At 34.4% G+C, this 61,342-nt stretch overlaps 2 protein-coding genes across 5 annotated transcripts; one reads left to right on the forward strand and one right to left on the reverse strand.

The window, feature by feature from the left end:
- The first annotated feature begins 12,388 nt into the window (after positions 1–12,388).
- On the forward strand, positions 12,389–27,649 carry LOC143222278 (uncharacterized). The gene is made up of 3 exons (XM_076448573.1): positions 12,389–12,565; positions 26,708–26,811; positions 27,496–27,649. The coding sequence occupies exons 1-2, from the start codon at positions 12,495–12,497 to the stop codon at positions 26,802–26,804; spliced, it is 168 nt and encodes a 55-aa protein (XP_076304688.1). The 5' UTR covers positions 12,389–12,494; the 3' UTR covers positions 26,805–26,811; positions 27,496–27,649.
- A 4,746-nt stretch (positions 27,650–32,395) lies between these two features.
- On the reverse strand, positions 32,396–60,234 carry LOC143222279 (src kinase-associated phosphoprotein 2-B-like). 4 transcript variants are annotated; one of them, XM_076448574.1, is made up of 7 exons: positions 59,980–60,234; positions 51,988–52,305; positions 48,132–48,260; positions 44,825–44,896; positions 37,196–37,410; positions 36,495–36,573; positions 32,396–33,300 (listed from the first exon to the last, which is right to left on the reverse strand). In XM_076448574.1, exons 1-7 carry the CDS (start codon positions 60,017–60,019, stop codon positions 32,783–32,785), a joined length of 1,371 nt encoding a protein of 456 aa, XP_076304689.1. In that variant the 5' UTR covers positions 60,020–60,234; the 3' UTR covers positions 32,396–32,782. The 4 variants fall into 4 exon arrangements, with proteins under 4 accessions (XP_076304689.1, XP_076304690.1, XP_076304692.1 ...); XM_076448575.1 differs by having other exon boundaries at positions 48,132–48,242; positions 59,980–60,233; XM_076448577.1 differs by lacking the exon at positions 44,825–44,896 and having other exon boundaries at positions 48,132–48,242.
- Between the last annotated feature and the right edge of the window lie 1,108 nt (positions 60,235–61,342).

The following is a 61,342-nucleotide window of genomic DNA, read 5'->3' on the forward strand; positions in this document are numbered from 1 at the left end:
TGTTTCAGCGTTACGTTTGAAAGTTTATTACTTTAAAATCGAGTTCCTACACCTCCTTTGGGCACAGTTCAGTCAGTACTGTACATCTTTACGGTTAAAAAAAATCGGATAAAACTATTCCCGACAATACGTACTCCTTGTAAAATGTTACGAATATTTCCTCCAAGAAGATATAGCCAGGTGATTAGGGCACTCGACTCCTAATCCGAGGGTCGCAGGTTCGTATCCCCATCACACCAAACATGCTTGCTCTTTCAGCGGTAAAAGAGTAGCCCAAGAGTTGGCGGTGGGTGGTGATGACTAGCTGCCTTCCCTCTAGTCTTACACTGCTAAATTAGGGGCGGCTAGCGCAGATAACCATCGCGAAATTGAAAAAAACCAATTATTTTGATATAATCTTGTTGATCGGATGGAACCAAACTTTAACACAGTAAATTTGTATTGATTCTCACTCGTCGTCATATTATGATATTTTCCGAGCTTATTTTATTCTCCGATTGACAAGTTCAGTTACCGAAATATTTAAATCCTAAATAAGTATTACATAAGTAGTTCTCAAGGTCTTTACACAACACCACCTTTCCTCTTACACTTCTCCCCCACCCCAAGTTGCACTATGTATACCAGTAAAAGAAAAATAAACCTTGTTCAACTATAGCTAAATAATGTAAAATATAGTTCCCCACAGTTCAAACACACATGCATGTAAATATGCAGCAATAGACTGATGGCAGTAGAGATCCTCCTCCCCCTCGAAGTGTCGTCTCCCTCGATATAATGCTGCACGTTATATTAATGAAATTTTATATTTATTTTGTATTTGATTCCTTACATGTCTCATTTATTGCTCCCCCTGAGGTTAAGAAAAATCTGTAGCCAGGACTTTACAATAACGTAAATATTTTACAAACCTATTATTGAAGAAATGTGTGCGATATGTTTATTTTTTGTTTTGAAATCTTCTCACGGCCTTGAATACGCCCCATAGTTGACAGCTAATTATATGACTATTTAGGAAAGTCGGACTGAACGCTTGATGAAAGAAGAAACATGAATGTGGTGTTGTTAGTATCCTCGTACAATTTTTTTTTGATAGAATATATATATATATATATATATATATATTCCAAAAGTGTGTTTCTTCCTCATTTAAAGTGAAACCTGATATTTTGTTCTATTTAATTGTGGTTATATGTTTGTGGCTGCTATTTCTGGTGTTTGAGCATTTTTCCAGACTGCCACATTATCAGCGAACTGTGAAGAAAATCTATGATTAGGATCCTTCAGTAGCATATTGTTTACATACACGATGAATAGTGCAGAGCTAACCACACCTACCTGAGGGACGCCAACTTCCCGAGTAAAGTACTCGGGAAATGTTCTCTCTTCATCTATTCTACATTTTCTGTTTCACAAAAAGCTAGATAACCAGCAAATAACTCCACGCAGTAGTCCCATTTCCTGCATACGGAACCGTAGACCATTGTGCCATACAGTGTCAAATGCTTTCTCAATGTCAAGAAAGCAGGTGACACTACATTGTATTTTGTTGAAACTATCTATTATTTCTTAAATTAGTATAAGTGGTCAGTTGTTTGTCTAAATTTCCTGAAGCCATTTTGTTCTTCAGGCAATTTAGAGATTATTTCCAAGTATGTGGAGAGTCGACTACTAATTATGCGTTCTAAAATTTTCCTACACAATTGGTCGTTAGCTATTAAGTTTATTGGCTGGCTTTCCTTCCTTATGGAGCATTAATATATTAGCATGCTTCCAGGAAACTGCTATATATCCAGAGGATAATGATAAGTTGAAAAGTGCTTTTAAGTGTTCAGATAATTTCGGAGTGCCGTTTTTTCTTTTCTCGGATTGTTTTTTTGTGTGTTTTTTACAATTTAGCTCAAATCTACACGAAGGCTATCTGCGCTAACTGCCCCTAATCTAGCAGTGTAAGACTAGAGGGAAAACTGCTAGTCATCACTCACAGCCAACTCTTGGGCTACTCTTTTAATAATGAATAGAAGGATTTACCGTCACATTATAACGCCCTCACGGTTGAAAGGGCTAGCATGTTTGGTGCGACCGGGATTCGAACCTGCGACCCTCGGGTTACGAGTTGAGTGCCTTAACCACCTAGCCATGCCGGGCTCATTGTTTCCGCGGAAAGCTACAGAAAGAGAACTCACAATTCATGTTAATCCCTCCGTCTCCATCGCAATGACACCCCTCCTCCAGTGGCACAGCGTGGCATGTTTTACAACGCTAGAAACCTGGTTTCGATACTCGTGGCGGTCAAAGTACAAACAGCTCATTGTATAGTTTTATGCTTAACTACAAACAAACAATCCATCGAAGTGACTCGAACCCAAATTTTAGTTGTTCCACCGGTTACAACGCAATGGACAAAACATATCCTGGGAAAAAAAAAAAAAACTTACATATTTTTATCTATATGGTATTCAAGTTCTGGAAGAGGTTCCCCGAGAATAATTTTACTTCACTGGGTTATCGCCGATAAGTCTACCAACGCAGAAACTTGAAATTAAGAGACAAAAGAAAATAATTATTAAAATGACAGGAAAATAATTAAGCGCTAAACAGAGATGATAATAATAAGGATAACCCTAGTAACGTTCACACACAAAGGGTTTGATATTATTTTTTATGTTGGAAGTTGGACGGGATTTTAATTTTGTTTCTTGAATTTCACGTAAACCCACACGAGGAATATCAGCGCCAGCCATTCCCATTCTAGCAGTATAAGACTAGAGGAAAGACAGCTAGTCATTACCACCCACCGCCAACTCTTGGGCTACTCTTTTACCAACGAATAGTGGGATTGATTATCACATTATAACGACCCCACGACTGAAATGGCGCGCATGTTTGATGTAACAAGGTTCCGAACTTGCGACCTTCAGATTGCTAATTGAGCGCTCTAATCACCTGGCTATGCCGGGTCAAACCTGGAATGGAGGCTATGATTTTGGTAAATGTGGAAGTTAATTTTAGAAATATGTTTTCAGCCTTTAGGATGGTGGAAACTCTGTCAACGTAGCGTATAGGAGTGTGAGTGTTATACGTTATGTGTAGAAGTGTAAGTGTGGAGATAGTGCTCTACGTCATATATGAGAGTATGTGTACAGAATGAAGTGCTTATGTCATATGTAAGAGTGTAAGTACAGGGGGAAAATGTTATACGTTATGTGAGCACGGAGATACAATGCCAAGGGCTAAATGTTAAAGATACCAGGTCAATTACGCAAAAGTTCGAGCTCTTCTTTAACTGTGACTTAGAGTACAACAAGGTCGCCACGTGGAACTCGTGGCTTCCATGTAAGCAATAGTGAAAGCTAACAATACACTCAAAAGTCTGTGGATACACAATCTACCACACAACGCTTTTCACAAAAGGACCTCACCAAAACTAATTAAATATTACTGAAGGTTATGTTATACTACAGTTTGTATGAACCACAAACAGCCTAATTTTAACATGCATATGTTGTGTTTCATGTTACTTAGCATTCATTAACTGACCTTCATTAACAGCAAGGATACCTAAATTATTAAATCATGTATAATCTGTACAGTTGTTGTTTTTTTAAACGTGAGAAAAGAATATTTAATTAGCTATAGTGATTGCCGACTTGATGTCTAATTTCATTATATGTGCAAAGCTTTTTCTGATCGAAAGTTAATCTTAATGCAAGTGATACACTACTACCTGACATAATTTTCACAAAAAAGGAAAGTTTTAAAAAAGTTGTGATATTCTGTCAAATTTTAAGCCTGCCTTTTTTGTTGCATGAATACTTTTAAACTTCCCACACAAAAGAGTGAATTTTGTGTTTGAAATGCAATAGAAACCACAATTGTTAAAAATAAGAGTTTTTAAGTTCTGTCCAAGAATATTCTAATGTTGAAAAAATATGTCGTGTCTAATAAGGTAATGAATTGTAATATAACTTATTTTGAAATGGAAAGTGTATAACTTCAAAGTTGAAAGTGCCCGTTCTATTGAATATTTTGAGCTTCAATGTGTGATTTAATTATGCTGATACTTAAATTCAATACTTATTAGTTTGTTCTTAATGAAAGAGCTTATGTGTGAGAGTTGAAGTTACCTCCCATTGGTTTGGTTTGGCTTGAATTTCGCGCAAAGCTACATGAGGGCTATCTACGTTAGCTGTCCCTAATTTAGCAATGTAAGACTAAAGGGAAGACAGCTAGTCATTGCCACCCACCGCCAACACTTGGGCTATTTTTTTACCAACGAATATTAAGATTGACCGGCACGGCTGAAAGGGCGAACATGTTTAATGTGAAGGGGATTCAAACCCACGACACTCAGATTGCTAGCTGAGTGCCTTAACCACCTGGCCATGCCGGGCCGCCTCCCATTGGAGCTTCTTATATTTATTAGAAGACATGTTGACAAATTGTATAAGTGTGTTATCAAGTGAAAATTAAATGGTCTTCAAGAATTAGTAATTACCAGTGATATTGCCATAGAAAGTTCAGTCTTTACTAACGCAGACCATCAGTTTACCAGAATAATTAAAAAAATTTGAAAGTGTTAATGAGATACTCTTTTAATTAAAACAATAGGAATACTAGTGTCAATATTACTGAACTAAGAAGTTTCAATTGCTATATAACTTCAAATGGTTTGTTTTTCTCTTTACATTAGAATTACTTTGACAATGAACAGATTATTATGGTTCTCTTTATGATAATATTTTAACATTAATTTAAATGCTCTTTAATATATTTCCCATTAAAAATGGCATGTTTTTAATTGCATCTTTATCAGCACCAAAAATATATTTGTACTCCCAAGATACGTTATGCAATTTTGGAATCCAACATAATTTAGTTCTCAAGTTGTAAACTGAAACGAATGTATCCCCTCAGTGAGACAGCGGTATGTCTGCGGACTCATACTGCTATAGACCGGTTTCGATACCCGTGGTGGGCAGAGCACAGTATAGCCCTTTGTGCTTAATTCAAAAAAAAATGTATTCCCAATCTCATAAAACTGTAATGAGTTTACACTTACTCCAACAATTTTAACATCTTTATACGCCTCGTTACATGAAAGTTTTGATGTTTGTAACCTTAATTCTGTAAATAAAGTTATTGGATGTTTTTCTTTCTCTAGGTGTGTTATGTCTTGACAAATATTTACTCATTCACAGTCGCAAATCTTTTATCACATACAAATTAACTGGTAAGATCGTACTCAATGAAAGTATAAACGTAAGGAAAGGAATAAAATTCGTATTTGTAAAACAGTATATTGAGTAATTAATCAGTGGTTATAATGTAACACAATATTATAACTAAATCTGCTACCACCAATGGTCCGCTTGCAAGATTGCCACTGTAATCTTATAATTGAATATTTAATTTTACAAGTGCTAAGTTAATCAAGGTTTGTATACTTCTGTCTCTGACAACAGCTTTTAACCTAGTTCTGATTCATTTATTTACAGTATGGTAAATATGCTTAGAAAAATCTCTTTTTGTTGTTGTTTTTTAACACCACATTTCGCTGCGTATTAGGCTATCTGGGGTATTCGCACCACGGGAATTAGTTTTGTGTGTGTGTGTGTGTGTAAATCTCCAGCAGTAGTTGATTTAGGAAAATAGCTAGCCACCCCAAGTTTTATATTAACTTTAAAAAAGGGCCCGGCATGGCCAAGCGTGTTAAGGCGTGTGACTCGTAATCTGAGGGTCGCGGGTGCGCATCCCGGGCGCACCAAACATGCTCGCCCTCACAGCCGTGGGGGCGTTATAATGTGACGGTCAATCCCACTATACGTTGGTAAAAGAGTAGCCCAAGAGTTGGTGGTGGGTGGTGATGACTAGCTGCCTTCCCTCTAGTCTTACACTGCTAAATTAGGGACGGCTAGCACAGATAGCCCTCGAGTAGCTTTGTGCGAAATTTCAAAACAAACAAACAAAAAATCTTTAAAAAATATGTGACTGCTCCAGGCTTACCACTAAGTCACAGAGGGGAGGGCTCAAACAGTCAAGTGTTACATCATAGAAATAATATTACTTCGTTACAAAACAAGTGACTAAGTAAGAAAAACAAAAGCTAGAATAATCATAAACGTGTATTTGCATATTTATTAATGATCCGATTTTCTTTTTCGAAAAAAATACTCCTTTTTGATTTTCGTACAAATTACGTCATTTTCTTTATCAATAATTTCAACACCTGAAAAATCAGAAGTGATTATAGGTTTAATAATGTGTGAATGATTGTATGTTTAACATTGTGTTCAAATACATGAGAAGGATATTTAAAATGTTCTTTCAATCTTTTTGAAAGTTGATGGTTAGTTTCTGCAATGCAAAAACTATCACTGTCTTTATATTTGATTAAATACCCTGATCCTGAACGATTAGTATATTCTGGTAGTTATGGCACTCGACTCGCAATCTGTGGATCGCGGGTTTGAGTCCCATTACCAAACATGCTTGCCTTTTCAGGTGTGAGAGCATTACAATGTAACAGCCAATCCTCTTTCGTTTGTAAAGAGTATCTCCAGAGTTGATTGTTGATGGTGTTGACTTTCTGCCTTCCCTCTAGCCTATCAGTTCAAAATTAGGAGCGATTACTCCATATAGCCCTCCAGTCACTTTGTAACTTAGTACATATAGTCCTCCAGTCACTTCGTAACTTAGTATCTTTAGCCCTCTAGTAACTGTGCGCGAAATTCAAAAACAAACGAACCCTGACTCGGATGTATCAACAAATTTACTTAACAGAAGCTTTTTTTTTTTTCAATGGTAGGAAAGAAATTTTCATATTAAAATCCGTATCACATTAACAATACTTTTTGACTACCTTTACTGGCTTTACTTTACTTTAGATATGGGATTTACAACAATAAAAAATAAGAAAATATGGGCTTTCCAATTTCCTAATGATTAGTTCTTCTACCTGTAATTTAGTTTCCACGAAAGATAAAGTTTTACTTATCATTTCGAGGCAGGGTTACCGGATGATTTTCTTAGATTTTTACCAAATAATTTTCTAAACTTTACCGAAAATTTTTAGATTTTACCAAGTTAAATAAAAATCATATAACTAACCTTATTTTTAAAAAACTTCATGTTTTATCTTATTCATTGTTAAACAATTTAGTTTCCTTCCTTTTTGCACATTTTTTCTTTACGTGTCACGTTTTCTAAAAGATGTTTGGCGTATGATAAGGCATATAGTGTTTCTGTAGTTAGCTGGGAACAATTTTTTTTACCTTTTATATTGTTTACCAAAGAGAACAGTCTTTCTGCTTCAGCTGAGGAATGAGGCAATGATAGTAAGTTTATCATTAATTTGGAGATAATTGGGAAATGAAATTTATCTTCACATTTTTCTTGAGAAATATAATACCAGTATTTCTCTGGTTCTGAAATTTCATTCTCTTATAAAGTTAACTCTCGACATTCTCTATTGATATCTTCAATACTCTTTTTCCTCAATAATAAGGAAGTTTTATGACCAATGGGATAATTGAATGTGACTGTCCTTGAGACACATTTTCTGGATGTAAAGCTTCAAATAGCTGTGAATACGTAAACATACCAGATGATACAAGCCGTTTCTACATTTCCTTGCTTAGTTTGACATAAAAATTCAATGTCTTAAGCTGAAATTCTTCGAGTTATTTGGTTGGGATTTTGAAAGAATATTCTAGAAAGGTACTTTCAGTTCTTGCTCCACGACATATTTCATTTAAGGGAAGGTAAATTGAAGGATCATTGATGTTAACCTTCGGTATAGCTGCATCTTTTAGTATTTCTCTTTTAATAAAATTACCAAGCATACTTTTCATACTACTGAATACAGCTTGAAACTATAATTTTTTTAAATTTACATATGGCAGAATAAAAGTTAGAAATGCAAAGAACCTTTTTACAATTGGATTCTGTAAACCTTTTAGTATTGTAGATGCTAAAGTTATCCTATCTTCTAACTCCGCTGAAGTAAAAAATAAGACAAGTGCTAGCCATTGATTCAGTAGTCTTTCTACCACTTGCTCAAGTGAAAACCATCGAGTTCAGCTATGATATAAACTCTTTATAGAATTAGTCTGGGTAAATTCCTGAAACTCTGTATATTCAGATAATCTCTTTGGGCTGTTTGACAAATATGAATAAATATTTCTAGTTAGCTCATTTAAGGAAGCTGGAAATTCAGAACATGCATAGGATGCACGTAAATGCATTGAATGGCATACACAACCTTGTACAAAGAGATATGTAACTTTCTGCTTTAGAAGACTTTGAACGTCACTTTTTGACCCCATCATTACACTTGTATTATTACTTGCACAGCCTACCAGATTTTTAAATGGGATTCCATGTTTTTCAAAAAAAAATACTATAGACTAAAATTTACCAACTTTGGTAAAAAATACCCAATTCGACAACCTTACTTCGAGGAATACTTATTTGGTGATAAAAGTTTAGATTTTCACACATTTTCTTTTTCTTGAGAAACGCCTCTTGTGTGTATGTATATTTTTATAATAAAGCCACATCGGGATATCTGCTGAGCCCACCGAGGGGAATGGAACCCCTGATTTTAGCGTTGTAAATCCGAAGACAAACCGCTGTACTAGTAGGGAAAAACTCCTGTTGAAAAGAACAACTTGCTTTACCTGCATGAAAACAGTTTTTATAACCCTGCCTTCTTTTCTTTAAGATCGTGGAAAGAATTCAAATGAAGTTGAACTACTAAGTGTGTATCCCACGAAACCCACAAGAGCTGTAAAAATCATTCTATATTTTATACATAAAGCACTAACAAATGAAAGTTTCTCATAAAATTCATTTTCGTCTTTGAACTTAACGTAGAGATGCATTCAAATTTGAAAACAAAACTGTTAATAAAAGTTGAATATTTATAAACCAAAGAAATATCGCACATCTAAGGAATCCAGAAACTGGATGATATGAGGAAATCGGGATAGTAACTTCTCCAATGTTGGTTATAAATATATCGGTTAAAGCACGCAAATCTGGATTTCTCATACTTAGACCTTCGAGTTTGTCATCTGTAAATAGAATATTTATAGTAGTTGTTGAAAAATAAAAAAATTTTATTACAAAAGAATGTAAACAAGATTTAGGATTGGAGTCATCTGATAACGTTCCAATCCACAACTAAACACTTCAACAACTGGCATGTGTAAATAAACATAGAAAACCCAAATATCGAAATCATTCTTTTTTTTTATTACAAAAGCTTCCGAATATTTTGTAAAGAAACATTTTTGACCAAAGGAACAAATACCCAGCTAAGTGTTTTCTAAGAATATAATTGTAAGCCTTATAAATGTAAACATTGGAAAGAAACAGAGCATTTATCTCACTGATGTTCTTTAGGCCAAGAATGTGAAGAGAATGAGAATCTTAAAGATGTTACAGAATTTAATAATTCCAGCTGTTTCTGGTTTTACCTGAATAAAAGGAGTAGTAGATGTTTAAGACTTCGAGATTCTGTTAAAATCATTGCCAGTATAAGAACTTATGAGTGAAAGTAAAGAATAATATTATGACATTTCAAACATACTCTGTCTGCTATATCCGATTCAGACGAAACCTTTCACTTAATAATAGTACTCATTACGCCGACTGTGATAGTAGTGGTTAAAATGCTATTTAGGCCCGGCATGGCCAGGTGGATTAAGGCGTTCGACTCATAATCCGAAAGTCGCGGGTTCGAATCCCTAGCTGCCGTCCCTCCAGTTTTATACTACTAAATTAGTAAGCATAATCCAAGTAACTTATCTTTTATTATTTCTTTATTAAAACATTTTCTTCAGCCAAATGATACTATTCACTTAATCTTAGATTAACACTAGACATTTTGGACACAAACATTTTTTCAGTAAATATATGTGCAACAGTTTTTTTTGTTTTTTTAATATGCTTTTTCAACGTTGCTATATACTTTTCTTGTGCTGAACATGAACTTTTAGAGCTAAAATAGAGCTCATGTGGTGGTCAATCACATGACAAAATATCAAGAATTAGTGGCATTTCTCACTGCATGTGACAATCATAAAATATAGTTCAGACAAAACATGATGCTGACTACAACAATACTATTTATTTTATATACTTTGTGGCAGTCGCAGGGATAGAGCCCCGAATTTCAACATTATAAGCCTTCTACCTTCGCACTGAGCTACCAGGTATCTTCCATAAGATAGTCTATACCATCTATGATTGAGTACTACCCTAGAAAGTAATGTCTAAGACTAATTTTGTACTTGAATTAGGATTTATAAGTTTTGCTTAACTAGAATGCTAAGTAAATTTAAAATGTTGTCATTAAATATAAATACAAAGTACAGGAAAGTGAGATATATAATATTAGCGTATTATATGCGCACAGAACTGAAAGGGTTTTATTTACTTGGCCATTGATCTTACTTGATTTATATGGTTTCAAAATGTTTTATTGCTGTAATTAATATGGAATATACAAGACTATTTAATGTAACTGCTATTATTTAGTTTATTTTGTGACTTAATGTTTAATGATTGTTTAGTTTTTTAAAACAGGGGTTATGAAGAAGAGTTTTTTTAAAGTGCCGGTTGTGACACATTTCGTTACATAACTTTGTATGAGTCATACGTTTTTTTTTTGTAATTACATAATTGCCAAGAATTTACTAATATTGTAAACGCCACTTTGTTCATATCTTCGGTATTTTTTCTCGTTACCTTAACTGAATACTGTTACATTATAGTGCCACTTGCGTAGGTTAAAGAAAATTCAAGGCCTAAATGAACGATATGTAAACATAGGCGATCCAATGAAGCGCAAGTTAAGGAGTAGAATAAAATAAAATAAATGGAAGTGCAGTTCAATCAGAAAATTATTTAACAAAATAAGACGTGAAGTTAGCCATTGTGAGAGCGATTGGTCGAAATGGGCAATATTTTAAAGTGAATTTTATGGTTTAATAGAAATAAGGAGAATAATTTGTCTTGTCAAAGGGTATTCTAAAGTAATTGAATCCATATGTATGAACTTTGGCAAAACCTACACAATTATTTAAAGTTAACTGTGGTAATCCACAGATTTACGTCAATAAATGTATTGCACATTGTATAGTAAGAAACAAAGTAGAAAAGAATAGTTTGTCTTGTCAGTTGAATCAGCCTATGTGGACTATTCACAAGAGAAAATAATTGTTTTGAGTTTTAGATAAACCTGTGATTTCCTATAGTATAAATAATTTTTTTACGTTATTGTTTGAAGTTAAGCATGAAACTACACAATGGACTGTGTGTATTCTGCCCACAACAGGTATATAAACCCGGTTTCTAACGTGGGAAGGCTGCAGACATACCTCTGTGCCACTGGTGGTGGGGGCAAGAATCTTTGTACATATGTTTGACTTGTTTTGAATATATTATTTTAAAACAAGTGAATTGTGTGCTGTCTGCTTATTATTCAAATTTATCGCCAAAAAGTCACAGAGACCTAATGTAAAGAATCCAAGCCCATCTACATAAAACATTGACAACGAATGTACCAACTCGATGGACAGGAAGGCCGTATTTTAATATATGCAGAAGTTGGGACATTCTTATTAAATTTGGTTACACTAAGGCGCAACTGCTAGTCTAGAAGCCGCTTGATTAAGTATTGACATTATTTTTTAAAAAAATAAGGTTTACTGAGTTAAGCTTAATAAATATTTTTAAACACCTAGATCAAATTTCTCAAAGATAGGAGTACTATATAAGCTTTGGTGATTCTATAAATAGGCTCAGGATCTTCATGTTTTCCGTGAGTTATTAAAGAGTTGTTTTACTGAAGAAGCAATATTTAATTAAGTTCAAACATTAGACCAAAAATGTCATCTGATGGTTCTAACCTGTCTTGGTTAAACTAACTGGCGACAATGTTACAATTTTTAGCAAAAGCCTACATCATGAACAATTTCGAACTTATTAGTAAATGTTTCTGAAATATATTAAAGATGGAAATAGTGAAAGAAAAACCCAAATTTGTTTTTATGTTCATACTTTTTTATGTGGATAAAACACTCTTGATGGACCAACACACCCCTTGTTGTTTTTTAACTGTTATAGAAACGTAATTATCATTTCAGTGATGACGAGAAACCCACTTGTTGAGAAATTTATATGCAAAAACGGCTCGTTTGGGCTGAGAAAACACTTTTACATAGAAGAGCGTAATTATCATTTATGGATTGACTGTTTTTCAAAATGCCTTGGTAAAGGTGAAATTGTGATGTTTTTTAATCGAATGAGATACGAAGACTTATAAATTTGTAACCTTTTGTTTTTTGTTTTCTATCTTTACATGCTTCTTTAAAATACTTCATATTTAAACACGCAACTGTGATATAGATACTAAAAAATATTAATTTGCATATTATAAAAATAAAAAAACAAGCTAAAGTTCCTAGAGGGCACTAGTAAACAAGATGCCGCGAGAAGGGAAAGGTAGCAGTGTTGTTGGAATGATCCAAAGTCTTTATACAGATCCGTTAAAATGGTATGATATTGCACGTACATTAGTAGAATTAATGACAAATATAGCCATAATGTGCAACAGACCAGTGTTGTATTAGTAATGTATCGTTTGAGTTATAGTTTTATAATACCTAATAATACTACTATTAATACTGAATAAGTGATAAAAACCGTAAAGAAGTGATGAGGTAGTGAGTGAATTTTCCTTCTCCCATTTAAATTGCCCATTAGGTAAAATTTGGGTCTTCAGGTGTTTAATTTTAAATAATCCAGAAATGAATGCTAATTTTTATTGATTTGGTAAACTGTAAGCTAACAGTAACATGATTTACTAAATACAAAACTATTCTTCTAAAAGAAAATAAACTTCACCAAGGTACCATTATTTTTTTTAATTTAAAGTTTTACTGAACCCAGTTGTTCTAGAAAGCTTTACACATTTAAATTGGTTATCATTTTGATTTTTTTTTTTCGTTATATAACCCACTGCAAATCGTATGGAATGACTTTTACAATCTTAGGCTTACCAGAGGTAAAAGCAGAAATATAATTTATTGGTGCAGTAAAACTGAAACAGTTCTAATTAATATATAATTTAAAAACCATACAATGTAAAGGCTAGAAAGATTCTTTACAGAAGGATATGAATTAAATATTCAAACTATTCCTTTTGGGTTTTCTTGTTTGAATTTTGAATACAAATTATGTAAATTGAAAATACATGTTTTTACTAAAATTACCCAACCAGAAGGTTAAAATAATTATTTAGAACATATATAACAATAAAGAAACTCATTATTTCTGTAAATGAGCACAGTTTATGCTAAAACTTTTTAGGACTTGATATCTTTTCTAATACAAACAGTCCACCATTATTTACAAAATATTTGAAAAGATTGGAACTCGTATTGTGGAAACCATAAGTATGTATAACTTCATTGGTAGAGAGAGAGACTTGAATAGTAACATATTTCTCTTAGTTAAAGAAAAGAGTAAGAGCCAGCCTGTTTTTGTAAACTATGACAGTTTGATAATTTTTTTAAAAAGATCCATGTTTTTACATTCTGGTCGGTTAGTAACAAAAATTCGGATTTGTTAAACACCAGGGTTCAATTCTCTGCATTAAACAGAACAGTTATTTCATTCTCTAACTTTTCTCTAAAGGACCAACAATACTTAGGTTTTTCACTTACAATGAAATATGAAAAAAAACAAAAAAAACTGGAATCACTTAACTGTATTTAGTTAAGCGTTCCCTAAATAAAACAATTCAAAATTGATAAATGAAAGAATAGTTTATTTATGTATTAATACTTTACCTTTCCATACTTGACATCTTTTTAAATAATCTTGGCTGGTTGGTAACGTAATAAAAAAATTGTGATTATTTTTAAAACTATACTGTACTGGTAACAAACTTTTGACAGTCTTCATTTTTAGTCTGTGTTTAGTTACAAGTCTACTGCATACTTGTTAATTTAAGAAAAATTCTAAGAATACTTGCATTGATTTATATGAGCAAAATAATAACCAGCTGACTTAAGCAGTTCTAGTGGGAGTGCAGACGGATCTCTCTGTGCCTCCAAAAGAAGCATTCTCAAACCATATGAAAAGTCTTGACCTCCATGGTTAAAGAAGTTGATGAATCAACGTCATTACCCATCTCTTTCCCTAACATTCATTTCAGCAAACCACAAGATTCACTTCCTTTGTTTCTAGGTATGGTATTTCCTCAGGTATATCTTCTCCCACCCTAGATGCAGAATGATCATTCGTTCACATCCTCAGTCACTGGAATCCTCTTCCAACAACAAAGACCTGTCCAGTCAATCCAGGGCAGGATCCATGGAGGTGGACAGACCTCCCTGAAATGAAGACAATAAAGAAAAAAGACATGGTCGTTAACAGAAGGGCTCCTCACCCAATTTGCCTACACATGAATAAAAATGGCAATCTTGATGCAATGGTATTGCAGAGGTTTATGTTCTAACCTGAATGACATCAAAGCACTGATTGCTTCCTTCTGTCCTGTATGTCTTTCCTTATAGGAAACATTTCTGAAACCAACTGATACAATAACCTTTTGACAGTTTTCTTTGTACAGAAATGGCAGGCTGTGTGATGGAGGAATGGCACTGTTGGTTGACCAGCATGTATCCACCCTGTCTTTGCCCTTTGACACACCCTTGGAGGCCATAGCCATTCGTGTTTCCTTGTATCGTACCATTGCTATTTGTTCTCTCTACCTGTCACCTGGAGAGACCTATGATCATTCAGCACTTGATACTCTCATTGAACAATTGCCATCTCCCTTTATAATCCTGGTGAAGTTCAATGGACATCATCCCCTCTGGGGAAGTGCTGATATTGATGGGAGGGGTTGCTCTGTAGAGCATATGCTCTCTGATCACAACCTTTCTCTTTTCAATACTGGTTCTTCTACTTATTTTCATGCACTTAGTCAGTCCTTTATTGCTATTGATTTGTCAGTTTGCTCCCCTTCACTATTCTCCCACTGTTTATGGAGGATTGACAATAACCCACAAGGCAGTGATCATTTTCCTCTCATTTTGAGAGAGACTGGCCGTGATCGATGCCATCCGACCCACATGTCCCAGTAGAAGCTGGATCAAGCAAACTGGCCCTCTTTCACTGCCCTTGCAGAACTTGATCCTGCCATCATCTGTAAGCCATCAATAGACAACTGTGTGAGAGCAGTAACTGACTGTATTATACAGGCAGCTGCTCAACATATTCCTGAAACCTCAACACGTGTTCTACGATATCTTTGTCTGTGGTGGAATCGTGCCTGAGACATGGCACGAAAGGCTCAAGAATGAACCTAGGATACTTTTCGTAGGTATCCCACACTATCAAACCGCATCACTTTTTAGCAGGCCCATGCACATGCTCAGTGGGTAAGATGTCAGAGTCAAAGGGAATCTTGGATTAAGTTCACAGCCAGCATATCTTCTACTACCAGTTCCAAAGTCATGGGACAAGATTCGAAAAATCAGTGGGCAATATAATTCTGTCCCCTCTTGATCTTTCTCTCTGATGGCCAGGAAGTAGCTGATACCCAGAGCATTGCCGATACTCTTGGTGAAAGCTTTTGCAGGTATCTAGCACTTCTGTTTCTTTTTCTACCTTCTTAGTCATCAAGACTCAGACAGAGCAATCACCTCTTCCCTTAGGAACTGATTGTCTCTGTGACTATAATTGTTCCTTTACACTGGTAAAACTCAAACTGGCCCTTCATTTGTCTGGCAGTACATCAGTCAAACCTGATGATATACACTACAAAATGTTTTGCCTTATTTCTCTTGCTATTCTTCTGATTGTTTTTAACCAGATCTGCCAGGAGAATGATTTTCCTGATGCCTGGCACCAGGCTATTGCCTGTCCTTTCTTTAAGTCTAGGAAAGATTCCTTCAAACTACCATCCAATTGATTTGATGAGCTGTCTCTGTTAAACCTTAGAGAGGATGTTTAATTCTCATCTTATTTGGTTCCTCGAATCAAACAACCTCCTCTTGCCTACCCAGAGTGGGTTCCAACAACAGCACTCCACCATGGACCACCTAATTCAACTTGAAACATCAATTACAGCATTTTTCAAATGGCAACATCTTGTATCAATATTTTTTTACATGGAGAAGGCTTATGATACAACACAGAAGTATGGCATTTTACAAGAGCTCCATTTATGTTGCATGTTCATTTGCCCATTTTTTATTAAATTTTTAATGGACAGGCGATTCCAAGTTCATGTGGGTTTGACACTTTCCCATTCTTTTCTACGGAAACTTGGAGTTCCTCAAGGCTGTGTTTTGAGTGTCACACATTACAGTATAAATATTACTGTAATTAGAGAACAACTCCCTCTTTACTGGTGCAAATAGGCTCTATGTCAACAACTTTAACATCTCATGTCAGTCGTCGAACATGAGATATATTGAGTGGCAGCTACAGACCGACCTTCTATCATTTACTGTAGTGGACCACAGCAAACAGTTTTAACTTCTCTCTCTAAAACCATTTGCATGCACTTTTGCTACCATCGGTGTATTAACTTTGATCATGAGCTCCATATCGGTGAAGTTGTGTTACCTGTGGTCCTTAAGACAGAAGTCTTGGGGCTTATCTTTGACCGTAAGTTGACCTTTTACCACACATCAAGCAGCTATGGGTCAAACGTACAAGAGCACTGAACATCATCTCTTCCACCACTTGGGGAGTAGATCAATGTTGTATGCTAAAGATATATCATGCTCTTATTCAATTGAAACTAGACTATGGGTCACTGGTCTATGGCTCTGCCAGAACCTCAGCCTTAAAGATGCTGGACCCTGTTCATCATCAAGGACTTCAGCTCTGCACTTTCCCAGTTCAGAGCTTGTAAAAAAGTCTCATGAACTGAAACTCCTCTACACCTCCTCCATTTGCAGTTATTGTTTAATGTATGCTTCAAAACTTCAATCCTTACCTCAGCATCCCACCTGGGGTTGTGTTTTCCTTCCTTAGTGGGTCATGCTTTTTCAGAACAGACGATTTGCCATTGTTCCCTTTGGCCATTTTATCTCGGCACAGTTGGATGAATTTGGGTCCGTACTTGGATAATATTGCTGTATCCACTGGTCAGCCCATCCTACCATGGCTTCTTACAGTCCGCAAATGTGACCTATCTTTAAGTCGTCTGTGAAAAGCGGACACTCCCGATTAGAAATACTGTCTGTTATTTGCTGAACATCTTTCGAAATATCCTTCCATTCCTATTCATGTGGATGATTTGAAATCAGGTGACTTTGTGTCTTCTGCCATGATTTGTTGTGATTCGGTGGTTGTGCAAAGAATCCCCTCAACAGTTTGTGTTTGCTGCTGAACTGTATGCCATTTCTCTTGTCCTGGATCACATCAAAGCTAAACAGTACTCAAATTGCTTCACATTAGTTCTCACCAATATTCAAAACTGACTAGCCCATTTCTCTTTAACATCTAATTCTATTCAGTTTTTCTGAATACTAGGCCACGTTGGTATTTGCGGGAACAGGCTCACAGACACCACAGTTAAATCTGTCTGCTCTGGCACTATCACTGTTCCATACATGGACTATGGTCCTATATTTAAGACTTGGCTCTGTGCCAGTTGGCAGTCAACTTGGAGTGAACAATGTGAAAACAAGCTTTTCCAAATAAAACCCTCTATTGAACTTTGGCCATCTTGCTTCCATAAGGATTGGAAAGAGGAAGTCATTCTAACTACACCACGCATTGGTCACAGTTTTTCACTCATCATTTTCTTTTATCTGGGACTGATGCACTTATGTGTTGTCTGTGTAACAATCAGGTTGCAATAAGCATCATTTTACTGTCATGCTGTCATTATGACTCTCAAGTACAGCACCATTTTAAACATGTTTTGTTCCAAGGCTTATATGTAACGTGAGACAATGTTATTGGCAATGATGACACTATCTACCTTAGAAATGGTTTCAGTTTTTAAAGGCTATTAATCTTTTTAATGCTATTTAAGATTTATTTAAATTTATACATTAAATAATTTTTTAATGTGATTCCCTTTTAAGAATAAAAGTACACCTAGTTTGATTTGAAATTATAAAATGGTTGTAATGTCAAATAACTTAAAACCAGGACTGGAAAGGGCAACTTCAGGTGTCTAACGCTGATATTTGAACTACCTGTTAGTCATCCTAACGAGTTGTAATAATAAAATTTTGCTACAAGTCTTTTAAAACATGTATTACTTTACTTCCTGAAAATGGCTGTAATGTTAAATAACTCGAATCCAGGACTGGATAAGCGAACTTCAGATGACTAACATAATTTTTGAACTTACTCATCAGCCATCATGGTGAGTTATGATAATAACAATTATGTTACAGAAAGTCCTATACAACTTGTCTTGCTGTAGTTTTTCTCTTACTGCTGTAGACTAGATATAAAAATTGGAATTTGTTTCTTTTTAATTCAAAAGTTAAACTTTGTTTTGTTTTACCTCAATTATGAATTTTAATATTGCTTTAACTTTTCCAGATGTTTGGTGCAGATAGTTTAGTTGCTTTGTGCCATAAAACACTAAACCAATCAACCAACCATCTATCCCCTGTCCAAACCTTTAGCCATGTGTTTCCCTTATATTCTTTCTCTAAAGACATTTTCTTCACCTTATTGCTTGTAGAAAACTTCACATTTTGCCCTGGATGCCTGCTGTAATTATTATCCTAGGAGAGATTTAATCACAGAACACTATTTTCTCCCCAGCACTTTGGCTGCCTGAAACAGTGATTGGATATTCTATTTAATAACTCTTCCTTCCCTTTTATCTCTGTATAATCATTCTATCTTTATCTCCTTTGTCCTATATGGGCAGGTCACTATTTAGTTTTTTTGTTGTTGTTTTTTTATTGCCATGTTGTTCCTTTCCCTTTGTTGATACACAATAGGTTTCACCTCGATTGTTTTTCATATCACCTTCAGTCAAATTAGTCATCTCGCAACTTCTCTTTCCTCTAGTCATCATCTTTTGGACAAAATATTGCAGCCATAGATGTTAAGAAACCCTGACACATCTTTGTTCCTTTACTCACTTCACACTGTAGTTTCACTTCTCTCAATTTTGTCTCCTTTCATTCAGTATTCTCCAATTTTCCCAGACAGGCTCTTGCATAACCATTGTTATATCTTTGTATATACATAAGAGATGATTAAATCCACCACCTGGCTAATGATGACTCACAGGGAACACTTCCCTCTCCCAAAATCTGCATTGATAAGGGATAACAAATTATTGAGCCCTTGTATCTCTGCTTCCCCTCCGTGTGGATTCCTGTACGTGGTTAGGGGATCTACCAGGGAAGGTTCTGTTCTGTCTGGTTACCTTCTCTTGGATCTAAACATCCACCCACGTGTTTGCCGTGCGTAGCGACTCGTGAAGGGGAGGAGAGGATCCTGGTGGTTGAGGGGTCCAACCCTAACACACCACTTTGGCTTTGAATTCCTGTAGACGGGCGCCCTTTGGGTGGGCCCCCCCTTGGGTCAATCAGCTGGTCAACTTGGGCTAGAGTCAACCAAGTACCATTGTTCGAACTTCTCAACGGGTGTTATGGACATTGTGCCTGATGCTGGTGTTTGGGTATAGTGCTCACGAAACCCTGGCGTTGCTACATTGTCCTTGTATGACATTGTAGTGCGTCCCCTCGTAGGGCTCCATGGTGGGTTGGGTCAGTGGGTACAAAAATTTTTCTTTTTTCCTATGGATCCTCCTTCAAAAAATTTAAATAGTGAAAAAAACAGTCAACAGGTAAGCGACCACGTCTTGAAAACTGTGAGCAGCGATCTTCGACATCTGTAACACAAGTACCTCATTTTCTTGTATTACATTCTCTTTCAGAAAAACCTTTAGGGCAATTATCCCCCTTTTTTATTCAGAAGGGACAAGAGGGACTTGCTGGCTCTCCAAAGTCAGTAAAGAAGCTTTGATCTGGAGACATATTGGTTGAAACATCCACATCCCAACACAGTGAACTCTTGAATTCAAAGGCAATTGGGGATGTACCTATTGAGGTTACCCCTCATGCTACCTTGAATTAATCACAAGGAGTTATTGTTGAGAGGAATTTGAAGAACGTCCCCGAGTCAGAGATTCTTGCTGGTCTCTCCACTCAAGGAGTTTCTGCAGTGAGAGGCATCTCCACTCGCAAAGATGGAGTTACACTGCCAACAAATACCCTTGCTTTGACATTTACATCATCACTTGCACCTGCCACCATCAAGGCAGGTTATCTAATTTGCAGGGTATGGCCATACATTCCAAACCTTCTCTGATGTTTCCAATGTCAGAGTTTCGCCCACTCAAAGACATCATGTCGTGGTTCCCTGACATGTGCTTGTTGTGATGGCAAGGGCCACAATGCCTATGAATGTGACATGGACCCACATTGCGTCAACTGCAATAGTTCTCACCTTTCCTACTTTCGTTCTTGCCCAAAATGGTTGGAGGAAAAGAGGTGCAGCATTTGAAAACGACTCATAACGTTAGTTATCCTGAGGCTCGGAAATTGCTGCCTGCCACTCCATCTCGGACATACGAGGGCTGTTCAAAAAATACGCAGACTGACGTCATAAAATAAAATGTACTTTATTTAGAAGTTACAGGTCTTGGATCCCTTCAAAGTACTCTTCTCCCCAACACACACACACTTATCCCAACGGTGTTTTCACTTGTTGAAACAGTCCTGGTACGCTACTTTTGTAATGTCCTCCAGCTCCTTCGTCGCATTTGCCTTAATCTCGGGAATCGTCTCAAATCTTCTTCCTTTCAAGGGTCTTTTGAGTTTGGGGAACAAGAAAAAATCGCAAGGAGCAAGGTCAGGTGAGTAGGGGGGGTGGGGAAGAACAGTGATCGAGTGTTTGGCCAAAAACTCACGAGTTCTGAGGCACAAATTTCGCAGCAATGCGGTGCATCTTCAATTTTTCGGTCAAAACCTCGTAACAAGATCCAATTGATATCCCACACTCTTCAGCAAGCTCCCTAACAGTCAGACGTCAATTTGCCCGCACCATGATGTTGATTTTGTCGACGTGTGGGTCGTAAGTTGACGTGGAAGGACGTCTAGGATGCTCATTATCTTCAATGGACTGTCGACCATCCTTAAAACGTTCATGCCTCTTGAAACATGCCGTACGCTTCATAACAACATCACCGTAAGCCGTGTGAAGCATAGCAAAAGTTTCAGTTGCAGATTTTCCAAGTTTAACGCAAAATTTCACAGGAGTTCGTTGCTCCTTTAGGTCATTCATTCTGAAATCCGCCAAACAAAAAATCGCACTTCACTTAAAACCACCTAGCTCATACACAAATGAAGATATCTGCAATCGGGAAATGGCGTCGTAATCAGTTGATCTGTGCGAACCTAGTGACACCAAGCGGATTCCCCTGGAACCAACTGGAGCCGCGCAATTCAAACAGTCTGCATATTTTTTGAACAGACCTCGTATGCTGCTGCACTTCATTCCACAACTACACTGGGAGTGCAGACAGATCTCTGTGCCTCCAAGAGAATTGTTTCCAACACAAATGAAAAGCCTTTTGACCTCCATGGTTAAAAAGGTTGATGAATCGACTTCCACACCCATCTCTGTTCCTCCCATACCTTCCAACAAACCTCAAGATCCACGTCCTTCAGTTTCAAATACAGGCATTTCTTCTGATACATCTTTTTCTCCCACCACAAGAGACAAAACAATTATCCGTTCGCATCCTCACTCACTGGATTCCCCTTCCAATAACAAAAACCTGCCCACCCGACCCAGAGCAGGATCCATGGAGGTTGATAGACCTCCTCCAACTAAAGACAGTAAAGAAAAAAGACGTGGTCATACACAGAAGGGTTCTACAGCAACTTTGCCTACCCGTCATTAAAAATGGCCACCTTGATACAATGGAACTGTCAAGGTTTACGTTCTAATCTGGATGATATCAAAACACTGATTGCTTCCTACCATCTCGTGTGTCTTTCTTTACAAGAAACATTTCTAAAACCTGCTGATACTGTCACCATTCGGCAGTTTTCTCTGTACAGAAATGACAGGCTGTGTGATGGACGAGTACATGGAGGGGTGGCACTATTGGTTGATCAGCATGTGCCCACCCTCTCAACACACTCTTGGAGGCCATAGCCATCTGTGTTTCCTTGGGTCATACCATCACTGTTTGTTCTCTCTACCTGTCCCCTGGAGACATATGATCAATCAGACCTTGATGCTCTTGTTGAACAGTTGTCGTATCCCTTTTTCTAATCCTGTGGGACTTTAATGGACATCATCCCCTCTGGAGAAGTGCTGTTATTGATGGGAGGAGTCGCTCTGTAGAGCGTATGCTCTCTGATCACAATCTTTCTCTTTTCAATACTGGTTCTTCCACTTATTTTCATGCACCTAGTTAGTTCTTTACCGCTCTTGATCTCTCAGTTTGCTCCCCTTCATTATTCTCCCATTTTTTATGGAGGGTTGACAATTATCCGCTAGGCAGTGATCATTTTCCTATACTTTTGAGAGAGACTGGCCGTGGTCGATGCCACCCTACCCGTGTGCCCCGGTGGAAGCTGGATCAGGCAGACTGGTCCACTTTAACTGCTCTCGCAGTACTTGATCCTGCCATCGTGAATCAGCCATCAATAGATGACTGTGTGGCAGCAGTAACTGGCTGTATTATACAAGCAGATGCTCAGTATATTCCTAAAACCTCTACACGTTTTCTACGATATCCTCATCCGTGGTGGAATCCAGCTTGCCACTTAGCACGGAAGGCTCAAAAACAGGCCTGGGATACTTTTCGTAGATATCCCACACTTTCGAACCACGTCACTTTCCAACGGGCCCGTGCACATGCTAGGTGGGTCAGATGTCAAAGCCAGAAGGAATCTTGGATTAAGTTCACAACTAGGACATCTTCTACCAGCAGTTCCAAGGTCATATGGGACAGGATTTGAAAGGTTAATGGGCACTACAGTTCTGTCCCCCTCTCGATCTTACTCTCTGATGGTCAGGAGGTGGCTGATGTCCGGAGCATCGCTGATACTCTAGGTGAAAGCTTTTGCCAGGTATCTAGCACTTCTGCTTGTTCCTCCACCTTCTTGGCCATCAAGACTCGGGCAGAGCATTCACCTCTTTCCTTTGGAACTGACTGTTTCTTTGACTATAATTATCCCTTTACACTCGTGGAACTGAAAATGGCCCTTCATCGGTCTGGCAGTACATCTGTTGGACCTGATGATATACACTATGACATGATGCACCATCTATCTCCTGCTTCTCTTGATGCCCTTCTAATTGTCTTTAAGTGGATCTGGCAGGAGAATGTTTTTCCTGATGCCTGGTGCCAGGCTATTATTTTATCTTTCTCTAAGCCAGGAAAAGATCCCAAGATTCCTTCAAACTACCGTCCAATTGCTTTTACGAGCTGTCTCTGTAAGACAGAGTTAATGCTCGTCTTGTTTGGTTCCTCGAATCAAACAACCTCATATTGCCCACCCAGTGTGGGTTCCGACGACCTGTTCTTGCTGATATTCAAAACCGACTGGCCCATTTCTCACTTACTGCTACTTCTATCCAGTTTTTCTGGATACCAGGCCATGTTGGTATTCGCGGGAACGAGCTTGCAGACACGGCAGCTAAATCTATCTGCTCTGGCACTATCACCACTGTGCCTATTCCATACATGGACTATGGTCTTGTATTCAAGACTCAGCTCCATGCCAGCTGGCAGTCCACTTGGAGTGAGCAACACGACAACAGGCTTTTTCAAATAAAACCCTATGTTGGGCTTTGGCCATCTAGCTTCCGTAAGGTTCGGAAGGAGGAAGTTGTTCTAACTAGACTACGCATTGGTCACAGTTTTTTAACTAATCATTTTCTTTTATTTGGAACTGATGCACCAGTGTGTTGTTTGTGTAACACTCAAATCACTATCAGCCACATTTTACTTTCTTGCCATCGTTACGATTATCAACAACGGCAATATTTTAAACATGTTTTTTCCAGATTGGACAGTGTTATTGGTGATGGTGACTCTGTCCACCTTGATAAAGTTTTTAGTTTTTTAATGGCCATTAATCTTTTTAATCTCACTTAAGTGTTGGATATTTATTCATTACACCTTTTTAATTGTGGTTTCCTTTTCACAGCTTCATTCTCTCTGGTTCAATTTGACATTGAAAAATGGCCAGAACATTATATAACTCGACACCAGGACTGGAAAGGCTAACTTCATGTGACTAACGCTGCTGTTTGAACTTTCCATTTGACCTACCCGTTAGTCGTCCTGGCGAGTTGTTATTCCAATTTTGCTGCATGTTTTTTGAACTTTTATCACTTTACCCTTTGGTACTGGCCATAATGACACATAACCTGGAACCAGGACTGGAAAGACCAACTTCAGGTGACTGACAGTGGTTCTTATATTTACCTGTTAGTCTTCCTGGTGGGTTATGATCATTACCATTCTGCTGCAGGAAGTTCTTTACAACTTTATAGACTGGAAGTCAACATCAGTTTTATGCAATTTTCTGTTTTTAATTGCTGTTTTGTTTTTATCTTCATTTACTTTTACAAATTTTACTACATTTACTTTACTTTTATCTTTTTACTGGACATTTGGCTACTCATTATAACGATTTTGCTATATGCCTTTTAAAACTTCTATTATTTTACATTTTGATAATGGCTGTTATGACACATAACCCAGAACCAGGACTGGAAAGGCCAACTTCAGGTGACTGACGGTGGTTCTTGTATTTACCTATTTGTCTTCATGGCAGGTTATGATCATTACCATTTTGCTAGAGTAAGTACTTTACAATTTCTTTTACTCTGCTTTCTCTCTTACCATTGTAAACTAGGTGTCAATAGTGGTTTTATGCTTTTTCTATTTTTCAATGATGTTTTGTTTTACCTTTATTTCCTTTTCTGTATTTTACTACATTTAATTTATTTTTACCTTTTTACCAGACATTTGGTGCAGATAGTCTAGCTGCTTTGTGCCATAAAACACTAAATCAATCAATCAGTATCTCTGCTTTAATGCTCATGTCTCATCTTGCTCCCATGCCTGGCTACCATCTACTGTCCCTATTTGTGATAACCCCTGCACTGTTTATCAATGTTGGTCCTTATATACATGATAGATATTTGGTGTTCTTTCATGTTTACATTTTAATTTCATTAGAAATTGTTTAGGGTGATAGTGAACCAAGTGTTAGTGTATTGACTGTAGTTGGGTTTATCTCCTATTTATTTAAATTCTTATTGTACATGATTAATATTAGCTGTATAGTTCATTACATTATCACAATGATTGTAACTTCACTTTTTAAGCATTATTATGAAACATCTTCAATTTTAGGAAATGTACTTTTCAGTTCTTACAGAAGATTTATCTTTTATTACAGCAATCATAGCCACTGGTGCATACAACACATTACATCTTGCAAAAAATTGTACAAGTTTATTAGGTTAGAAAGCTTTACCTGGATTGTAGTTGTTGTCTTTTTCACAATTTGTATTCTAATTCTGTTCTAATAAATAATTTACAATTTCAGTTCTGACCACGTTTGTTAGAAATAAAGTAATATCTGGTCTGGCCCAAGTCATAGTATAGTCATACAAATTATTGTACGGTCAAATTTGGTTGAATCTGTTGTTTCTTTTCAATGTATGTTAAATAATATACCTTGGGCAATATTTCACACTTTATTTAATACAGGATGACTAAAGTATGACTGACCATGAAATTCATAATTTTTACGTTTATTTGTAAAGTAAAATTACATAATTAAGTTGAATATTTATTACTTTCATTTTCATAATTTGTAGCTCTGAAATTCAGGTACACAATAGTTCTGTTAATGGATGTCTATCTGTTAGTTATTTCCTAGAAGTTTATGCAAAAGAAAATGCATAGAGAATTCATGTACAAGTAGTTAAACTGTAAAAATGAGTTTTCTAACAAAATTTCTGTACATTAAATAAAGCATAAGTGTTATTTCTAAATTAAATTTGTATTAAGTTCCAGTAGCATATTTCTGTATTTAGGTGTCTTGATAAGCTCTCTTCAGTGTTTAAATAATTTCATGACTTTCTATACAAAAGCTACAAGCTTATATCCATTTCCATTACAACAAATGAAGTCTTACTTCCATGTTATTGTATTTGGCATATCTTTGTGCTTGTCTTCAGAGAGATTTGTAAAACTTCAAATTTATTTTCCAATGGATTTCCGAAATTAATGTCTGTGATCTGGCAATGTACCTTATAAAATCCCTTTTTTATGTTTTTTGCATGTGTCCATGTGTGTACACCATAATTAGAGCAGGTTTAGAGTTTGGCCACAGTTTTTGGAAATGAAGCCTAAGCAAGAAGTTTTTAGTCAAGTTTATTAGTTTTGAGTTGCTTTGGATTTGGAAAATTATCTGGTAGTCAGTGTGTGTTCACCAGGGAAGTTGAAATTTAACTTAACTGAGAAATTATGTTGGATAAATATTTTTCCCTATTTTAGAAAGAAACAAAAATGCATCAGCTGTGAATAATAACTAATTATGTACAGCATATTTGCTATATTTTATTAATTCCTATTTTTAATTTCTAGGCAGCTTGTGAAAAGTTGGACAATGTTTGCTTTTGGAGTATATCTTGCAAGGGAATTTGCTGATATTGACTTGATGGCTCCTCCTCCAAATCTATAAATCAGGTGTATGTATCAGAGTATTAGAATAGCAGTTTTGAACAGTAAAACTCTAGCTCAAATCCACAGTTCATGCTTGCATTTGTCTGTTATGAAAAATTTAATGGTTCAGTTTTCAAATTTTATTTTTTGCTAGATTATGATGAAAGAAAGTGATACATTTGATGTGTTAGTTTACTACATTGACAAGTCTTGCAAATTATACATGTCCGAGTATATTTATGAAATTATTGGTGTATGCTTTTCTTGTATCTTCTCAGATTTGTTATGAAGAAACAAGTTACATTTAAAAACTTTGATTAAAGCTGTTACATTTACAAAACCTCTAATTGCATACTGATGTGAAAGCAATGTGTTGAAATAAAGCATTCTGGTTTAAGTTGATATTTTATGGTTTTAAAGTGAAACATGCTAATACTCTGCAAAGTTTGTACAGAATTGTGCCATAGAGACAGAAGTCATTGTAGACGTGTTAGCATACAGTAATTTAAAGCTGATTATCTCAAGCTACTGTATTTTGTACCAGTATCATGGTAGATAAAGATGCAATTTTAAAGATTTGCTGAGAAATTTTTTATCTCCAGAACAACAAGATATAAATAAGTTTTTTTTTGTTTTGGCATTAGTTTCTTGTACAAATACAACTAGAATGTGAATTTTCCACTGTTAACATATCTTTCCAAATCTTACAGGTTCCTATGTATTATACAAAGATGCTGGAGGAAAAGATATAGAGATCCATGTGCACTAAAGAAGAAAAAAAATCCACTTCAGAACTCTGTATGGAACTGTGTAAATTTTGATGTTTCAAATTTCCCACAATAAAATAATGTTGTTTTAGCCTTACTGTCATGTAGTGTATCTATTATTGACTTGGATACTTTCACACAAACAACCTTACAAATTTATGAATGCAAAAGAAAATTACTGAAGAGACAATATTCTGTTCACTGCCATGGATATACTTCTCAGTTCTTATATCATTCTCCCTAGTCATAACTTCATACATCAATAAAAGTTTAATACCATTGACATCAACTAATATTTATATATGCTTCTTAGTAGCAGTAAACATGAGCATAAGGAAAGATGGTATCTTTCATTTACATGAATGGTAATGGGTTTATTTCTTAATACAGGTTTTACAAAAAGTGTTGAACCACAGGCAGTTTGGATCTTTTCTTAACTTCAGCTATGACTGATTAGGGTGCTAATAAAGCATTTAAAAGATCAAGTTAATCCTGCTGTTAATCCAAATCAATTTCAAATCACAAGAACATCATATGGAACATAACCTGTAAAGTTCATTGGAGTGCCTATGGTTCCAGGCTTTTTGGATACTGTACATCATATCCTAAAATTTTTTTCCACTAGTGATTTAAGAGTGTGATAAAAATTTAAGCGTAAGAATTATATTTGAAGGGAGTGATGTAATATTATCCTAAGTTGACCTGCAGTATTTTGAGTTCATACAATATAACAGTTTGTATGAAACAGCAGGAATGTATTTAGTTTTTCTTTTTTACACTTATTATTTCTTAATAAAGAACAAAAAGTTAAATCTGTAGCAGTTTTTTTAATAAAATAGCAAACTAATATGAATTGTTATAAACTAATGAAAACCTTATCATTAGTCACTATTCAAAAGTTGTATCTTAACAATATGTTTACATAATTCCAAACATTACTGTTATTTGTTCCCAGTACATATGTTCACAACAGTTCAATCTTTAATGCCCTAAAAAGTAGTACACCTCTAATTTGTACGTCTAATATCAAACTAATTTTTGTATCCGTGGAGAATAATTGTTTTTAATACTTATAACTATTTATCAAGTAAATAGCTCAAAATAGCCAGAAGGAATCCTCAATAGCCACAGCACTTAATTCTTTAAGGTGGGATTAAAGTAAATTAATGTACAAGACCTTTTTCATTAACTATATTTTTGTGTTCCAGCAATACTAAGTGTGGGATGTTCGTATACCCAATTCAGTTTTATTATTCATCGGTCTTTCTATCAGCTTTCCCTCAAACTGAAATTCTTTAATACAGGATTATAGTAATCTATGAAACCTTGGATATAACCAAATATATCAATCAAAAGGGTTCAACCTCGTGATTTCAAAACTGTAAATGCATATCAAATTTAAGAGAGAACAGAGCTATAAGTTTGTACTCAAGAACTCAGCTGTTGTGCTATGGCTAAAAGCATTCTAAGCAAATGCTCCATCTGAATTGATAAAGGGTCATTCCATGTCAAATCATCAGGTGACTCCCTCAGAATGCCTTGAAAAAATTCACATGTGCTCATCTACCCCTATAATGAAAAATTGCCAAAGATTACATCAATGTCTCTAATAGTTTGATTTACAGCCCTGTAAATTTTTTTTTTTTTTTTTGGTGAATTCATTTTCAGGCAACTTTGGCTGCTTAAAGCTGCAAGAGTAATGGTGGCAGAAGGTTGAAATTTGCTACACTGACTGAATTAATCTCACAGAATTCACAAATGGTCTCAAACAAAGTTTATCTTTCTTACGATTTGCATAGTAAGGCTATAAAATCACCTGAAAACCCAAAATTGTAAAAAACATTGGTTTATTTAATAAGCCATAGCTCTAAGACTTAATATAATACAAAGCTGAATTTTTTTTTCCTATAACATATCAGTTGTAATTAAAAGTCTGTTAGATCTCATGCAAAAAATTTAGCTGCATGCAACTTTTTATGATTTAGCTAAAAATAGCCCTACTTCAGACCACAGTTTGACCATGTCACCAGTTATTCAGCCTTTTCATATTTTTACCATATATTCTTACATCTCTGAATATGATCTACAAAAATGATCAGGATGGTGTTCAACCTACTTTTTGAGTTATAATTTTTTAAAGTATCCTCTGACCATATGTTGTTTACTTAAACAAAAAAAAACTTCAATTCAGGTGTGTTACTATGTGCAAATATATCCATACAAATTTGAAGTAATTTATGAATCCCATTGAAATATTCGAATCAGCCTTTACCCTATATTCTTACATCTCTGAATATGATCTTAAAAAAAATCAAGGTTGTGAAAAATAATAAGTTATCAAATTTTAAGTGCCTCTGATATGTACCATTGGGCAAAGGACCACATTCAGGGCATTCAGTTCTTTCTTGTCAATCAGGAATCAGTCCTGCAGAACTATGTAAAGTTTCATCTACTTGAGTGCTATGAAAAATGCAAAATTGTGTCAGGTATAAGGTCACATCATAGCTTTATTCCCCACTCTACCAACAAATAGTATATGAGAAGGTTATCAGATTATGATGTGTACACAGTTGTAACTGTTGGTAGTAGCAGTGAAAGTGATGCTGCAGCAGCTCAGATAGGGTCTAATGATAGCAATGACAATTATCAGCCAGGGAAATATGTGGCATGCATATACGATCATGAATGGTATGTGGGAAACATAAAAGATAGATCAGATAAACATTCCGATGTGTTGGCATCATTTATAACGAAATCAAGAAACAAACTGTTCTCGTGGCCTGCAAGGTCACATAAAGATGAATGCTGGATTCCTTTCAAACATAATTTTTAGTCTGATAAGTGAACCTACCGTGCAAGGCAGTAGTGCTAACCACTATGTTCTAAGTCAAAGTGATCTCAACATAATCAAACTTGAATTTCAGAAATGTATTCAAGCTGTCTGAACAAAGCAATGTTTATTTGATGTTGTTAAGGCTAATTTATTGCCAAAGCAGTTTCTGAAACATTTCATTGTCACAATTATTGCAGTTTGGTGTGACTATAATCTTTCTCGGTTATCCCCTGTTGTAGCACTGTGCTTTTTGTGTCTGATTTACCTTTGTATTTATTATATTGTGAATCCTAAACTCAGCCATATCTGCATAACTGTAATGCATACACAACTTCATTACTTAACATTGTGAAAGGCTGGTTAGAATATTTCAGTAAGATTCATAAAATTCTGACAGGTATTTTTCAAAATTGTATGGATATATTTGCACACAGTAACACACCTGAACTGAATATTTTTTAAAATAAAAAACATGATCAATGGATACTTTATAAAATTATTCAAAAAGTAGGTTGAACACCATCCTGATTATTTTTGTAGATCATATTCAAATGTGTAAGAATATATGGTAAAAATCTGAAAAAGGCTGAATAACTGGTGACATGGTCAAACTGTGGCCTGAAGTAGGGCTATTTTTAGCTATATCATAAAAAGTTGCATGCAGCTAAATTTTTTGCAGGAGATCTAACAGACTTTTAATTACAACAAATGCTAACTTATCAACTGATATGTTACAGGAAATTAGAAAAAAAAAATCAACTTTGTATCATATTAAGTCTTAGAGCTATAGCTTATCAAATAAACCAATGTTTTTTACGATTTTGGGTTTTCAGGTGATTTTACAGCCTCACTATGTAAATTCTAAGAGAGATAAACTTTGTTTGAGACCATTTGTGAATTCTGCGAGATTAATTCAGTCAGTGTAGCAAATTTCGGCCTTCTACCACCATTACTCTTGCAGCTTCAAGCAGCCAAAGTTGCCCAAAAATGAATGTGCGAAAAATAAAAAAAAAAAGTTAATTAAATTTTACATGGCTGTAAATCAGAAACTATTAGAGATATTGATCTAATCTTTGGCAATTTTTCATTATATGGGTATATGAGCACATGTGAATTTTTTCAAGGCATTCTGTGGGGGTCACAGATTTGACATGATGTGTACACAGTTGTAACTGTTGATAGTAGCAGTGAAAGTGAAAGTATTGATTCCTCAATACCCTAAACTATTTGGTAGTATTCTATTAATCTTAACTTGTTTTCAAAATTTAATATTTTAAATGAATTGTTGGTATACTTTTTTTTTAAAACCATACTGATCTCAAGTTAATTCTTATCAAATTATTGGAAAATGTGAAACAATGTTAAAGTAACAAATTTTAAGGCTATGAGCTACTTGCACAAATAATTCAATTATTATGGATTAAGCCACTGTGAAAAGCATATGTAAGCATCTATTATAAATGACTTTTGAAATATCAGTAACTTTTTTTCTTTTTTATATAAAAACCAAAAATTATAATGAATTTTTAATTAAAAGCCTAGATTCTTCAGATTTAACCATATGCATTCAGAATGATTAATGATCATTATCTGTTTATTGCTGAAACTACCAGTAGAAATTTGTTGGGTTGCTAGGCTTTGAAGTATCCATACAACCTGATGGCTATAATTTTTCTACAACATTAGACAGTTCTGACTCCAAAATGTTAGAACAACAAACTAAAAAATGGGCTGTCTGTGTTCTTTTCACAAATGGCATCATGCCCCCATACTGTAGTGTAACAAGTGTAAACGTACAAGTTCCATTAGGAAATATACGTAACAGGTTCTAAAGTCCTCGTGATATACTTTTATTAACCCTTAAACAGCATCCATCATCAACTGATGGTGCAACCAACAATATTCCTGCTGTTAAAGAGTTAATTTTTTAACCAAGAGCCAATTAAGTATTATACTAAATTCAAAACTTTAGTGTGAAAAATAGATATAATCCATGATTTTTAAAGAACATTTTTGCAAATACTATATTTAATATGGAAACAAAAGCCAATACACTGTTACATACATATAAATACATAAACATTTTACTGTTACCACTTGCATAGCAAAAATTCTGAATGTATATATTGATTTCAAACAAACTGTGACAAGTGAAAAAAATGTCAGAACTTTAATGCAAAACATTTTTCTCACTGTGACTATAGGAAAAACATTTTAACAGAATTTTTTTTTTCCTTCAAAACTTATGAAATACTTTAAATCCTGAACTTTGTAGGATAAAGGTCATCCACTTCTAACAATTACATGAGATAGCTAGAAGTTTCCAGTTGATCGTAAATACCCTCAAAATAACTCTTCCTTAATATTTCTAACACCAAACTCTGACTGTAAACATTTTCACTGCTCTAGTTCATATGCTTCCATCAAAAATGATTTTGGTACTAACCCTATTTTTCCATCTAGTTCTCCTATCCACCAAGAAAAATTATCATACTCCTTACTAATTATCCTAATCAGATCTCCTCGAAAAAAACTAAGTTCATTTTCTTCAGCAGTAGTACAGTCCCAAAGACCTACATACCAATCTTCAGGCACAATCTCTTCATCCATTACGTGATTTGTAATAGAACTTTCTGCATCAGTATAGAGTTCATCTTCATCATTTCCAGCAAGTCCTGACTCTCCCTCATCATACAAAGGTTCTTCTACTGGCCTGTGACATGTACTTCCTTCTCCTTCAACAACTTCATAGATGTCTTCTTCCTCACTTGAGTTCTCCTGGTGGGCCACAGATATTTGACCATCATCTAAACTACTAGCTGATGTTTGTTGTGTAGTTAGGCTTGCAGTATCAATACCACTACATGGTGGTTGTAATTTGAGAAAGTCAACTGCATCTCCACTACCAGGTGACTCTAATTTCGAAGAAATTTCACTATTATATGAGTAGAAAGTGTACTCTGTTTTTATAACAAACACTTCACAACTGTTGCTTTCTTTTCTAAACAATATAAACTGATAAATGCACATTTTTTTATTCTTCAGTGTGTTAAATTAATACAATTTTTAATACATAAATCATGTGACAACCACTGCTTGTTTAGAACAATATTTTGAGATTGTGTGGTGTTTCAAAAATAGCAATACCACCAAACATTTACAACTTTTGAGAAGAGTATCCAACAGCTCTTTTTTAGTGCAAAATATTTGTAATTTCAGATCATAACAATATGTTTAGGTTAAGGAATTAGAATTTCAAAAATAGAAATATCCTTCTAATTTAAAGGCATTGGTAAACAAAAGAATATTATTCAATTCAAGGTACTACGACCATCTTACAACAAGAAATATGCCATGAAAATGCAGTATCTTGTAACAGATGAGAATTCACAAACAAAGATTAATGGTGACAGTTACCTACTTGTTTCAGGCAATAGTTGCAATATAACAAGATCTCCATTTAAAAAAGCAAAACAAATTAAAGATAAACAAGTTGCTTCCACCACATATTTCACACAACTAGAAAATGAAAATCACGATTCTGTGGGAAGACATACTGGTTAAATTGCCAAATACAGTATCTACAGATTTCTTTGTGATTAGACTCTTGAAATGGATGATAGGAAACTGTCATCCCCATATACTAGATAGATTATAAAAAATTTTCAGAGGGAGTGGTGTGCTTTGGGCATAAGCCCTGCAATGGTAGTTGCACCAGACCAGATGTACTTAAATTACATAGTAAGGCACCAAAATGTAACATACTCAACCTTTGTGCTTATACTAGTATTAACACAGGTATTCTCCACACAAGTCATAACATCCAACAACTACAATACAATACACAAGCAACAAGTACCAGTAAAAACGAAAAATATTTAGAAGTAAGCAAACAGTTTCGAAATGATAAAAAAGAGCACATTTTAAATTGGTGAAAACAGATTTCAAAACTGCTATATAAAGTAGATATAAGGAAAATGACAAAATTAGAATGGTTTTCTGGGGAATATGGAACTGATACTTGCAGGGAATGGTTTTGCATATAGAAATTTTAGCTTGTGGAAAGTTTCAAAGTAATACCAGAAACTAATAAAACCAAGCAAGCTGCATTATGCCTGCAAGTATATTTAATCCCTGTACCAAAAATGAAAACCAGTTTTACAAAATTAATTTCTAGAATTAATTTTAAAAATTTTATTATCAATATATGTTAATAAAGTTGGAATTATGATATAAAAATTCTGAATTACAAACGAAGTTTTAATTTTAAAATGTAATACTGAAATGAATTATTGATTTTCACTACTCTGTCACATATCGCTCTAATGTCTCCTTTTTTAGATTTTTTTTCTTTTTTATGGCTTTCAGAATGTATAACTAATTAGAAATAAACCACAAATACTGATAGACTGAGCAACACAAAAGTCCTATGTTCTTTATTTGCTGAGATATAAAGTTGTCTAACCTCTACAAATCAGGTTACTCCTATTTTATCATAGCTTTTGCATGTTTTCTAACTTACTTGTTAAGTATTAAACAGACATGATTACACAAAATAAGAACATCAAAATTTCATGTACCACACCTCCTATGTTTATTTCTTTTCAGTAAAAGTGGATTTCTTGCAAGAAAATATATCTCAAGGGTAACGACAAGCAATAATGAAAAACTGTTTAACAAATTTACAGTTTAGTTAGAAAGCCAAATAACATAGTAGTTTTAAGACCTATTCTAATGCTCAATATAATTTTTGTCTTCTAAGATACAAGAGTGAAAGCTACATGAATTATGTTTTTGGACAACCAACTCGGTCACAAAAAAAATTGGCATTAACAGCAAAAGGCTAAAATGTAGATGTAACCATTAAATTTCTTCTTTTTTCACTTTTATTAAAAATATGTGAGCAATAAATAAATAAGATGTAAAGATTAGCAAGTTATTAGATTAAATAATAAACCTTAGGTTAAAAAAACTAAATTTCTAATATTGCTCAATATGCTAGCTTGAGGTATCCATATGTACGTAATGTCATGAGATGGTTTTTGCATACTGTGAGACAATAAGTACACTGTAAAGCAATTAACACTAAATGAAAAATGTTAAAAATCTGAGCTGGTATAGTTATCTGTTACAAGCAGCAGTCATTCTTGAGAGAGAGAGAAAAAATATTTTTGATTTTATTTCATAGTTTTTAATTCTTCATTTTACAAAACACTGATCATTTTACTATAGTAATTGTTAGAGTAAAGATAAAGTTTGAAGTTTCACACAAAAATATTTCATATTCCTTTAGATAGTTCTAGATGTTATTCAAATGAAATACATGCCTGGCATGACCAGGTGGGTTAAGGATTTCAACTCGTCATCTGAGGGTCTTAGTTTTGAATCCTCGTCACACCAAACACACTCACCCTTTCAGCCATGAGGGCATTATAATGTGCAATCAATTCTACTATTCATCAGTAAAAAGAAGCCCAAAAATTGGCCGTAGGTGGTGATGACTTGCTGCCTTCCCTCTAGTCTTACACTGCTAAATTAGGGACAGCTAGTGCAGATAGCCCTCTTGTAGCTTTGCACAAAATTCAAGCAAAACAAAAACAAATGAAATATATAAACTGTAAGATGAAAAGAAGTATTTTTATTCTTATCATGAAAATCAATTTTCACTCATTGATTCAGTAAAGATTTCATCAATTTATAGACAAATTTTTAGTAAAAAATATTTTATGAAGAAACTAGATTTTGTTGTGTACAATAGACTTGTAACTTTTCCTAAAAGCTTGCCAAATTTAATTACGATACATGTATTACACAAGTTACAATATTTAAAGTTTCATGGCAGTCACAAGATTAGTCAAATTGACCTATATACAAAAGGTTCATGCTTGTTTAGTTTTTTGGTCAAATTGACCTATATACAAAAAATTCATGCTTTTATTTGGGAATTATTTTGTACAAATTTATTTATCACAATAAACTTGGAAAGTTTTCAGTTTCCAAAACTACTGCTATGTAATAAACCATTCACAGAATACATCCAAACACACAAGTGTGGTATAATTATAATTCCACATTATTTTATGACATAGTATCCTACTGGTACACTTACCCAGTTTTGGTGAGACATTGTTATTTCTCTCAATAGCAGCAATCCACTGATTCATATCTTTACGAGTTAGAGCACAGAACTGCAAGTATACAAGTGTATTGACACAATAAGATCAAGACAGTTGTGTATACACGAAAGGGGAAACTTGAGAACATGTTCTTTATCATACTCAGTGCTATCAGAAAAATTATGTGAGTACCTGAGTAGTTTTCATTTACACAAGACAGTTATTATATGTCAATTATTAAGTAAAGAAAAGGAAATGCTGGAAAATCATACACACGAAATAGGATGTAAAACGAAGTATATTTGTTCTTTGAACAACTGTACAGTATGGAATATTCAATTTAAATTGTTTTCCTTTGGATAAACAATTAAAAAACTCAACATCACTGAAAAATATTTGATCAACTATTTTGGTTCACACAGAAAAATTATTACACCAGCATTTAATGCAAATATGTGCAAACACCAAGTATTTATGCATGCTAGTGTACTACCACTATGCAAGAGAAAGACAGTGTAAATTTTATTACACATACATCTATAGTTGTTGTTATTTTCTACTTAGCCTGTTATCCAGCTCCTGCATCAGCCACTTTCAACAACTATCATACAAAGAAATTTTGAATTTCTACTGTAATATGAATTTTTTTAAAAATAAGCATGAATCTTTTTTTCAGTAAACAGTAATTTGTTACCTGAAATGTCTTTTTTCCTGGACAAACTAACTCAAAACAAACATCTTTCCTACTAATGTCTTTGATAGCAGTTGGAGCTGGATTGGCATCATACCCTAAGAGAAAAATTTGGCCTTTTTGGCGTCTATCTGTAGGTCGTTCATAATAATAAAGAATCCCATCTCTAATGGCACACCATCGACGTTGGAAGGGGTTAAATAGTCCTCCGAGTCTTTCTGAAAATACAGTATAGAAATGCATAAATCAGTTTACCAAAATCATACAATCACTAAAAGATTATGTCTCTTAAAATACTATTCAGAAAGCTAATATTATAAAAATTAACTAGAAAGAGCTGTCTATATTTTCTATGATGCACTAATGAATGAATCTTTTCAATAATTTTTATTTCTCTGCTACTTAATATTTTATCTCCAAGTTAAAGATTGTAAATAGTCTGGAATAAAGTCACTAAGATATACAATATTTACAGCTGAAAATATTTTTCACACACGTACTGAAAATAAATTTATTTTAAAAAATAACTTTCATTTAAAATTGTCTTTCAGGCAATGTTTTCCTCTCCTTATCCCTCACTTACCCTTAGAAGTGATAAATGAATTTCTTTGAAAACGTTTTGAATATACCATGTACTACTTTTGGAAACCATGTTCAGCCACTGACCAGTAGAAAATAGCACATGATTTGTTGCAGTTATTAAAGTACTCACACACATCAATATTCCACAGTTGGGTAGGTTGGTTGATTTGGGGTTTTATGGCACAAAGCAGCTAGGCTATCTGTGCCAAACATCCAGTAAAAAGTTGAAATTAAAGTAAATTTAGTAAAATTCATAAAAGGAAATTATGGTGAAACAAAACAAAGTATATAAAAAACATAAATAGCATAAAACCAATGTTTACATCTGGTCAACAACGTTAAGAGAAAACTACAGCAATACAAGTTGAAAAGGACTTTCTGTAGAATAATTGTAATTATCATAACTCACCAGGAAGACTAACATGTAAGTACAAAAACCACCGTCAGACACCTGAAGTTGGTTTTTCCAGTCCTGGTTCCAAGTTATTTGATGTTACAGCCATTTTCTAATGTCAAATCGAACTAGATGGACTGTGATTCTTAAGAGGGGAATCACATTAAAAAAAAATCTAATGTATAAATTAAAAAACTTAAATGGCATTAAAAAGATTAATGGCTTTTAAAAAACTAAAAACATTTCTAAGGTGCACAGCATCACCATCACCAATAACACTGTCTAACGTTACGGATAAACCTTGGAATAAAACATATTTAAAATGATGCTGTTGTTGAGAGTCGTAACTACGGCAAGACAGTGAAATGTGGCTTATTGTGACCCGAGTATTACACAGACAACGCATTGGTGCATCAGTCCCAGATAAAAGAAAACGATGAGTTAAAAAACTGTGACCAATGTGTAGTCTAGTTAGGACAACTTACTCTTTCCCGCTGGCATGAAGCCGAGCCTTGAATACCGGACCATAGTTCATGTATGGAACAGATGGAGCAGTGATAATGCCAGAGCAGATAGATTTAGCTGCAGTGTCAGTGAGCTCATTCCCACAAATACCAACGTGGCCCGGTATCCAGAAAAACTGGATATAAGTAGATTTTAAGGAGAAATGGGCTAGTCGGTTTTGAATATCAGCAAGAATAGGGCGTGAACTAATATGAAGTGATTCCAGGGCCTGTACAGAACTAAGTGAGTCAGTATAAATAGTGCAGTTTGAGTACCACTTAGCTTCTATGTGATCCAGGGCAAGAGAAATGACATACAGTTCAGCAGTGAACACAGAAGCTCTTGTGGGGATTCTGCGTGCAATCACCAAACCATGGCAGAGACCACACAGTTACCTGATTTCGAACCATCTGTTTAAATAGAAATGGAGGGATGGTTCAAAAGATGTGCAGCAAATAACAGACAGTAGTTCAAATCAGGAATGTTTGCTCTTCTCAGATGATGTAAAAATAGGTCACATTGTGGACTGTAAGAAGCCATGGTGGGATGGGCTGACCAGTGCATACAGCAATGTTATCCAAGGACAGACTCAATTCATCCAAGTGCACCTGGATACGAAGGCTAAAAGGAGCAATGCAAGATTGTCTGTTCTGAAAAAGTATGGCCCATCAAGGAAGGAAAACACAACCCCAGGTGGGATGGTTTGGTAAGGAACGAAGTTTTGAAGCATAGAGTAAAGACAGTTGCAAACAGCAGAGGTGCAAAGAAGGTACATGAGACTTTATGTATAAACTCTGAACTGGGGAAGCGCAGAAAGCCCCAGTGCAGAACCGAAGTCCTTGATGATGAATGGGCTCCAGCATCTTTAAAGCTGAGGTTCTGGCAGAGCCATAGACCAGTTTTGATCAAATAACAGAGCACTATATCTTGAGCATAGAATACTGATCCACTCCCCAAACAGTGAAAGAAAGGACACAGAGGATGATCAGAACTCTTGTACATTTGACCCTTAGCTGCTTGATGTGTGGTATAAAGGTCAGCTTACAGTCAAATATAAGACCCAAGAACTTTGTCCCAGGGACCAAAGACAGCACAACTTCACCGATACTAAGTTAAGGATCAGGGTGAATACTCCATTGGCAGCAAATGTACATGCAAACGGTTTTAGAGAGAGAGAAGTTAAAGCTGATTGATGTGGTCCACTTCAGTAAATGATTCAGGGCAACCTGCAGCTGGCACTCAATATACCACTTGTTCGATGAGAAAGTCATCGACATAGAGCCCGTTTACAACAGTAAGAGGGAGTTGTTCACTTATGGTATTAATCTTCATACTGAAAAGTGTGACACTCAAAACACAGCCCTGAAAGACTCCAGGTTCCTGCAGAAATGAATATGAAAGTGTCGAAACCACATGAGCTTGGAATCTCCTGTCCGTTAAAAATTTTTAATAAAAATGGGCAAATGGCCACATAACCCATATATATGGAGATCTTGCAAAATTCCATACTTCCTTGTTGTATCATAAGCCTTCTCAATGTCAACGAATATTGATACAAGATGTCATTTGAGAAAGGCTTCTCTGACTGATGTTAAGTTCAATAAGGTAGTCCCTGGTGGAGTGCTGTCATTGGAACCCACACTGGGTAGGCGAGAGGAGGCTGTTTGGTTTCTTGAATCAAACAAGACAATCATTAACCATCCTCTCTCTAAGGTCTTACAGAGACAGCTTGTCAAAGCAATTGGACAGTAGTTTGAAGGAATCTTGGGATTCTTCCCAGCTTAGAGAAATGTAGGACAACAGCCTAGTGCCAGGGATCAGGAAAAACATTTTCCTGCTAGATCCAGTTAAAAACAATCAGAAGAGTAGCAAGAGAAGCAGGAGATAGATAGCGCAGCATTTCATAGTGTATATCATCAGGTCCAACCGATAAAGGGCCAGTTTGAGTTCCACCAGCGTAAAGGGATGATTATAGTCATAGAGACAATCAGCTCGAAAGGAAAGAGGTAATCACTCTACCCGAGTCTTGATGGCCAAGAAGGTGGAGAAGAGCAGAAGTACTAGATACCTGGCAAAAGCTTTCACCTAGAGTATTGACAATGCTCCAGATATCAGCTACTTCCAGGAAATCAGAGAGCAAGACCGAGAGAGGGACACAATTATATTGCCTACTGACCTTTCAAATCTTGTCTCATATGACTTTGGAACTGGTGGTAGAAGATATGCCGGTTGTGAACTTAATCTAAGATTCCTTCTGGCTTTGACATCTTACCCACCATGCACGTGCACAAGCCTGCTGGAAAGCAATGCAGTTCGAGAGTGTGGGATATCTACGTAAAGTATTCCAGGCCTGTTTATGAGCTTTCTGTGCCACATGGCAGGCAGGATTCTACCACAAATGAAAATATTGTGGAAAATGCGTCTAGGTTTTAGGAATAAATTGAGCATCTGCTTGTATAATACAGTCAATTAATGCTGCCACACAGTCATCTATGAATGGCTTATAGACAATGGCAGGATCAAGTTCTGCAAAAGCAGTGAAAGAGGGCTAGTTTGCATGTTCCAGCTTCCACCAGGACACTCAGATAAGGTGGCAGGCATTGACCACGGCCAGTCTCTCTCAAAATTATAGGAAAATGATCACTGTCTCGTGAATTATTGTCAACCCTCCAAAGAAAATGGGAGAATAAAAAAGGGGAGCAAACTGAGAAATCAATAGCAGTAAAGAAATGACTAGGTGCATGAAAATAAATAGAAGAACCAGTATTTAGAAAAGAAAGGTTGTAATCAGAGAGCATATGCTCAACAGAGCAGCCCCTCCTATCTATATCAGCACTTCCCCACAGGGGATGATGTCCATTGAAGTCCCCCAGGATTAAAAAGGGAGACGGCAATTGTTCAATGAGAGCATGAAGGTCTGATTGATTATACGTCTCTCCAGGCAGCAGGTAGAGAGAATAAACAGTGATGGTGCAACCCAAGGAAACATGGATGGCTACAGCCTCCAAGTGTGTGTCGAGTGGCAAAGACAAGGGAGGCACATGCTGATCAACCAACAGTGCCAACCCTCCATGCACTCATCCATCACACAGCCTGTCATTTCTATACAAAGAAAACTGCTGAAAGGTGACTGTATCAGCAGGTTTCAGAAATGTTTCCTGTAAGAAAAGACATACAGAATTGTTGGAAGCAATCAATGTTCTGATGTCATCCAGATTAGAACATAAACCTCAATGGTTCCATTGTATCAAGGTGGTCATTTTTATTTATGTGTAAGCAAATGGGGTAGAGAACCCTTCTGTTTACGACTACGTCTTTTTCTTCACTGTATATATTCAAAGGATGTCTATTGACCTCCATGGATCTTGCCCTGGGTCGATTGGGCAGGTCTTTGCTGTTGGAAGAGGATTCCAGTGACTGAGAACATGAACAAATGATCATTTTGGATCTTGGGGATGGGCGAAGTTGTATCCGAGGAAACACCTGTAACCAGAACCAAAAGAAGTGGATCTTTTATTTGTTGGAATGTATGTAAGGGACAGAAATGGGTGTTGAAGTTGATTGATCAACATTTTTAACCATGGAGGTCAAAAGACTTTTCATTGGTTTTGAAAACGATTCTTTTGGAGGCACAGAGAGATCCATCTGCACTCCCACTGAAGTAGTGGAATGAAGTGCAGCAGCATACATTCGAGATGAAGTGGTGGATAGCAACTTTCAAGCCTCAGGATAAGTAATGTTATGAATCATTTTCAAATACTGCACCACTTTTTCTTCCAACCATTTAGGACAAGAAAAAAAGTAAAACAGGTGAGAGCCATTGCAATTGATGCAACAAGGGTCCGTTTCACACTCATGGGCATCATGGTCCTTGCCACTGCAACGAGCACAAGTCAAAGAACTATGATATGATGTCCTTGAGTAACTGAACTGCAGATACTGGAAATACTGGAGAGGGTTTAGAATGTATGGCTGTACCCTGCAATTAAGATAACCTGCCTTGACAGTGGCAGGTGGACATGGTAATGTAAATGTCAGAAGGAGAATATTGGTCAGCATCGTAATTCCATTTTTGGGAGTGGAAATACGTCTCAATGAGAACATTATTTGAGTGGAAAAACCAGTGAGAAGCTCTGACTCGAGGATGTTCTTCAAATTCCTCTCAAAAATAACTCCTTGTGATGAATTCAAAGTAGCAATAGGTATATCCCCAATTACCTTTGAATGCAAGAGGAGTTCACTGTGTTGAGATGTGGATGTTCCCACCAATATATCACCAGAGTGAAGCTTCTTTAGTGACTCTGGAGAGCCAGCAAGTCCCTCTAGTCCCTTCTGAATGAAAAAGGGAGACATCTGCCCTAAAGATTTGTCTGAAAGAGAACGTAGGATAAAAAAATGAAGTACAACAGGTGCTACAGATGTTGTAGATTGCTGCTCAGATTCTTCAAGACGTGGTCGTTTACCCATGGATTATTTTTTCACTATTTTATTTAAGTTTTTATTTGTAGGATCCATGATAAAAAATTAATATTTCGATGGCCACTGACTCCACCCACCATGGAGCCCAATGAGGGGACACACTACAATATCAAACAAGAACACTGCAGCAATGCCAGGGTTTTGTGAGTGCTATACCCAAACACCAGCATCAAATACAATGTCCACAACACCTGTTGAGAACATCCAACACTGGTGCTTAGTTGATCTGAGCCCAAGTGAAGCAGCCGAATGAACAAAAGGGGCCATCCCAAGGCCACCCGTCTAGAAGAATTTAAGGCCAAAAAGGTGTTAGGGTTCGACCCCTCAACCACCAGGATCCTCTTCACGGCAAACGTGTGGGTGGATGTTTAGATCCCAGAAGTGGTAAATTGAGAAAACAGAACCTTCCCTGGGAGGTCCCCTCACCACGTATAGGAATCCACACCAAGGGGTCCACAGTTGGAGCCTTTTATACAGTTGTTCTTCCTGTCCTAGTTATGCAATAGAAACAACTTATTTATGTGCGAGTTGTGTCGGTTCTACTGATAGAGATCCTTCCTTATGATATTTAGTACTATTGCCTCAGATGCATGGACAATTTTTACCACTGACCTCTGCATTTGTGAATTCTCACCTGTCACAAGACACTGCACTTTGCTTGCTACAGCTGGGATATGAATTATTGCAGGTCTCTTTCTGAGCACTTCTTTATAAATATTCTTTTGTTTCAAAATACCATATTGTACAAGGAGTATCTCCATTTCAGAAATTATAAATCCCTGATAATGATCAGATCTTTATAAGAATATCTTGCTTCAAAAAGAGCCCCTTCCCAAGAGTATAAATGTATTTCTGAGACATACTATTCAATTGAAACTTTATATTAGCTGTTTCTATTAATGTGATCTGCTTATTCAAAAAATCATTGTTTTAACATAACTTTTTGGTATATATTGTTATGAACAGGCATTCAAATGTACAGTTACCTATCACAATAATAACTGAAAGGCTACAACAAAACTAAAACCAACACTGTACCTTAATACACCTTTAATGATTCACATCTTGCAATGTGATAGTATACAAAACAAAGCTTGGCTTTAAAATGCATTTCTGTATTCATGAAATAAAACAATTTGTATTTACTTTGGTCAATAATGACTGGCCTTTGAAGTCATTACCAGCTTTTCAGGTTTATACAACTTTTGCATTTTAATAAGCCTAACAGCTAATTACGTTTCTTTGATTCATCAATATGAAGTCTCAAATTGTTGAAACCTGCTAGTAGATATACATATAGAATCATTTTCAGATATTAAAATTAAATTTTGTATTCACAAATTTTAGTATATGTGTATACTAATTTTAAATATATCTATATACTAACACTTTTTTGTAATGACTAAGCTAATTTTTTGTATCTTTAGAGCAAACAGTTACTGAATCTATCAAAAATCACAGCTCTAAACAGAAAATAATATATTTGAATAGTTAGAAATTTAAGATTAAAAATTAAAAATAGGCTCCAAGATTTAATATTTCACACAAAATGTTTCAGTTTTAGTCTTGATTTTCTGAAATTCCATACATACTTGCACAACAGTCATCTGCAGCATCTCAAATAAAACTCAATCATTTATAGAATGAAATGTTTTTCTTGTTGAAGCCCCTACCTTTTCCCTTCTTCTCCAAGAAGCCACATTTTTCAGCTCTAGACAATTCAACTGCTGGTACAGCAGGTACATCTTTCTCAAGAAAATAATCAATATGTCAAGCATAAAAATCAACTATATGCTTCTTACAAGAAAACTGTATTATAAGATCAGTAAGAAATATGGATTTACAATTATTGTCAGTCTTATTTTGATGTGACATCACATAAATTATTAATTAACAAAATATAAACTTGTTTAAAAAAACAGTGGTTAGCTTATGATTGTTAATAGGTAAGGCAATTTCATTTAATAAAATAAGGACCCTCTCTAAAACAAAAAGTACGTAAATAAATCAAAATATTGTCCTTTTATGTATCCACTAGAAAGGTTCCTTTTCAAAGCTTTTAGCAACTTAGTTTAGCTTTCAGTCATACATATAGTGTTATATCAAATGCTATGATTTCCTAAGATTGTTTTTTTAATGCAGGTGGTAAACAAGAATTCATGTTATTATATATGAGGGTAAGAGCTCTTTCAATAAGAGTAGTATTAACTACAAGCTATTTGTAACAGTGAGTAATATCTGGGAAAAAAAAATTCAGAATAAAATTCACATTCCACAATCATTACACAGATTTAGACTGCTTAGAATACATATTTTATATGCCCTTTTAGCTAAAGTTATAAGTATGATAAACATTCTTGTGCACGTGTTATAATCGTAGTTGTTGTACAAATGGAGTTCCACTTCTTATACAGGGTGTTCGGAAAGTCACTGTGCACTTGTAAATTTATTAACAGATATGTTTAAATATAGAATACAGGAGGTAAATATAAACGACAATTATAAACAATGTTGAAAGTAACCCCCGTTGACATCAATACAGGCTTGGAACCTTCTTATTTTGTTTCTAAACACTGCTATCAGTTGCTGGCTTGAGATAGACTGAATGAATGCTGACTACAAATCTGCACAGTGAGTTTCTGAATATCCTGTAGTATCTAAAGCTTTAAAGCTGAATAGCATACATCTACCTAAAAATTTTGTTAGTTTTGTTATAATAAAGAATAGAGTGAAACAAAAATTATCAGTTTTGATGGCAATGTCTGTACATCTTTCTCTCAGATATATATATAAATAAAATATAAAGATATTTGCGAGTTTCCTAAATGATAAAAACTGTATTTCCAGTATTAAATCTGAAATTTTGCCTTCGTTTAAACAGTTTTTATTATTATTTTTCAGGTAGGGCTTGATAATTAATCAGAAGAAAGACAGGAAAACTGTATTTACCAATGAATGCAATATTTCTATTGATGAATTTCACATCATTGACGTCTACAAAAAACAAGTGACATTGCTAGTGTTATCCCCGAAGCATTACTGGAAATTACATTACATTAACAAAATACAGCAGAAAGTACAATAAATCTAGAAAGTCTTGCATATGAAAACATTTCTAAAAATAATGTCAACCATTATATGCAATTTTCAGGTATTCTATTGTGAAAATGCATGACTGCTTCAACACATTTTTCACATGCAACAAGATTTTATCTTGAATTTGATCATTTACTGAGTGGCTGTTTTGATAATCACTTCATGTTTGATTCCTGTTCCATAAACCTGTGTGAGACTGTGACTGGCTGATGACAAGTGAATGTTTTGACAGAAGTACAGAGTGAAAGAGTTCTTAAAATGGATTCTGGACAAACAAAGAGACAAATACAGATAATTTTTAGATATCCAGGTCTCTCATTAGAAAGTTGTGGACATATTATCAGATGTCTGGTATGTAAACAGCATCAGCCATGTTACAGTAGATCAACTAACCATTTCACAAGAGCCTGCTAAACATGACTGTTAAGAATTACCAAATCATCACCTACAATCATACAGCCTTCATAAAGTGGCAGTTTCACTAGAGTGACACTGGGGGTACAGCAGACCTACCCTACTTGGAGAGTCACTCCCTACAGCCCCTCATCTAAAATATCAAGATTCATTCTTTTATGATTTTTAAAATGTTCATGTATTGTGACTCTCAGTGAACATGAAGTGTTTATTTTTCTACAGACTAGACAGTCACACTACATAACTTAGACCAAAAGAAGATTCTTTAATCAGGTGAAAGAAGAGAGTGAGTTTAATAGTACTTTGAAAACTGCCATAAAACTCTGCAAAAAAAAAAAAAAAAAGAACTTGAGGTGATTAAAAAGAGAATAAATTTATATTTCTTACAAGCAAAAAAAACTATTTATTTTGTATTTAATAATCCTTCCCCAACCCCTTATACTGCCCCCAGCCCAAAATTCTTAGAATAGCTTCTCATCTTCACAGTAGCAACTCAGGTAAACATTGGTAGAGTGACTTACAGTTAAAAAAAAAAAGACATAATTCAGTCTTGTCATTGACTGCTCAGTTTGCTTAGGCTGTCAAAGATTGACAGAACTGGCAGCAAAAGGTTTATGTATGTCAAGAATGCAGGAAGTGTTGATGAATAATAGAGGTTTGTACATAGACAGCCAGCATTGTGTAATATCACTGAATAAAATTATTTTGATAGCAGTTTAATAAAGAATTGGAGGCATTAGCATGAAGGAACACAGAGTTATTCTGTGCTCTAAAGAAAAAGGTTTACTATTCAGTGATACATAACTAGGGTTTACCTTGGGACAGTATTATGCACAGTACCTTACTACTAAGATTGTCTTGAAGAAGAAACCATAAACCAACCAACTTGAACTTCTGTCTTATTTCTCACAGATCACCTTTTGAGCTTTCATGAATACAGTGTTCAACAAAATCTCAACCACACATTATTCACTGACATCTCAGCCCATCAAAAAATTTGGCAGTGTCTGAAGATGTGGTGAAAGTGAAAATAAGGGAGAATGAATTAAAATTCAACAAAATGAGAAACTGTACTTTAGGAGAAATGTTTTTGCACCCTCTGAATTCAATACTGAACAGTTTTATAAAAGTCTGACATATTGAGCTTAATGTAACAACAAATCTGAGAAAAATAAAATTACTAGTTCTAAAACTGAAAGAACATAGCTGGTAATAAATTGTGTAATTATAGTTCTTTTTTACCTTACATATACATCTAGTATATGTAAGTCTACAGCATATAACAAAACTATCAAGAATAATATTTACTATAAAAATGCACAGTAAAAAACCAGTTCCTATTTATAATAGTGCTGCTCTATACCTTTCTATGAGGATTGTCACAGTTAAATATTTCATCTAATAGAACAAATCTAGTAAAAAGTTAAAAACAAAACCACTGAGTAATGTATTTGTGATCCAACTACCAACCTTCCTGTAACAAATCCTCTACCTCCCCAGAAGCTTTCTTTTCCATTGACACTTGTTCACATGAAGTGGTTGAACGGTCAGCCTCACAATGCTCATACTTCTCTTGACAATCTTGAGAATAGATGTATTCTGTTAAATATTAAACTTAATTGATGACACAATTCATATTCACTGTTGTTCACCTATTATACTCTACCCATTTGTAGATAGAAAACTTGCATTTATTCTTATAGAACATGTATTTATATACAAGCAAAGGACTCTACAAAGTCCTTGAACAGAAGTACTACAGAGACTGAAATTAAAAAACAAAACAAAAAAAAAACATTCTGGTATATAAATATACTTCTCACTTTCCAATAGCATTTTCTAAAATGTTTGGTAATAAAACTGGTTGAGTGTTTTACATCTGTGAGCCTAGAAAAATGTTCTAAAACCTGGACTAGAAAAAGCTATTAAAAGTAGCATCATACTTTTGAATAAAATCTTTGTACTTTAAATATCTGTTGAAATATAAACAAAACAATTTTTTTAAAGTACCACAGATGTGATTAACTACAAAAAACATTATTTTAATAAGACAAAAATTCTGAAAATATCTTGCAACATATTTTTAAAAATGACAGCTCACACTGTTTACACTCACTAATATAAAAAAACAAGAAGAAATCCTCAAGCTTTGACAGTCAAATTTCTTTGGGCAGGATTAGAATAAATCAATCTATGAAATTTTTTTTCCCCTTTTCATTAACCATATTTTCGCATGCCAGCAATACCAAGTGTGGGACACACATATACACTATACCCAATTACATTCTATTACTCATCAGCATCTCTACCATCTTACCCTCAAATTGAAATTCTTTTAGGCAGGATTACAGTAAATTTACCTATGAAACCTTGGACATGGTCTAATACATCAATCAAAATAGTTTGACCTCCTGAATTCAAAACTGTAATTAAATCTCAAATCAGTCAAGTGATGACAAACCTATGAGCCAAAAGTGTGTACTTGGAAAAAACAAAACACAATTCAGAGCTGTTCTATGAGCCATTATGCTGCAGCTAAAAATCACAATTGCCTACAAGTGATGCTATTTTAAAATTATAAATCTTTTATGTTGTAGTAATCCATGGGGTTGATCCACATAGAAATTTAAGTTTTTTAAACCTTTAAACAAAACAGTTTACTTTTTAAGTGTTTCTTTCTTCTTTACAACTTTTTCACTTTGAACAAGATAGTAAAAATCTGCTCAACATTAGTGTATTAATTAACAAAATGAAATGTTCAACTGGTCACTGACAGTGAATGTTATATATACTTTTCAAACCTTTAAATAAAAAGCATTTCTTTCTTTCAATTTTACAAAAAAGCAGATCCTTTCACAGTATGAAGTTAAATCTACCAAAAACTAACTGTAAAATGTTTAACCTAATACATTCAAATATATTTGTTAATACATAAAATACCAGTAACTGTTAACAATAGACCTAGTCATAATCAGCTGCAACACCATTATACTACCCACAATTAGAAAGTTGTAATCAAATGTAAAGTGGATCACAGGCTGTCCCAAAACAAGATATTAATCTCAGGTAAACAATGAGATTCACTGCTCTACATGGTGATTTACCATTGTTAATCAACTCAATTTTAGAGTTAAAGCTGTACTTTGACTAAGAAATCTACAAGCACAGAATTCCCTAAAGCCTGTAGTCTGAACTTTTATAAAAGTTCTAAATTATAGATTCAAATCACACAGTTCTATTTCACAACAGGTTTTATAGTGATTATTTTAATGCAGATGGGCCAATATTCCCCATCCCCAATTCTAGTAGCTTTGGTGGTACAGTAAAGTCATGACAACAAAGATCACTGGTCTAGCACTCTTTGTCAAAGAGATGCAATGTCCCTTCACACTTTCTTTTTTAAGGGAGACCATGTCCTGGTATTATTTCTTTAAGAGGTAAAACATCTGCAATACTGATTATTGTTAGGAATTATTGATAAAAATTGATTGTTCTCATTTAACTAAAATCATGTGTAGACATGCCAATTTGAGATTAGGTTGTTTTTTTTTTTACCCAAATTAGCTTTTGCCATTTTTCAAAATTCAAAGATCAGAAAGTTGAACTGCAGCAACAAATAAAAATCAACAGATTATTTATATGCTTCTTACACACAGTAAGTTTTTGCAGAATTAAATTTGTATTTTTAAAGTTATAGAAACTGAAAAACATGCAAACTTCAAGTACTAAAAATACTTGCTTCAAATTTATGAAACTAAAAAACTGAAGAATTAAAGCCACTTAGGATTTGGAAAAAGGAAGGCTATAAATATTTATAACATCATATCCTCTGCACATGTAAAACATTCAAGACTTTTATAACTGCGTGAATATATAAAAACTGGATACAAGATGCAACTCAAAACTAATTATATCTTCTAAAACAACTTGCAGAATATGAAATTTCTTCCTTTTGTCACAACTATCAGTCTGTTCACAGTGTATTTATTTCTGATATCTTTGTCACTTTTTCATTTTCTCGTGTCATAACCTTTTGCCATGGTAATCAGATCCTGACACACTGACCTGTAGTGTAACACTGAAAATGACACTCACCTGACCCATTTATGGTAATTATTAAGATAAACTATTATAATATTATAAAATACATTGTCATCTTTGTGTAGGTTTTATAAACTGTTCCCATTGTATCAACAATTCAAAGTTGTTTTTTGTCACAAAAACAAACAAGTCTTTTTCTTCATTTGTTTTAACTGTCCATATCTTCAATAAACCTCAATTAATTGTCAAAATAACACAGACCTCACCCCACCACTAATATTTTCTGTCAAATTTCCACTGATCTCAAAAATGACAGTGGCAAACATAAAATGGTCATAAAGATTCTCATTACTGATACTTACAAGTATCTTCTCTGTGTGCAGGGTCATTAATAGTTATGGTTGTTCTATCCCGAAACAATACATGTGCCAAAATATCTACTATACTCTAATAAATCAAAAATTTCACTGCAGAAGTGTGTGTGTATATATACACACACACTCCATCCAAGTTTAAGTATAACTGCATCTAATCTTATGAAAAATAATTCATTTTATAATAAAATATATTACTTGTTCATCATCTTAATTTATTCATTCCAGCCACATAAGAAATAATGGAACTTTCAGTAAGCTTTATCATTACCTAGGTAAATAAGTATACAATAATTATAATATACTGAGTATACTAGTGACCACATGATGTTTTTAAAATATTTATGTTTATTTACAAAGTCTAAGTGTAATTAACATACAGCTACATCAATATGTACATAAAACATTATTTTTAACTTTGCTTAGTGCAAACTGGAATTTATTATGAGACAATTCTATAAACGTAAGTAAAATCACAACCTCCATCTCCAATTTAATTAAATCAGTGAATCTGAAGGATATTGATTGCCCCTGACAAAGTTGTATTAGTGAAATACTAAGATAATAAAAGTATATTCTAGAGGTGTTGGTCATGATTTTATTTATGTTTACAGAAATGTATATAAAACATTAATATTCAAATATTTTCCATCTTTTTATATACACAATGAGCTTTATTTCTGATTTATGATAAGTTAAAATAAATTTTTCAAAGTTATCCTTTACATGACTTCATGCATGTGTGATAACTTAATATCAACTATTACAAGAATTACAAAATTTGTCAAAGAACAATTTAATGCACTTTTCACTGTTACTTACCTTTTGTATCTATACAAATATTTCTATAATCATAATAAACAGCATGAATTGACTTAAAGAAACTCGCCATATATTTGTTATCCCTATACCTGTATTGGAAACAGAGTCAACAGGTGACATGGCTGATCCTGACATCTGCATGTCAACGTAAGGAGGTGAGGAAGAAGCCGGCCTCACAGATTGTCTTGGTTGCTTGGATTCAGAGCGACTTCCTATACTTGACACTGAACACTTGCGAATGGGACTGTTGGAAGTAGACACTGTGCTGTCTTGGAGTGGGGACAACTGCAGCTGGGGATATTCTTGTTGAAGATGGTGAAGTTTGATAAGAATCCTTTCTTTGTGTGCAAGAGCTTGTGTTGACAGTAGCTCTGCATTAAGTGTGGTGAGAAGAAATACCTGGACATCTGTAACAGTAATGAAGTCTAGTTTAATTCAGGTGTTACATTCTTTCATCAACATAGGTGGTTAAATTACGAGGAATACAGTGGTACCTCGGTTCTTGAACTTAATCCGTTCCAGAAGGCTGTTCGAAAACCGAATCAATTTTTCCCATAAGAAATACTGTAAATTAAATTAATCAGTTACAGACCTCCAAAAATTATGCATTATGAAGCATTTTAAGTAAAAATATTGCTTATTTATACCTGTATAATAATACTTACATGCATAAAGTCAACCACAAAAACTATAAACACAATAAAAAAACAATAAATGAAAATTTAACTGCACTTTACCTGTGCTGAAGAGAGCTGATGGTGCAAGTGAAAAGTGGTGAGGAACGTGGAGAGTAGAAGGGTTATTGTTTGGAAGGGGAAGTCACCTTCCATAAAAATGTCAGATAACTCTCCTTCTGAGGTTCTTTCTCTTTTCTGTCTCTTTGCACTACTACAACCTGCTTGAGACACACTGGACCTATTTCTCACTAAAAACTTGTCTAATGAGATTTGTTTCCACCTGCATTTTAAAATGTTTCTGAAATAAGACATGGCATTGTCATTGAAAAGGTTTATGCTGTGGTTTGCTACAGCTTTGTCAGGGTGTAATTTTTCCACAAATCTTTGTAACTCTCTCCATTTTCCACACATTTCCTTGATTAGTGAACTTGGAACATCCTCCCTTCCCTCCTCCTCATCTGAAGACACTTCCTCAGTTGCTTTCTGTTGCTGCTCCTTCTGTAGGTCTTGGAGTTCTTCCATGGTGAGCTCAGTGTTGTGGTCTTCCACCAACTCCTCCACATCATCACCACTCACATTCAAGTCCATACACTTGCCTAGTGAGACGATACCCTCGACAACAGGATCAGCCTCAAAACCTTCAAAGTCTCTATCTGCTACTGAGTCTGGCTACAATTTCTTCCAGGCTGAGTTCATGGTTTTCAAAGACACTTCCCTCCAGACTTTGTCTATGATCCTCAAGCAATGGAGGATATTAAAGTGATTTTTCCAGTACTCTCTGAGGGTTAACTCTGTGTCAGAGTTCACTTCAAAGCACCTTTGAAACAGTGCTTTGGTGTAGAGTTTCTTAAAGTTTGATATGACCTGTTGGTCCATGGGCTGAATGAGAGGAGATGTGTAAGGGGGGCAAGAGCTTCACTGTAATGAAACTGTACTCCTCCACCAACCCGTCCTCCAAGCCTGGTGGGTGAGCAGGTGCAATGTCCATCACAAAAGGGGCCTTGAGTGGCAACTGTTTTTCCATAAGGTAATTCTCTACACTTGGGGCAAACGCTTTATGGACCTACGCCATAAAAAATTGCCTGGTTACCCATGCTTTACTATTAGCTCTCCACAGGACATTTAGTTTACTTTTCAGGAGATTATTTTTCTTAAAAACCCTCGAGTTCTCAGAATGGTACACAAGCACAGGCTTAAGTTTTAAGTCCTCACTTGCATTACTACATAACAATAGAGTTAGTTTGTCCTTCATTGGCTTGTGTCCTAGCAGTGACTTCTCCTCCTTGTTGATGTAGGTCTTCTTTGGCATTTTCTTTCAATAGAGGCCTGTCTCATCACAGTTGAACACTTGTTGGGGAATAAAACCCTCAACTTCTACATAATCCTTAAATTCTCTAACAAATTTATCCCCACATTTTTGTTAGAACTGGCACCCTCCCCATGTCTCACCGCACTATGTATGCCATTTGTCTTCCTAAATTTTTCAAACCACCCCTACTAGACTTAAAGGCATCACTTGTATCAGCATTCATTCCAGGGGTGTTTTTCAGAAGGTCACCATGCAACTGCTTTGCTTTCTCACAAATGATAGTCTCAGAAATGCTGTCACCAGCTGTTTTTTGTTTACCCAAATCAACAACAGTTTTTCTACCTCTTCCATTGTTTGTGATCTTTGTTTTGTAAGCACTGTCACTCCTTTTGCAACATCAGCTCCTTTGATGACCTCTATTTTTCAGTATGGTACAAACTGTAGACTTCACTATACCAAACTGTGTAGCAAGGTCAGACACGCAAACACCACTCTCATACTTTGCTACGAGATCTTTTTTTCACCTCTGTTGTGGCTCTAACAACTTTTCTTTTTGGTTTGCTGCTTTCATTATCCTTCTTTGACCCCATGGTGGCTTATTTAATCAGAATATTTAGAAAACAAAAAAAGAAAAATGAGAACTTTCACAGGAGATTTTAGCGAAGGTGTGGACTAAGCGACAAGTGCTGGTAAAATGTTTTGTGCAGGCTTGACGTGGGCCAAAAATGGTCGAAGGGTCGTTTGGGTCATCAGTCAGGGTATTTCGGGGGTTCAGGCCATGACAGCTTGGTTCAGGAACCAAGTTTATGTTCAACAACCAAGACATTTTTTTCTCAAACAATAAGTTCAAAAAACGAATTGTTCGAGAAGGGAGTCGTTCGAGAACCAAGGTACCACTATACTAAGAATTTAATACATGTAAAAAATGTCCTATTCACGTCACAAAGGTTACATGTTTTCAATTAGCATTTTTACCTAATATTTTTTACCTTATATTTATTATGAACTGTAATATTCATACTTCTAAGTATACAACTCTCTAAAACATTTATATTTTTTGAAACTTTTAATACTTTATATATAAACTAGCACAGAAGATAACTAGTTCAGGAAAATTTTAATTTATACAGATTTATAGTAAAAATAAAAATTACATTAACTGTTCTTAAATTTTAATAACAATTTCATTAGCAATCTTAATGTACTCCATAAACCTGGGTTTTAAAAACTTTATTAATAAAGTCTCTTTGATGGAAAATTTCTTTCTCATTACATCTACCAAAATTCTATACAAAATACTCTTTAGTTCTGTATTATAGTCGTACATGGCATGTTCTTCTATACTGTGCTTCTTATCATTCAGCTAAGTTACATTTTCTTGCACTTTTTAAGTTAGAATCCATATAGTAGCATTGCAAGCAGAAAGAGTAAATTAATAAACAACATTAAATTTTTTTTTGCTAAAATCATACCTTGGAAACATCTCTCAGGGTTGTTTCAGTGAAGAATTTAAAAAAAAAATTATGTAACTGTTTTCTTACTTATAAACTACAAAACTCAATCAAAAATTTAAGAGAAATTACAATCATCATAGCATAAAAAACATTAACAAGAGCAAATGAAATATCACAAACACAAAAGATGCATCTGGTAGAAAGGCAGCAAAAATGAAAAGCAAAAAAATAAGTGACTGTGTGGCTCATGTTTCTGACACATTAAAAAAAATAAAATTTTTAATTCAGCAAGTACCAAACTTCTTAAACACATACATACAACTAAAATAATAGCATATGAATTTTTTGTTCTATGAACAAAAACATAGAAAGGTATACTCTAAGAAGGTTGAAACACTGTTCTCTACTTTGTTTTAATAAAAGTCTTAATACCCATACCAACCGTCTTAAGATACAAAGGTACACTCTCTTCTTTTTTGAATGTTACTTTCATTGACAATATTGGTTAGAATATACATTCCACCTTTCTTTATTATAAATATTACATTGCATTATTAGCTTAGTACAATGGTTTATGTCTCAACTAAATCTCACAAGATGGTCAAATCCTGTGCAATATTATTGGAATTATGTCCAAAATTATATCTAACAGCAAGGATATCCAAACAACGAAATATTGCACTTTAATCTATATAAGTAAGAATATAAGAACAATACATTGTATAACCTTTACTAACTATCTTGTTGATTTTCAGTTCTTAAATGCTACTTGATTCATTCAGAAGTTGATATTAATTCATATCTAGCATGCACTTCCACAATTCTTACGATAAAACAAACAGCCTAAAGTTTCACACTATGAAAAGTATTTTGCCCATTTATTAAGACATCTTATTACTTCTAAACATTTTAATAATTTTTAAGAAAAAATTCAAGTAAAACACTATACAAGAAAACTACCATTATTTAACAAGTTGCATTTAATTGAACTAATCTTCTTACATCACACTGAAATAAATCAGATTTGCTTGTAGCTTATATACAAAATAACAGTTGTAACAGAACAACAAATTTAGTTTTATCTGGGGTTTTTAGATCCACTGAGAAATATACAGGTATGCTATCCTATTATTATATGGGTCTTTGATTACACCACACTTGGAGTACTGTGTTCAGTCTTGGGCTCCTTACCTTAGAAAGAACATTCAATTCTTAGAAATAGTCCAAAATAGGAATAGTAGGATGATACTTGGGATAGGAAAGTTGTCAAATAAGGATAAATTATGATTTTTAAATTTCATCAATCAATGATAATGCTCTTCTAAAGAGTAAAATTCATTAATAAAATTTAACAAAATAAATGTAGCTAAAAATGCTTTCTATACTCTTATGAAGATAATATTTACACCTTTGGACATACCATAGATAACATCACAGTAAGACCTTGTTTATTACCACCCTTGAGATTTTCTTTGTAAAAAAAAAATCATGATTCTCTGAACACTACTTTTTCATACCGATGGTAGTAATGTACTAAATTTTTATTCAATAAAATAATGCAACAAAGAACATAGAATAATAATATTACAATAAGCAGACAATGTTCCATAATTATCACAATTTTCTGGCATTTCTAGTGGCACAATATGAACTACTAAAATGTCACCATCTAAACAGTAAAGTTCCTGAGGGAAAAAACACTTTCTTAGAAAGCAATCTACAAATCTCTGTACAAAAAACAACATAATATGATATGTCATTTGATGGATGAAAAACTTGCTTGTTTATTGTTATAACTAAAACAGTCATAAAATGTAAGAGAAGTATATGTATTGAAAATCCTGAGAGAAAGCATGTGACAAATGGACATGGCAGGAGGGGGCAGATTTTCTATTTGATGGCTCTTAACTAAACAAGAATGACAGTTACTCAAAATTTACTTTTGCCAGCAATGACAATATTATAGTGAGTACTTTACACTAAATTGACCAGTATTTAAATAAAGCACTTGTATATCATTCACAGGTATAAAACAATACCTTCAGTTACATATCTCCATGTATGTAATGTTAAAATGACCCTGTTTAGAGCTCTGTTCCCAGGAATTCTTCCTCAGTGCCAAATGAGGTACTGTATTTGTCTCCTGCAGTTCATCCTCAATAGGTCATTTTGTTTTGGTAAAGATTTATACAAATAAATCAAGAGTGTACTTGTGTGTTTGAAACCATATGGCACCCACTTTTACTATAATTTTAATACATAAACTGGAATCTTAAGCTATTTAAAAAACATCTATAAAACCAGATTTTTATGTTTCACACACTGATAATGTTTATATTCTTTGGCAGCATTCAATAGAAGAACCTAATATTTTCTATACACACTAAATTCCAGTTTTCATTCAAAACTTCACACACACATGAAACCAACTTTCTAGATGTTCTGATTACTATAGAGAATAATGGAGGCTTTTTTTTTATTCATGAACTGTATCTGAAAAAATATGCATAATGATATATCTTTTAACTTTTCTTCCTTCCTTTCTACTTCTTTAAAGTAATCAATGGTTTATTCTCAAATTATACATGTCCAATGCTTCTCACACCACTCAACAAGTCAATAAAGTAATAACAAAATTAACACTTTCCTTCCTATTAATAATTATCCTCAAAAATGTACTAAAAAACACTGAAGATAGCATCTCAAATTTTAAAGTGAAAGACTACAAAGAGAGATAGCAAGTAATCAATACTATCCACTGCCAATGAACTCTTGGGCTTCTCTTGTCACACCAAACAGTGCTATTTAACTATCACCCTAATAATGCAACCATGGTTCCAAAGTGTGCAGCCATGTTTTGTTTTTGGCTATAGCATGATGTGAAAACAAAACTTCAGCTCCAGTCAAACATGATAACTAGTTAACCATGTTTGATTCACAAATTTTGAGGTTTAACTGTGAGATACATAGCACTATATTTTCAGATATACTTTATTACTTTGCTTAGAATGTTAAATCAATTTGACAAAATTTCCTTTACACATTCATCTTATGTTGTTAGTTGGGAAGGTGATGGAATTCTTTACACAAGTTTTATATACAACCTACATTTGTTTTTGAAAAGTTGGCATTTAATAAAATGTAATCAACAGTTTTAGTAAAACTTACTAAAATATCTTATTTTACCAATTTGTTAGGAATTTCTAACAAAGTAAGCCAAGTGATATTAGGTAATTTGATATTTGTAAACCTTTGAAAAAGCATATAAAAGTTTAAGTTTGATACTTACAATACTGAAGTAAAAATTATGAAGTTGGAAGATGGCTATGTGGTAGGTAACTAAATCATTATGATCAAATTATGAAATATTTATCAGGTTTCATTTTTATCCTGTATTACAATGTCTACTTTCATTTATTTAATGAGCTAATAACAAAACTAATTCTTAGTGTTGTTTGATAATTTATTGAACAGAAAAGTTTAAGATGAACTATCATGTTAACTAAATAGTAATTTTAAAAAATGTTTACAAAAGCAGACAAACTAATAACAATTCAAGGAATGTATACATAGATCCAAAATTTTTTTAAATTATAGAAAAACAAATCTTTCAAGTTTGCTCGTGAAAATGAAATCCTCCTAATGTTCCTTTATATTCTGAAAGGTTTACATTTTTTAAATGTTATTAAATTATATTAGTGTTAAACTGAAAGAAATACATTTTACATTATGCATTGAAGTCTTTGGCTTTGGTGAGGCTGAATATTTGACTAATGAAGTGGTTTACACAAGACTCAGCTGTTAAATGCAGTTCTGATACTATCAAGTTACTAAACAGAAATGCCCGAGTGGAAATATAATTCAGTTTTTGATTACGATTTAAGAACTCAACTCCTTACCTGCAAAAAAGTAAACTGTAAAGACTTAAACTGGATAAATGTCTTCTTTGTTAAGTATGCTTACATTTCATTCTAGTAAATCAATTTAGTATATAAGATCAAGAAATGCATGTGGTACTTTTCAAAAATATTTGCTTTTTCTTAAAAAAAGTATAAAAACATAATAAACAAGGGCCTCAAGTGGAAATAATTGTGATGTTTAAGATTGCTAGATATTTAGAATCCAGAAATTTAAAATATATTTTCATAAAAAAGCAACAAAAACAAACTATATGAAGTGAAACTGCAGGGTACAATTTTAAAATAACTCGAGTACGACTCCATTTACAGCGAAGTTACTTTTTTAATTAAGCGGTAGATGTACAGAATAGTTATTTTCTGCCTTTTAATCTCCTGTACGATAGAAATTAGATGATACAAAAGTTACTTTCAAGGCATTTAAAGCTGAATGAGTACGTTGAAGACCACGGTTGGATACAAGAAATTTAGTTTACGATAGTAATCAAGTAACATAAAGCATTTGTACTACTATTGGTTAGTGCAGTAACTGTTAAGAAAATGTAAAACATGCAACTTCATATTCGCTGCACATTGCAACATTGCAAGTGTAATTACCCAAATAGTTCAGTAACACATAACACTAGTATTAATAATGGTAATAAAAGTATTTGTGTTACCCCTTACACAACAGTTATGTGGCGCTCATTCAATTTCAGTTAAAATTAAACTTAAATATTCTTACCTTCTAAAACCTCGCGAACAGTTTCATGAAATTTCGACATTGTATATTCTTATCTAAAAAGGCTCGCTTAATAAAAGTAGATTTAAATCCCGATTTCTAAAAATGTCCATATGTTTCATGTACTTCTTAAATATACTTCATTGGTAATAATATATATATTTTTACTATAGTAGTCATAACTCTTCCAGTACAAACGCAAAGACCTCACATTCAGAACACCCAATGAGTAGCTCGAAATCATACACCTCGTTACGTGAACCGGATATGTATTGATGTTCCTAATAGAACTTGAGACGCAAAACTCGAAAACACTGTACGAAATTAAACAATTAATTATGAACAAAAGCATACATTTTTTGATGTGTTGGAAACTTTCGTTTATGTATCAAAGTAAGGGGTTTTTACATTTGTATTATTTATACCAGCTTAGATTTCTAATAATAAAACTTTTCTGATGTATTTAACCATAATTTTGTGAATGTAAATACAACTATCATATAAATGGTCGGTATCTAAATATAGAACTTATGATTGTCATGCTATTTTAACAAAATTGAATTCGGCTTGACTTATCTTCGTGAAATTGTATAAATGCTTAATATCTTCTGCGGTTAAGATCTTGATGAAAATATTGCTAAAATAATTTTGAAATATCGTGAAATAAACACTTTACTTAAATGTATATAAGAAGAGTGAATGAATGGATGAATGACACTTTATTTCCCAAATATGCCCATTTTCATTGTTATTTCGTTTCAAGTGCCAGTAACAAAACAAGCAGTTCAGGGACCCGGGGAAAGAAATGATCGGGGCCAACTTTCTTTTCTTTTTTTTTTTCAGAAGAAAATACCGGGCATCGCGGGCTCTCTAGACAATCTGCTCCGTACTAGTTCCACCTTTGTCAAGTACTATAAACATATGTTATATCTAAATTTTAGCGTTGCAAGCTTTTGAGTATGGAGATATATTACAAACGAATGGCTGCGTCAACAAATACAAATACTTTATTCAAATGAAAACATTTGAGGTAGTAATATTTCTTTAATAGCTTGGCAACTATATAAAACGAATTGGCCCCTAGTGGCTCAGCGGTATGTCTACGGACTTACAACGCTTAAAACCGGGTTTCGATACCCGTGGTGGGCAAAGCACAGATAGCCCATGGTGTAGCTTAATTCAAAACAAGAAGAACGAATTGTCATCTAGAATAGCAGAGACTGCAACTTTGGAAGAGTTTAATCAAAAGTTTAAGGAACATGTTGGGTATGGAGACAGATTTATCGATTTTCTTTTCGAATAATAGTTATGGATTTAAAGCATTCTTGAGGTCCAAAAGATCCTATTAACGTCTCATAATTTATAA

Source organism: Tachypleus tridentatus, chromosome 8 (genome assembly GCF_004210375.1).
Source record: "Tachypleus tridentatus isolate NWPU-2018 chromosome 8, ASM421037v1, whole genome shotgun sequence".
Classification (NCBI taxonomy): domain Eukaryota; kingdom Metazoa; phylum Arthropoda; class Merostomata; order Xiphosura; family Limulidae; genus Tachypleus; species Tachypleus tridentatus.

Coding starts and splice junctions, on each gene's coding strand:
- LOC143222279 (XM_076448574.1), bottom strand. CDS start 60,019: ATGTCGAAATTTCATGAAACTGTTCGCGAGGTTTTAGAAG. Junction 52,306..59,979: donor TGTTCGCGAGGTTTTAGAAG/GTAAGAATATTT, acceptor TTACTGTTACAG/ATGTCCAGGTATTTCTTCTC. Junction 37,411..44,824: donor CTTGGAGAAGAAGGGAAAAG/GTAGGGGCTTCA, acceptor CTGTATTTTCAG/AAAGACTCGGAGGACTATTT.
- LOC143222278 (XM_076448573.1), top strand. CDS start 12,495: ATGCCGCGAGAAGGGAAAGGTAGCAGTGTTGTTGGAATGATCCAAAGT. Junction 12,566..26,707: donor TATACAGATCCGTTAAAATG/GTATGATATTGC, acceptor TTTAATTTCTAG/GCAGCTTGTGAAAAGTTGGA.